Raw genomic sequence first — 69,874 nt, 5'->3', positions numbered from 1 at the left:
GGGGAGGCTCTCTAAATCTGTACTCTTGTGCATTTGTATAATAGCGTTCCGAGAAGCTGGCCAATACTATAGGGTGAAAAGGGAGGAGAAATCAGGCTGGAACATACCACGACGGGAAAAGGGGGAGAAATCTGGGTTGTGCAAGCCCTCCTAGGATATACACAGGATGGAAAAAGGGGTCCAGTAAGTGTTAGGTTCCCAATCCTTGCTGTGCCCATGGGGCTTGGCTTTAGGGTTTGAATGCTCCCATAATCTACCTTATCTCTTACTCTATCTACCCCAACTAAAATGAATATGCCAATAATAATTTTTGATGTGTCCTTAATCTAATGCACTTCAATAAAAACTCTTTAGGAAATTTTATTATTTTTTTCTTTTTGAGTTTCTTTCATAGCAAGAAACATTTATTAAGTACTATTAAATGGAATCCTCCCAACCTACCAATGAAGTTTTTTTAGTTGATTCTTTTTAGTTATATATAACATTGGATACATTTTGACATAATCACAAAAGCATGAAATATAATTTGCTCTAATTCAGTCCCCAGCACTTCCCCCTCCTCTTTCCTCCTTCCCCCTCCATCTATTCTACTGATCTTTCTGCAGTTTATTTATAGATTGATTTCATGATTAAGGTCTTGTGGATATATTTGATGTTGCAATTCACTGTGGTATATGCGTGTACGTACGTATGAAAGTTCCCTCATATTCATTCCACTGTTCTTCCCTTATTCCACTCCCCTCTTCCACCTGCTCAGTTCCCTTCCTCTAGTCTAGTGATCTTTCCTCTACATTGATGGAATTCCCTTTTCCTTTTTTTCCCTTCTCTGACCACCCCCCATTTTGGATTAGCTTCTGCCTATCAGAGAAAACATTCAACCTTTGACTTTGGGCGATTGGCTTATTTCACTTAGCATTTGCTTTACCAGCAAATGTTATAAAGTCATTCTTCTTTATGGCTAAGTAATACTCAGTTGTGTGTATATGTATATATATCATATTTTATTTAGCCTTACCTCTGTTGAAGTGCACCTAAGATGATTCCATAGCTTGGCAATTGTGAGTTGAGCTCCTGTAAACTTTGATGTGGCTGCTTCCCTGTAGTATGCTGATTTAAAATCTTTTTGATATATACCAAAGAGTAGGATAGCTGGGTCATATGGCAGTTCCATTCCTAGTTTTTGGTTGTTGTTGTTGTTTGTTTTGTTTTGTTTTGTTTTTAGGAAACTACATACTGCTTTCCAGGGTTGTTGAACTAATTTGCAATCCCACCAACAATGTATGATTTCTCTTTTTCCCCACATCCTTGTCAGCATTTATTATTATTTGTATTCTTGATAATTGCCATTATGACTGACATGAAATGAAATCTCAACATTGTTTTGATTTGCATTTCCCTAATTGCCAAAGAGGCTAAACATTTTTTCATATATTTGTTGATCATTTGTATTTCTTCTTTTGAGAAGTTTCTGTTTAGGTCTTTTGCCCATTTATTGATTGTGTTATTTGATATTTTTGGTGCTAAGTTTTTTGTGTTCTTTGTATTTTCTGGATATTAATGCCCTATCTGAGGAGCAGGTGGCAAAGAGCTCTCATTCTATGGACTGTCTCGTCATACTCTTGTTTCCTTTGCTGTGCAGATGCTTTTTAATTTGATGCCATCCCACTTATTGATTTTTTATTTTATTTCTTGCTCTTTAGGAGTCTTGTTAAGGAAGGTGACATACTAGAATATAAAATTGTGCCTATATACTAGCAGCTGCAGAGGGAAACTTTTATTTTTATTTCCTTATAAAGTAAAATCTATACAGTGTTGGTGCCCTTACTTTGTAAATATAGCTTTCATACAAGATTCTTGATTCTTCCTTTCAAGCAATTTGCTGCCCCTTATCACCTCTAATGTGGAATCCTGGAGTATTCCACATTGTGGGAGATGTCATTGTGGCAGAAGGGGAAGAAGTCATACTGCCCTTGAGCTAAGAATGCCTATTTGTCCTACAAAACCAAGTTCAATACTCCACCTTCATAGAATCCTGATAGAAGTAGAAGGCTCTGTGCCCCACTGAAGGCCTTTCTAAATCCTCAGGCGAGAAGTATTTTGAGGACCAAGGATAGGCTGAAATGTGGACTTAATGGGGGCTTTCTATGTACTCAGCCCCTTTGTGCCTCAGTTTAGGAATCTGGAATTTAAGACATATCACAGTCAAATCAGCCTAAAACCACCAGGGACTAATTTATACTGATAGCTTATTTAATCAATTAGGGAGACCATATACTAGAGGAACCATGGGGCAGCTCCCTAAACAGAAAAATATAGAGTTCTTATAGGATTATGAAGAAGAGTAGAGTTTAGATGCAATTTAAACAAAACAGTGTGTTGGGGAGCTCAAAGTAAAGCAAGGCTGTGTGTTAAAGGGGTCAACATCAGGTCTGGACTGCAAAGTGAACCCAGAGACCTGAATTGGAAACAATTCAGATAGCTGTCAGGTGTCCATATAACCCATATCTGGAACTATGCAACTGTGTTGGAAATTGAGGCTTGTTTTTCTGTGTCTAAGTAAATTAGAATCTCCATTAAGATGCAGGTGTTTTATTCTTTCTGATATTATTTCAAATAGCAAAGTTTCAGGTAGTATATGACTGTAGAGAACAAAGTTTCTTGTACTACCATAAAGAAGCTCTACTTGGAGCAGTAGTAACTCAAAATATGGTTTCCTTATGGTATTACAGCTGCAGCGTGTCCTTGGGAGAAGTGTTTCCTGTTGATTTTTCATCTAGTTTTATCCATGGCTGTTTTCTCACATCCAGATGAGTGGCAGGGCAGATTTTTATAGTCTGAGTTCATTTTTACTTAGCAGAGTTGAGCTTTCTGATTATCATAGAATCTCTTTCCACTCCTGTATCCCTGGTCTGGATAAGTGTTTGTTGAATTAATAAATAAAAAAAGAAATGGAATGAGTGTAAACATATTTGGCATGAATATACTTCTAACAGAGTGCAAAGAATTAATAGTGTTGAGTGTCGTAATAGTGCTATGGTTATGTAAGAAAAAGTAAGTCTATCTGTTAGACTATTCAGACAAGAGAGAGAGATAGGGCTAATAAACATGAAGAGATGTTCAAACTCATTAGTGAACAAGGAACTACAAATCAAGACATGATAAGAAGACATTTGACAGCAATTTGATTTGCAGAATTGTAAAAATCTGACAAGACCAAGAGTTAAAGACTGTGAAGATTCACAGGATCTTTTTGCCCTACCGAAGCAATATAAATCAGTGCAGCCAGTTTAGAAAATAGTTTGGCATTCCCACTTACAGTGAATATTCACATGACTTTCAGTCCAACAAATGTTCTCTTATCTAAGAAAAATACTTGCACAAGAAACCTAGAATGTGTGTGGCATCCTGTTCAAATGGCAAAACCTGGGGGAAAAATGGATGCTCATTACCAGGAGTCAAATGAATGAACTAGAACAATGCTCAACAATATGGATGAATATTAAGGGGGAAAATTATAAGCCCAAATGCTAATGTAAAGCATAATACATGTTTATATAATTAAAAGCTACTGCTATAAAGAATAAAAACTACTTAGAATTTTGTATAGTTGCAATAAAATTATATAAAAAAGAAATTAAAAGTTGAGGATGATGTTTACCTTAGGTAGGGAGGGGAGACTATAAATTGGATAGATGCATAATGGAGATTATTGTAAAAGCCATATCTTTTCTTTAGATGGTAGAGGCATAAGTTATAATTATATTATTAAAACTAACTAAATATTTAAATTTATTGGGAAAGATGAAATGTTATACAAATTGCTTCATGAAAGAAAGAGAAAATCTGTATGGAGAAAAATGGCACTCCTTAAATAGGTCAAGAAAACCTTTGGTCCTAGTCCAGAGATGCCACCTAGTGGTGGGATAAGCAGGAAGCAGGAGTTCCACAGCCTTAATATTGTTGCCCTTGCCAAAGATGCTCTGGCTCCAAGACTCACTCCTTCCTATCTTCTGATCTGTTCAAATGTCTTTTCTTCAGTGGCATTTCTTCCCTGGCCCAGCCCACCACTCTCAGATTCTTTGTTCCATTTTCTTTACAGCCTACCTTTTATCAAAAATTTTCTTATTTAGCCAGGCATGGTAGAGAACATTTGTAATCCCAGTCACTTGGGAGACTGAGGCAGGAGGAAAATAAGTTCAAAAGCAGCCTCAGCAACTTAGCGAAGCCCTAAGCAACTCAGTGAGACCCTTTCTCTAGATTAAATTCAAAAAAGGGCTGGGGATGTGGCTCAGTGGTTAAGCGTCCCTGGGTTCAATTCCTGGTACAACAACAACAACAAAAAAAAAGTTGTCTTATATTCATTTACTGTTTACTCATTGACATGTTCCCAGCTGATACTGCAGTGATTTCTGCTTCTCACATATAAGGAGTGAACAACCACTTTATTTCTTATATCTTCACTACATAATGTAAAGAGTATTAAAATACACACACCAAAATCATTTTCCTAAAATATTATTTTATTTGCCCCGCAAAAAATTCTGCAGGCATCTCTGAGTGACACAACTGTTATAAAATCAATCTGATATAAGTAATGCAGGAAATACTAAGTGATTTTACTCTAAATTTATTTCATGTCTGACACTCTTCCTTTTTTATGTTAATCTGAATTTCTGACCTATATTTCTTTCCTTCTCTTTAAGGAATTTATATTAACATTTTTTTTGCAAAGCAAATCTACTGGCAATGAATTCCCTCAGTGTTTTTTGTTTGTTTTTTATGGTGCTGGGGATTGAATCCAGAGCCTTGTGCTTGCGAGGCAAGCACTCTACCAACTGAGCTATATCCCCAGCCCCTTTCCTCAGTGTTTTGTTGTTGTTGTTGTTGTTGTTTGTTTGTTTGTTTGTTTGCTCGCTCAGTTTGTTTGTTTGTTTGTTGTACAACACTCTGGGTTCCATTCCTAGCACTGCAAAACAACAAACACTGAACTACATCTCTGGTCCCCTGTGTATTTTTTATTAGGAAAATCCTTATTTCCTTTTCTCTTTTGAAGGATAATTTCACTGGATTGAAAATGCTAGGTTGTTGAGGTTTGTTTTCTTTTAACATTTTAAATATTCCACTCTTCTTGTTGGCCAACAAGTCTGGTATAATTCTTAACTTTGTGATTTTTTAAAATTTTATTGTATTCCTATGCAGAGATATGATTTATCTCTCCATGTGTTTAGTTTTATATTATTTTCTAGAATAATAGTCATATATTTTCTTACTTTAGGCCAGTACCTTTCTTGTTATATTCATTTTTAGGTATTTTATATTTGTTGTCATTACTAGAAATGGCATTTTTACTCATTTCCATTTGTTTCAATATGCTGTATTTATTTTCTTATACCCCACCACCTTATTGAATTTTCCTTGCATATTTTTCTGGGTACATAAGGATAACCTGCAAATAAAAATGACTTTCAGGCAATATCTCTTGAGTCCTTTCTCACCCCTACTAAGTGAATTTCAGCTCACTTAAATAAATCTTAACATTTAACTCTTGCCTTCCATCTGTAGATTTCATCCTTCAAGTTTGCAAGACAAGAACCCAGAAGGAAATTGGCAGTGAGCTGCTGGGGTCTGCTGCAAAACTGCAGGGCATAGCCCACCATTAAGTACTGTAAAACCCATGTGTGGTCGCACATGCCTGTAATCCCAGTTGACTTGGGAGGCTGAGGCAGAAGGATTGAAATTTCAAAGCCAGCCTCAGCAATTTAACAAGGCCCTAAACAAGTTAGTGAGACCCTGTCTCAAAAAAAAAAAAAAAAAAAAAAAAAAAAAGAAAGAAAGAAAGAAAGAGCTGGGATGTTTTTCAGTGGATAAGCACCCCTGGGTTCAATCCTATTTACAGTTAAATCTCTATTATATCTCTCAAGTGGATTTTCAATAATATTAAATTTTGTGTTAATTTTGTCTTAATATTAATTTTCATTAATATTAGGGTGTCAAATCATGGGAAGCACAGGTTTTCCAATAGAATATGTCAATATGATAAAGCTAAAAATGATTTTCTCAATATTTAATCCATTTATTTTATCTTCATATTTTATTGCATTAGAGATTTCAATATACTGTTGTGATAGGATCAACCCTATGTTGTACCAAGAGGTGACATGATTCAATTATAGGAGCTGTATCCTTATCAGTGGATTAATCCACTAGTTGGATTACTGATTTGAATGGACTACTAGGTGGTGACTGCATTTTTAGCATATTTACCTTTTTGAATTATACTTCCTGGCAATTTTGAGTCTAATCTTTTCTGAATTTTCACAGATCCTTTCTAGTCTAGTTTTAGTTTGAGGATGCTGTTGAATTGTGTCAAATGTTTCTTTTATATTCATTGATATGATTGTGTTGTTTTCTCCTTTGTTTTTTAAACTTTATGTTATTTTTTTATTTCTTTATGTGGTGCTGAGGATCAAACCCAGTGCTTTTTATATGCTAGGTAAGTGCTCTACCACTGAGCTACAACCACAGTCCTCCCTTTTGTTTTTAAAATGAAACAAATTGATAGATTTACTAATGTTAGTCATCATTGCCTTACTAGAAAAATCCAGTTTTGTTATAGGGTAAATTTTTCTTTAGATACTTGTTGGATCCAAATTGCTAATATTTTTCATCTATAAGACAAAATAATCTCCAGATAATTGCTTATTTGTATTAGAACTGCCTTTCTTCCTTCCTTCCTTTTTTTTTTTTTTAACCAGAGATTGAAATCAGGGGCACTTAACCACTGAGCCACATCTCCAGCCCTCTTTATTTTTTTTTGATACAGTATGATGCTAAGTTACTTAGGGTTTTGCTAAATCATGGAGGCTCACATTGAACTGGCAAACTTCCTGTTTCAGCCTCCCCAGTCACTGGGGTTATAGGCATGTATCACCGTACCCAGCTAGATCTGATTTTTTTAAGATAATAAAAACTGCATTTTTAATAGTACTTCCCAAATTGAAATTGGAAGATGTCCAGCTTTTGTTGTTGTTGTCTAGAATAGGGATTAGAAAACTTTCCGTAAAGGGCCAGATAGCAAGTATTATAGACTTTGCCAGCAATGGAGTCTCTGTTGTGACTAAGTCGACTCTGCCACTATAGCAAAAGTAGCTGCAAACAAGATGTAAAGGAATGGATGTGGTTGATTTACAAAAACAGACTAGAGTTGGGCACCATGGCACACACCTATAATCCCAGGGATTTAGGAGGCTAAGTAGCAAGAGGATCGTGAGTTCAAGGCCAGCCTTAGCAAATTAGCAAGGCCCTAAGCAATTTAGCAAGACCCTGTTTCGAAATAAAAAATAAAAAGGGCTGGGGATGTAACTCAGTGGTAAAGCATCCCTGGGTTCAATCCCTAGTACAAAAAAAAAAGAAAGAAGAAAGAAAAAGAAAGAAAGAAAGAGAGAGAGAGAGAAAGAAAGAGAAAAGAAAGAAAGAAAGAAAGAAAGAAAGAAAGAAAGAAAGAAAGAAAGAAAGAAAGAAAGAAAATGAATAGAGGCCACATTGACCTGCAGCCTGTAGTTTGTAATTTGCAACCCCTGTTTTAGAACTGTTTCAAAAATCTAGGATTGGGTGTGGTGGTGCACATCTGTAATCCTTGCAACTTCAGAAACTGAGGCAGGAGGATCATAAGTTCCAGACCAGCCTGGGAAACTTAGCAAGATCCAGTCTTTGGGGGTGGGTAGCTCAGTGGTTGAGTACCCCTGGGTTCAATTGGTTCAATTCCCATTACTAAAATGTGTGTGTATTTACATATATACATACATATTTACATATATATATGCAAATGAATACTGAGATTTTTTTCCTTTTTTTTTTTTTTCCCTGAGGAGCTGGCTTCAGTTTCCTCCTTTCCCCTAGGGAAGTGCTCCCCACCCTCTACTGTCAAGCCTCTTTACTAAGCATGTCCCTTCCTTCCCAATGCTCCTGAAATATGTTTACTACTTTATATCCCTGCCCCTAACTTGCTCTACCCGGAGGCCCTGGAGGAGGTGTATACCACACCACTCTTCCTTCCCTAACAACCACCTGTTTTAGTTTGAATCTTGGCATATCCCCGGAAAAGCTCATGTATTAGGAAATGCAGTAATGGTAAGGGGTGAGATGATTAGATTTTGAGAACTGTAACCTCATCAACGGATTCATCCATTGGATAGATTAATAATTTGTTTGGGTTTTTTTTAGGGGGGGGGCAGAGTATCAGGGATTGAACCCAGGAACACTTAACCACTGATCCATATCTCCAGACATTTTGTTTTTTTTACTTTGAGACAGGGTATCACTAAGTTACTTAGGGCTTTGCAAAATTGCTGATGCTGTCCTCAAACCTGTGATCCTCTTACCTCAGCCTCTCAAGTCACTGGGATGATAGGCATGGGCCACCACACTTGACTAGTTTAATAATTTGAATGAACTACTGGTTGGTAAATGTAGGCAGGTGGAGCATGGCTCAAGGAACTAGGTCATTGGGGGCCTGGCCTTGGACTCTATCTTTCCCTGCTCCCCATCTCTCAACATCTGTCCCTCAAGTGTGCCTCTCCCTGCCACCCTATCACAGCTTTCCTCCACCAAGCCACCATGATATTCTGCCTCAGCTATGGCCCAGAGCAATGAAGTCTTCCAAGAGATGAAAAACTAACAGACAATCTTCTACCAAAATGAGTTGTTGGATTGACGAGAGATTTCTACTGACAACACATTACTAGTATTAGAAGAGTCAAAGACTGTTAAGAGTGAGGGACACAGGCATGCAGTGTACACACCTATAATCCAAAATACTGGAAAGGCTGAGACCAGAGGATCCCATGTTCAAGGCCAGCCTCAGCAATTTCACAAACTCTGTCTCAAAATAAAAAAATAAAAAGAAAATAAGAATGATATGGCATTTACTAGTGAATGGATGGAACTGAAGACAATCATGCTAAGTAAAATAAGCCAAACCCAAAAAGTGAAAGGTTGAATGTTTTCTCTGATATAAAGAAGCTAGTCCAAAATAAGGGGGAAAATAGAAAGGGGGAAAAATGGGAGATTCCATCAAAATAAAAGAAAGATCCATGGTCTTGATGAAGGGGATTGAGTGGGGAGGGAGGAGAAGAGGGAAAAGGGAAGTACTAGGGATAGAATTAGAGTAAATTATATTCCATACTTTTAAAATTATGTCAAAACGAATCCTAATATTTTTCATAACTAAAAAGAACCAATAAAAAAGACAAAATACTTATGTGCACGCACGCGCGCGCACACACCCACATACAGAAAAGGGCTGGGGATACATCTCAATGGTAGAGCATCCCTGGGTTCAATCCCCAGTAACTACCTCCTAGCCCAAAAAAGAGTGAGAGGTACTATTAAGTGGGGCAAGTACTAGGATAGGAGGATCTCTACAAGTGGCCTGGACCCTCCCCATATTCAGTTGTGTACAGAATTTCTGATGGGAATGATGTAAGAACAGTCCCTTTGTAACCTGCATACCACCATCCCTCTGACTTGTAGGAGAGTGCCTGGAGATCATGCCTCCAAATTTTTTTCTTTTTCCCAAACTTGTGTGGGGTCACAAAGTAGGACTGGATGGGGTAGGAGTGGTGTTAAGATCATGGGTTGTCTGAGAGGCTAAGTGGGAACCTAGACTAACTCTAACCCCCCCAAACCAATTTGCAATTTGAGCCCAGAGACCTCTGTATAATGGGGATTGGTGGCCTCTTTTGTGCATTACAGGAGACTACCTCCAGGTAACAGAGGACGATGGCCATCCTTCTCCAATCTCTGCAAGAGAGGTGGCTGGCTGGGCAGAGGCTGCAACTCCTGCCCTGCGCTCAAAGCTGAGCCCCAAGCCCTCCATTTCTACCCAAACTCACCTCCTGGAGGGACTCTGTCCCACAGGGCTGACTCTGCTTCTGTGGGGCCTATCTCACTGAGAACTCCTTACTGCTGGTTGAGGGCCTCTTGATCTGGGCATCCTCCCACCTGGGTGGGTGCAATGTCTCCCCACTGCTTACTCAGCCTGGGTAGGTGACTGACTGAAACATTGTTTTATTTGTTTGTTTGGTATTGAGAATTGAACCCAGGGGCGCTTTACCACTGAGCCACTTTTAATTTTAATTTTGAGACAGAGTCTCAACTTTTTAATTTTGAGACAGAGTCTCATTAAATTTCTTAAAACCTCAGTAAATTGTTGGGGCTGGTCTCAAACTTTCCATCCTCCTGCCTCAGCTTCCCCAGTCACTGGGATTACAGGCTTGTGTCACCACATATGGCCAGGAATACGATTTTTTAAAGATTAGATTGCACTTCATATTAAATCAATATCATCCTAGTGTCTTTTTATGTATGTGTACTTTATTTTCTTCAGGGCTGAGGATTGAACCCAAATCACACATGCTAGGCAAGTGATCTATCACTGTACTAATCCCCAGCCCTGTACTCAACTTTTTATTTTTCAAATAATTGTAGATTTACAAAAAATTGCAAAATAAAACAGTACAGAGTACTTATGGGTTTTGTTATTTTATATATATATATATATATATATATATATATATATATATTTTATATAAATATATATAAATATTTTATATATATATTACATATTTTTATATATAGCATCTCAGACAACTCATGAGCTTATCACCACTCCTACCCCATCCAGTCCTACTTTGCCAATGGATCTTTGGTTTTTTAAAAAATTTATTTACTTATATGTGGTGCTGAGAATCAAACCCAGTGCCTCACACATGCCAGGTAAGACCTCTACCACTGAGCCACAACTCCAGCCCCCTAGTGTCTTTTTAAATAATACACACTGCAAATTTCCTGGTGTTTATTCCCTTAGCTTCCTTTCTTCCTTTTTTTGCATTAGTTTTGCTCATTTATATTTTGATGGGGAAAACACTAGTTTTATTTCCATATTTAAATGTTTCTGTACAGTTGCACATAATAGTCCACTAGAAGTAATATTTAGTGAACTATTTCCTCTAGTGGTAATATCTCCTCATTCCTACCACTGTATTTGTTTCCACTTCTTTATCAGATTTTCCAGACGTTTTTTATGCAACTGCTCAATTCAAAGAATTAGCTGCACATTTTATTCATACTCTCCATATCCATAAAAATACACATATATTGCATTTAATGTCATTTATTTTTTTAAAGAGTATATTCTTCGGGCCGATCACATGCCCCCGTGGTGGTGATGACCCATTTGAATGTCTACCCTGTCAACTTTTGATGGTAGTTGCCATGCCTACTATGATGACCACAGGTGATGAAGAATCAGGGTTCGATTTCGGAGAGGGAGCCTGAGAAACGGCTACCACATCCAAGTAAGGCAGCAGATGCACAAATTACCCACTCCCAACCTGGGGAGGTAGTGACAAAAAATAACAATACAGGACTCTTTCTAAAGAGTATATTCTTTTTTATGTACATTTTTTTATGTGTGCTGAGGATCAAACCCAGGGCTTCGCATATGTGAGGCAAGCGCTCTACCACCAGGCCACAACCCCAGTCCCTAATTTCAATTTTATTACTTACTACTTTTAAGAGTTTTATTTGCATAACTTTTTTGGTTTTCTATAATTTTCTAATTGCTTGGGTTATTTATATTATTTAATTTGAAGTTTTCTCTCACTTTAATAACATTATCATTCATGGCTGTGTTACCTCCTCAGCCCAGTTGTGCCAGTGTGTCTTAGACCAGTTTCTGTTGGTATAAGAAAATACCTAAGGCTGGTTGTCACGCCCACAGCCCAATTACGCCAGGGCAGTGGGGGTAGGTGGTGGGAAAGTGAAAGAAAGTGCTTGAGGACACCATGGAAGACACGATTAATTGGGGAACACTTATGAGAGATCAGTGACTGCTCCAAGAAGAGTTCAAGGACAACAGGCTGAACAGACAGCCCCTCCATCATCATGGTGCTTAGCTAAGCAGCACCTCCTCTCCTTCATGGTGTCCTGTCCAGTGGCAGTTGGCAGGATGAGTGACACCATCCTTTTCACATTGCCCTCAGTTCCACACCTGTCCCCCCTCAGAAAGGGATTCCATGTTAGGTTGCAGAAGTGGCATTTGCTTGCCTATAGGACCAGGATCCCAAGGAGCAATTATCCTGGTATGTGTGCAGCAAAGTATTTCTATGGATAACAGTAACTTGCCCTAATTCCCAATGTGCATAAGAGAAAGATCATTTGTATATGGACTTTCTGGCTCAGGCTTGTTCTTGTTATTTCCTTAACTTGGTTACATGTTTAGGAACAGAAAGGATGCTTTCAGGGACATGCTGGCTGTAAATTTTCTTACAAATACAGCTTTTGCTATGACAAGTAACTTCTCATATGAACTCTATTTATTTCTCTTCCTTCCTTCCTTTCTTTTTTGGGTACTGGGGATGGAACCCAGGGGTGCTTAGCCACTGAGCCATATCCCCAGCATGTTTTTTTGTTTGTTTTTTTTTTTAAGAGACAGGTTCTCACTAAGTTGCCTAGGATCTTGCTAAATTGCTGAGGCTGGCCTAAAACTTGTGATCTTCCTGCCTCAGCCTCTCAAGTGATTGGGATTACAAGTGGATCTCTGGTACTTTTTCAAAAATGGCAAATCTAGGGGGGCTGGAGGTGTGGCTCAGTGGTAGAGTGCTTGTCTCACATGCATGAGGCACTGAGTTCAATTCTCAGCACCACATAAAAATAAATACATACAATAAAGTTATTGTGTCCATTTACAACTAATTTTTTTTTAAATGGCAAATCTACAACCATTAAATTGCCCATTCCCCCATCTTGTGCACAGCCCCTGGAAACTACCATTCTACTTTGTTTCTACAAGTCTGACTACTTTAGATACATATAAGTAGAAGCATACAGTATTGTCTCTCTCTTTTTTTTTTTTTTTTTTTTCGGTGCCAGGGATTGAACTCAGGGGTGCTCAACCACTGAGCCACATCCCCAGCGCCTTTTTATATTTTATTTGGAGACAGGGTCTTGCTGAATTGTTGAGGGCCTCACTAACTATCTGAGGCTGGCTTTGAACTCATATTCCTCCTGCCTCAGCCTCCTGAGCCACTGGGGTTATGGCCACTTGTCACCATGCCCAGCAGTGTTGTCTTCTTATGACTTGGTGATTTCACTTAGCGTAATGTCCCCAAGGTTCATCCATATTGTTACATGTGTCAGAATTTACTTTTTAAAGGCCCAGTAGTATTTCATGGAATGGATAAGCCACATTTTGCTTATTTATTTGTCAGTGGACATGTGAGTCAGTTCCATATTTTAGCTATTATGAAGAATGTTGCTGTGAACATGGTTGTACATATATCTTTGAGACCCTGTTTTTCAATTCCTTTGGATAAACACCCAGAAATTAAATTTCTGGGTTATATGGTGATTTTATTTTGAATTTTTGAGGAACCACCAAACTGTTTTCCAAAGGAGTTTGACACACTTTACATTCTAATGGTGTACCAAGGTTTCAATTTCTTCATATCCTCACCAACACTTGTTGTAAAGTATTTTTTATTATTGCATTAGAGTTATACATAATATTGGAGTTCATTTTGATATAATTACACAAGAAAACTGCATAGAGGGGTAGATAGTAATCATCCTAATGGTTGTGGGTATTTTTTTGGTAGGGGGTACTACTGATCAAACCCTGGGGTGCTTTACCACTGAGCCACAGTCCCCCAACTTTTTAAATATTTTATCTAGAGACAGGGTCTCACTAAATTGTTGAAGTTGGCCTTGAACTTGAAATCCTCCTATCTCAGCCTTCTGAGTCACTGGGATTACACGCGTGCACTGCAGCACTGGGCTCATCCTAATGATTGTGAAGTAATTGGTATCTTCTTAAGTTTTTATTTGCATCTCCTTAATGTTTAGTGATACTGAGCATCATTTCATGTGCTTATTGGCCAATAGTATATTTTTTTGGAGAAATGTCTATTAAAGTTTTTTGCCATTTTTAAGTTGGATATTCTGGTCTTTCTTGATGTTGAATTATAGGTATTCTTTATATATTCTAAAAATGAACTTCTTATCAGATATATGATTTGCAAATATATTCTCCCATTATATAGGTTGCCTTTTCACTCTTTTGTGTCCTTTTGGGGTAAAGGGTACTGGGGATTGAACTCTGAAGAGTTCAATCTACATCACCAGCCCTTTATTTATTTTTTAAATTATAAGATGGGGTCTCAGTAAGTTGCTTAGGGCCTTACTAAATTGCTGAGGCTGGTCCCAAGCCACTGGGATTACAGGTGTGTGCCAACAGGCCTGGATGTTTTGTTCTTTAATGAACAAAAACGTTACATTTTGATGTAGTCCAATTTATCTGTTTACTTTTGTTGCCTATGCTTTTGGCATCATATCCATGAAACCCTTGCCAAATCCAATGCCAGGAGGCTTTCCCTCTGTTTTCTTCCAAGAGTTTTATAGTTTTTGGTCTTAGATTCATTTTGAGTTAATTTTATATATTAAGGGTCTGCCTTGATTCTTTTGCATATGCATATCCAGGCTTCCCAGCACCATTTATTAAAGAGACTATCCTTTCTCCCATTAAATACTTTTGGCACACTTCCTGAAAATTATTTGGCCATGTATGTGAGGGTTTATTTGTGAGCCCTCTATTCCATTGGTCTGTCTTTATGCTAGTGCCACAGTTGTGATTACCGTAGTTGTGTAATAAGTTATGAAATCAGAATATGTGTAATCTTCCAACTTGTTCCTTCTTTTTTTGGAATTGTTTGGGCTATTTTGGACTGGGTTGAATTTTTATTTTTTGAATCAGGGTTTCTAAGTTTACTCTTCCTAAGTTGCTTAGTCCACTAGCTCTGCCTTTACATATAACTTTTTAAACTAATTGTGTGCTTTTGACCTTGACTTTCTCTCTTTGATACTTCTATCACAAGTCTGGCTCCCTTTTTTTTCTGGACTTTACCCCATATATCTTTGCCCAACCCTTCATTATGCAACTTGTTAGTTTTAGTTGGGCTTCTTGGAAATATGTCTCATAATATTGTTTTTCTTTTAAATTCCAATTCTTACCTCTCTTCTGACAAAATGGATCAGCCAATTCAATTTTTTCTTTTCTATTTTCCCCCCAGTGCTAGGGCTCAATTCCAGGGCCTTGCACACTGGGCAAGTGCTGTACCACTGAGCTCCAGCCCCAGCTAATTCAATTCCATGTAATCATAATACACCTAATTTTATGCCTTATTTCTTATGTCTAGTATTTATATTATTTTTTGCCTTCTTTTTCTATTTCTTATTTTTTATGACTTAACATAGTTATAATCATTTACTCCTCCCAACTCACTCACCTTTTTTAAGTCAAGGAATTTTAATTTTTATAAAATCACCTGCATCTTCCCACTTCAATCATACATGATTAAATCTATATTTTCTCTATCAGTTGATCAAAATAAAATTATAACTGTAGAGACAAATGCCCTCTCTTCTTCATTTTCTTCAGCCAGATGAACAGTTGTACTTCTGGACTCTTCAAGGAAAACTTAAATTTTTAATCACAGGAAACTAATATTTTCCTTGGCTATCTATCTAAAGAGCCCTCACTTAATGATTTTGTTTCAAATTCCCACCTTTTTTTCATTTGTTGGTTACAAAGAAACACATATATATGCTTCCTACTATTTTCAAAGAGCTCATGATGTCATCTGATTGGGTGTTGTGTGTGTCTATATCTATCCATTGTTATTGTTTTGCTCTTTTGAGATGTCACTTTTGATTCAATTTTCCTTTACTCAGAATTTTTCATTGAATGTTTTCTTCAAATAAGTTAAACTGATTAAAAACACCCTCCAAATTATTTCAAGTTGAAAACTGTCATTCCTTGTCCTTGCTGAGAAATGGTATCTTAAGGAGAGATACAGAATGCTTACACTAGAGTTCATTTCTCTCTATGGCCTATAGATGTTCAATGACTCTGGCCTCCATCGCTGTAAATGAGAGTCAGATGCAGAGAGGATGCCTGTGGGGGATGATCAGTGATTTAGGACTGGGGTTCTCAATCCTCACAATGCATTAAAATTTTCTGTGAAACTTTCATAAATACAGATACCTGGGTCCCAGGTATAGTGTTGTTATTGTTCAGGAGAAGACCCTCACATAGGCATTTCTAGAAGATTCCATGCAATTCAAATGAGCAGGCTGAGTTGGAAACCATTGATTTCAGTCCCAATGGCACCAGAGCAAAAAATACTTGGGGATATTTTGGGAAAGAGATTGCATCTCTGTAGGAATCAATGACTGTAGAAGCCAGTGGTTGAGGCTTAATGATCGAAGGACTGAGGTGGTCAATGAGTAACTGAGAGCCTTGAAGCTTTGAGAATTGGAAGCTGTTTTAGTCAGATTTTTTGCTGCTCTGACTAAAGGATCTGACCAGCACAACTGTAGGGGAGGAAAAGTTTATTTGAGAGCTCACAGTTTCAAAAGTTTTAGTCTATAGAAGGCCAGCTCCATTCCTCGGGGGCTTGAGGTGAGGCTGAACATCATGGCAGGAGAGAGTGGCACAGAAAAGCAGCTCACATCATGGTAATCAAGAAGCAGAGATCTCAAGCTCCAAATACAAAATATATACCCCATAGCCATGCCCCCAACTAACCACTTCCTCCAGCCACACCCCACCTGCCTCTAGTTACCACTCAGTTAATCCCATGAGGGATTAATTCACTGGTTGTGTTAAGAGTCTCACAATCCAATCATTTCTCCTCTGAACCTTCTTGCATTGTCTCACATGTGAGCTTTTGGGGGACACCTCACATCCAAACCATAACAGAAGCCTTGGGGACCATATTTTTTAAAACACTTGGGGATAGTGATTTGGGGCCCTCTGGATATCAGTAATCCTGGCAATGTAAAGTCAGTTAATTGCAACCAGGAAGGTCAGTATCTGGGTCTCCATGGGTCAGTTTTAGATACTGTAAAGCAAAATTATTGACTGGGAAGATCAATGATTAGATTTTGGTTGGAGGTATATTGGTTCATTTTTCATGGGCTGAGATTGATCAGTGGGTTCAGGTGTTGTGAAACTGTTTATAAAGTTCCCTGAAGCCTTTCACTTAATTTTAGCATCCATTGATGATCACTGCCTAGAAATCATGAAATCCATGATTTCATTAGGATTTGCAAAGTGATAATATTTTAATGGTGTACCTCCCTACCATCTGGAATACTACATAAAAGAACAACTTCACATCAACCATGAGTGACCCTGAAATATGATTCTTATAGGAGACATAATATTCTTGTCTGTATTCTCAGAAGGCTGAGGCAGGACTGTCTGAGTGTAGGAATTTGGAAATAGCTCAGACAACATGGCAAGACCCCATCTCAAAAAAATCGATCATGCCATGCATGGTGGCCTATAATCCCAGCAGCTCAGGAGGTTGAAGCAGGAGGACCATGAGTTCAAAGACAGCCTCATCAAAAGTGAGGAACTAAGCAACTCAGTGAGACCCTTTCTCTAAATAAAATACAAAATAGGGCTGGGGATGTGGCTTAGTGGTCAAGAGCCCCTGAGTTCAATCCCTGGTACCCCCCACCAAAATTGATCATAATTCTACTTTTGACCAAGTTAACAGGAAATGGATTTGCCCTCCCACCTGAAAAAATTAAAAAGAAACACAGATAAGGTATATAAAACAAAATTCTCAAGACACTGGATATCAATCAATGAAAGACAGTGATCCCTGAGAAATAAGACTCAAGTCAACCCTGTGAATGCCCCAGTTTACTACCAGGAGAAAGCCATAGCATATATAAGAGGAATCTAGGTAGACCTTGCTAGTCTCCCTGAATTGAAGAAACCAATCTGATAATCCAGGTGGGGCTAGGTGACAGAATACCATAGAGAAGAGAGCTATGTAGACAAAGAATTGTGGATCTGCAGGTCTCCTTCATGTGTTCAATTGAGTACTGATCTGTGCATATATATGAGGAAACTGCTCAAGGACAAAGAAAGAACAATATTACCAGAGTTCAAACATGGCTGGAAACAGTTCCTGTTTCTACCAGTCAGACTAGAAAACCTCAGAGGATCAGATAGTCAGAAAGCCCTTTCCCTTAATAGTGGGACAAAATTAGCCCCAAAGTAAATGTTGATCTGGTCCCACTTAACAAAGCTTAAACTATGATGTGAAAGAATTAAACTGTTTGCAAGTAATGTAACCACGTTACAGAGAAAAGCTCAAGAATATTTATAAGAACATAAAAATATTCAGGACCCAAAAAAGGTAGAATTTATAATGAAATTACAAGGCCTGCAAAAAGCCAGGAAAATACTTCCTACAATGAAGAGAAAACTCAATCAAAACTGATTCAAAAGGGTGCTGGGAGTGTAGCTCAGGGGTAGAGTGCTTGCCTATCATGTATGAGATCCTCAGTTTGAGACAGAGTAGTGCAAAAACAAAAACAACAAAATAATTGACTCAGATTAGAACATAGACAATTAGTACACAAGGATATTCAAACAGTTGTAACTGTATTCTCTATGTTCAAGAAGCTAAAAGAAATCTTGAGTGGAGACTTAGATTTACTGATTGAATTTAATACACAATAAATGAGAAATTTTCATCGGGTATTTTTATCCTATACAACATTAGATATTTAATAGGCATACCATATGGGATATCATGGTGGGAAAGTATTAAAAACAACTTTCTGCTGGGTGTAGTGGCACATGCCTGTAATCCCAGCAACTCAGGAGGATCACAAGGTCAAGCCAGTCTCAGCCACTTAGCCAATCTTGTCTCAAAATAGTAAAAGGGCTGTAATGGTGGGGGATATAGCTCAGTGGTAGAGTGACCTTGGGTTCAATCCCTAGTACTGGGAAAATGAAAATTTTCTTCTTCTATCCCCCTGTGCTGAGCATATCAACTTGAACAGGATTGTATTATTACAGGTATCAGTGTCATTTAAGGATGTGACAATAAACGTCAACAGGGAGAAGTGGCAGCACTTGGACTCTGCTCAGGAATGCCTATACTGGGATGTGACACTGGGGAACTACCACCATCTGGCCTCAGTGGGTAAGCACCAGTGCCCATGCATTTGCCAGGAGACTCAGTGTAACTTTTCCATTTTCAACTGCCAAGAGCTCTGATACATCTGAAGTATGCAATGGTTCTGTCCTTGATTTGACTGTGATTCTTCTGTCCTTCACATCTTTATTATTCCATTTCCAATAAAACATGGTACTTTCCTGAAGCCTAAATGGCAAGTGTCATTGAAAGGTGCCTGAAACCCAATCAGTTGGACCCAATCCTGTATCATGTCCTGAAACAGGAACTATTTCCAGCCATGTTGAACTCAGCTAATATTGTTCTTTCTTTGACCTTGAGCAGATTCCTCATATATATGCACAGATCAGTGCTCAATTGAACACATGAAGGAGACCTGCAGATCCATAATGTTCTTTGTCTATATAGCTCTCTTCCCTATGGTATTCTGCCACCTGACCTGATCCTGTATCATGTACTAAGTTCCCAAACCAGCACCTATCTAAGATGGAGCAAGGAGAGGGGCCATGGACATTGGAGGAAGAAGACTGATATCAGAGCTATTCAGATGAGTGAGGGAACAAGGAAATAAATTTCACATTCTTTAGGACAGGGCCATGCCTTTTAAATGCTCTGAAGATAATCATCTTGAAGTTTCTAAAGTTTTGAGGCTGTTTGGAGATAGTCAGCATTAGCCTCACACATAACTAAATTCAATTTCCAAGGATGACCCTTAACAACATCCATTGTCTTCTTTGCTTGGCTTTTTGGCAAAAGAGCAGTCTGTTTCTTTCCCCTGCTCCTTGTACTCTGGATCCCATGCCTTCAAGGACCCCCCTTTCTTGTTGTTTCCTCTTCCGTAACATTTTGTATCCTTCTGTCCTCACTTCCCCTATGCTTTTAGTTTTCAGTCCACATATCCAGGTTTTCATGGATCTGCCTTGTTTCAGAATCCCTGGGTCCTGGTCCTGTTCTTGCTCTTCTTCTTTTTCTTTGCCTTTTTTTTTTTTTTTTTGTACCGGGGATTGAACTCAGGGGCACTCAATCACTAAGCCCCATCCCCAGCCCTATTTTGTATTTTATTTAGAGACAAGGTCTCACTGAGTTGCTTAGCACCTCGCTTTTGCTGAAGCTAGCTTTAAACTCATGATCCTCCTGCCTCAGCCTCCTGAGCCGCTGGGATTACAGGTGTTCAACACTGAGTTTGGCTGTTCTTGCTCTTCTTAATCCCCTTACATTTCATGTCCTCTCCAGCTTCTTAGAACTGTCATCTACAACCAGCCTCACCTGTCAACATTTTATTTATTTATCAAAATTTACACTCCTCCTCTCTACCCCAGTTGTTAACTTTTGCTGATTAGGTCTTAATTCCATTTCTCTTATAATTACCTCCTTTGAACATCTAGTTATTTTATTACCTATGTGAGATTTCCTTCAGTGAATTGCTAGTTTTATTATTATATCCATTTATTTTTAAAAATATTTTTCTTTAGTTGTAGATGGACACAATGACTCTATTTTATTTATTTATTTTTATGTGGTGCTAAGGATTGAATCCAGTGCCTCACACGTGCTAGGTGAGCACTCCACCACTGAGCCACAATCCCAGCCCTATTATATCCATTTCTAACCATAGATTTCTATTTTTCTTGTTGATATGTTCCTTGTTTTCTTATCTTTCCAGACCTTCCTCTATTTCCTCTAGCTGAGGGAACCTTAGCTAGGGCCCTGTATTCTGTCCTTTGGTTTTCCCATTATATGTCTTCCCTAAAACAGTTGCTATAGGGCTGGGGTTGTGGCTCAGCGGTAGAGCACTCGCCTACCACGTGCGAGGCCCTCAGCATCACATAAAAATGAATAAAATGAACGTAGTGTGTGCAACTACAACTAAAAAATAAATAATTTTTAAAAAGTTGCTATGGTTTGGGCATGTCCCCCAAATTTTCCAGTGTTGGAAGCTTGCTCCCTAATGTGGCAGTACTGACATAGTGGAGGGGGCTGGGATTGTGGCTCAGTGGTAGAGCACTTGCCTAGCATATGTGAGGCACTGGGCTTGATCTTCAGTACCACATAAAAATACATAAATAAGATAAAGGTATTGTGTCTATTTACAACTACAAAAAAAGAAAGAAAGAAACAGTGGAATCTTTAAGAGGCAGGGCCTAGTAGGAGATAATTAGGTCAGTGGAGGCACTGAATGCTGCACTTAGAAAGAATTAATGGTGGTCTTGCAGAGTATGCAAGTTCTCACAAGAACAATTTTTTTTGTTTTTAATAGAAAGAATAAGACTGGCCTTGTCTCACTTTGTCTTCCTATATGATCACTGTCACACTTGCTCTTGCCATGATGCCACATGCCACAAGGCCCTCACCAGAAATGTGGCGTTAGCTGAAAAGAAGCCAATGCCACATTTCTGAACTTTTAGAGCTGTGGTCTAGATAAAATTATTTTCTTCACTTATTACCCAGCCTCAAGTATAATTTTATAGCAATGGAAATAAACTAAAACAGGAGTCTTCCATTTATTATGAGCATGTTTTATTCTCCCCATCCCATACTCATATACCTTTAATTATATTTGCACTGGGGATTGAATGCAGAAGCATGTTACTACTGAGCTACACTCCCAGTCCTTTTTATTATTTTGACACAGGGTCTCACTAAAATTACTTAGGGTCTTGCTAATTGCTGAGGCTGGCTTTGAACTTGTGATCCTCCTGCCCATCTCCTGAGTTGCTGGATTACAGGCATGCACCACCATGACCAGCCTTAATTCTTGCATTACAGTTGTGCCTTGAAATCATATTTCATGTGTAAAATGACATTTGCCACAGCTATTCAATCCCTTCATTTGATATACTAGTAAGCAGAATTGTCAATGGCCCGAATCAGAACATTTTCTCACCTCCTAAATTCTTCTAGATTCTAATATATTTCTTGGCTCTTCATTCTAGACTTCCTTCTCCCCCCGCCTTTTTTTTTCTTTTTTGAAGTATTATTTAAATGTCCTTTCTTTGCAATTCCTATTTATGTCATTTAAAATCAAGTACATATTTTATCATGTTTGGATTATTTTGTTCTTATTGGAATTAGCTGATGCTTTTGATTTTCTTTTAACAAGTTCATTTTGGGCACTACTAACAGATTTTATTATCTGAACCACAACATTTACCTTGCACCAGATTTAGGAAACAAAGTTTACATCACTTCCTATGATGTAGCACATGACATTTAAAATCTTCTTGGTGAGGACAGGATTGTGGGAAAGCCTTGCCTTCCAAATCACAACTCCAAAAACATAGGAAAACCTATATGGTAGAAAAACCCTATAGATGTATGTACAAAATGTGAGAAGGTCTTCACCAAAGAATCCAATCTCCTTGCACACCAGAAGACTCATACTGGAAAGAGAACTTATGTCTGTACTGAATATGGAAAGGCCTCCAGGTCAGTCATAATTACACATCAAAGAATTTACAGTGGTGAGAAACCTTGCAAATGTGGCAACTATGGGAAATCCCTCACCCAGAAGTTTTGTAATGGGGTCCACTTTACACTTTGAGTATAACCTTGTTGCCTGGACACAGGTGGCTCATTTTAAAATTGACATTTTTTTCCTTTCCATCCTCCTCTTCCTCTTCTTCTCTCTAACAGCAAAGGAAACAAGGCTAACATTTTCCCCATCCCAGGCTAAACTATCATGTTCTTCACTGCTTGGAAGACTGTGTCACTGCCCATGAAAATAAAAAAACTTCATTCTTCATGTTTTAGTTGGCTTTTCTGCTGCTCTAACTAAAAGACAAGAAAAAACTTAAAGAAGGAAAAGTTTATTTGGGGGCTCATGGTTTCAGACAGTAGGCTCCATTCCTTGGGGCTTGAGGTAAGGCAGAATATCACAGTGGAAGAGTATGGCAGAGGGAAGCAGCTCACATGATGATCAGAAAGTAGAGACTCCACTGGCCAGATGCCACGCCCCCAATTCCCACCTCTCCCAGCCACACTCTACCTGCCTTCAGTTATCACTCAGTTCATCCCTCTCAGGGGATAAATTCACTGACTGGGTTTAATGCTCTCATAACCCAATCATTTCACCTCTGAATCTTCTTGCATTGTTTCACACATGAGCTTTTAAGGGACACCTCACATCCAAAACTTCACACCTGGGAACTGGAGCAATGACTCTCTCAAGGATCCCAATGGACATTAATTATCTATTGAAAATATTTGGATCCTAGCCTTTGTAATCCTCTTCTTAAAACCCTGTGTTTACCTTGGCATGGAGAATCACATCCTCTGGACAAAAGTCCCCTGTTTTTCTTTGCTAGAAAATCAATAAAACGTTTTCCTTTTCCTTAAATCTTGCTCTCATTATTGGATCAGTGACAGAGACAAGGACTGAGATTTTAGAATCTGTCTCACCTCAACATGCACCTGAACTTTCATGCTGGTGAGAAACCCTATGTATGTACTGATTGTGGAATGGCCTTCAACCATAAGTCAAAACTTAATCACACATCAGAAGTTTCATGTTGAAGAACAACTCTGTGAAGGCAGGGACTGTGGGAATTCTCTCACTTTCAAGTTGCAACTCCATAAACATCAGCAAAGTCATACAGGAGAGAAATACTATATAGGCACTAAATGTGGCAAGGCCTTCACCAAAAGATGCAGTCTCCTTGCATACTAGGAAATTCATACTGGAGAAAAATTCCATATGTGTCATGTAGGTCCAAATACATGTCAGTGTTTTGTTTCTTGACGGAACTGGGGATTGAACTCATGGCCTTGTAATTGCTAGGCAAGCACTCTACTACTGAGTTACATCCTCAGCCCACAAGTCAGTTTTGATCATTCATTAGAGAATTCACACTGAGAGAAGCCTATGTGCATACTGAGTTTGACAAGACCTTCACCAACAAGTCAACTATGAATAAGCACCAGAGTAATCATCCTTGAACTAAACCATATTAATATACAATGAGTGTGGGAGAGGCTACATCCAGAAACCAGTTCTCAGTATATCTCCATGCTGAAAATCTGCATGTTTCTTGAATATAAGAAAGCCTTCTCAAAGAAGTTAGATCTAAATGTATGTTATAGAGTTTCACAAATTTGAGGAGATCCAGGCATGATAGAGCACACCTGTAATCCCAGCAGGTCAGGAGGCTAAGGCAGGAGGATCGTGAGTTCAAAGCCAGCCTCAGCAATTTAGCAAAGCCCTAAGCAACTCAGCAAGACTGTCTTTAAAATATAAAAAGGGCCTGGTAACACCAAAAAAAAAAAAGTCAAGAGAAGCCTTAAGAATGCATCAGAGCAGCATTTTCATTATTTGTACATCCTTATTCTGTGGAGTAAAAACCTTTGGTGCCTCACCCAGATTCCCATGACTGGTCCAGGCACCAACCCCCATCTTCTGCAAGCGCTGCTTACACCTGTGACTTTCTCCAGAGCATTGAGCTTGGTTGGCCATAGTGCCACAATGCCTGTAGAAGCTGAGGAGCTTACACTACCCTCCTGGGGGATAGCCAGTGACTGACATATACAAGGACACAAGAGCCTTGATTCTTCAAGATAGGACAATTTGCAGTGTCATTTACAATTCCCAGGCCCCTCCCCTTCCCCACATTCCTTTGCCCTGAATCAGGCCAAAGCCTGATATTACAAGAAACTACATCCATCCTTGCAATGACTCTTTATTGTCTCTTAGTTTCTTACAGTTTGAGCCTAAAGAATACACTATGAGTAAATCATGTACATCCAGATGCCTTTCCTGGTCTCTGTATATGAAAGAAAAACTGACTTACGAAACTATCATAGAACTTATAGATCCCAACTGAGAAGAAACTATTCAAGTTTGATGCTTTACGAAGATTTCCCATTAAAAAGTATTATGATATAATTTGATGCTGAACTCTTTCTGCAAAGGGATATGGAAAATTATGTGAATGCATTTCCTGCTTTCTATGAAATTTTAAACATTTTATAATGTCAACAAAATAAGACAACTAAATATATCTGATATTATATCTAAGACAACTAAAAAAATCTCAATTTAAGAGAATGAATCAAAATTTACTGCATAACAGGAGGTATACTGTGTTTCAAATTTTTTTATAATCTGACATAATTGTTTCTAACAAATATGTTGCCTATTGTTGTTTTTAGCTAGAAATTCCATAATAAAACCAGATTTTGATTTTTTTATGTATATGGAAAGCCATTTTATTTAAATGCAAAAATACAGTCCTATCATGATAGCTTTGATTCTGCAGTACATTTTTTCTCTTTTTACTGCATTATATTCTCCAACTCTATCCATTTATCTGAAAATACCATTCATACATATTCATATGAATGCATAAACAATGCTATTGTACTCACTAGATTTTATCATGGAGTGATTTTTCTCTTATTTGCACCAACTTCCTCTTCTTCTTTTCATTCTATCTACACCTTTCTTCCGATAACCAGTGTTTGTTTATTTGTTTGGGTTTTTTTGGTACCAGGGATTGAACCCAGGAGCACTTAACCACTGACCCACATCCCCAACTCTTTCTTATATTTTATTAGAGACAGGGTCTCACTGAGTTGCTTAGTGTCAGTCTCTAAGTTGCTGAGGATGGCTTTGAACTTTTAATCCTCCTTCCTCAGTCTCCCAAGCTGCTGGAATTAAAGGCGTGTGGCACCACGCCCAGCCAGATAACCAGTATTAACCATCAATTATAAACCATTTCATTCTCATTTCCATGTTTGATACACACATGTGCATGCATGTGCGCGCACACACACACACACACACACACACATCTCCTGTATTACACACATACATTATGTTTTGTTTTACAAAAGTGAGAAGTGAGATCTGGGCTGGTGTGATAGCACTTGCCTAGCATGCACAGCCCTGGGATCCACCTACCCCAGCACCAGAAAAAAAGTGAGATCATAGTCAGTGAGGTGCCCCCCCCTTGTAGTCCCAGCTACTTGCGAGGCTGAGGCAGGAGAATCAGTTGAGCCCAGAGGTTCATGACCAGTCTAAGCAATATAGTGAAACCATATTATGTACAATTCTCTGCATCTTTTTTCACTAGGCCATCTCTCTTGGTGGCACAGCAGCCAAGCAACTTTGATCCACATGTCATCTATTCTGAAGCTGATACTGAAGGGCAGTAGTTACTTAGGAATCTTAGTCTAGTGATACAAAGAAGGCAAGCCAGAACAGGTAAGGCTTCTTAAGGCATAGTCTCAGAAATGGCAGGTCTCTACTCATATGTCCTGAAGCAGAGAGAACCACAGACCAAATACACCATTAAGGGGCAGAGGGTGTGGATGCAGTGATGGGTGAAAAATTGGAATTGATCATTCCATTTCCCACAACCCAATGTATAGTCACTCATTTCTTTCCCTTTTTTTATGATGTTCATTTTTAAAAATTTTTGTTAAATTATTTATTTATTCTAATTTGTTATATATGACGGCAGAGCATAATTTTTCAAGTCTCTGGTTGAACACAAAGCATTTTCACACCATTCATGTCTTCAAACATGTACTTACGGTAATGATGTCTAACTCATTCCACCATCTTTCCTACCTCTTCCTCTCCCTCCCCTTTGCCCTATCTAAAGTTTCTCCATTCCTCCCATGCTCCCCACTCCATCACCATTATGAGTCAGCATCCTAATATCAAAGAAAACATTTGGCCTTTGGTTTTTTGGGATTAACTTGCTTCACTTAACATTATATTCTCCAACTCTATCCATTTATCTAAAAAGGCCATGATTTTATTCTCTTTTAATGCTGAGTAATATTCCATTGTGTATATATACCAAAGTTTCCCTATCCATTCATTTACCGAAGGACTTTTTTCCTAGTAAGTATTCCAGAGAGTTAGTATGGTATGAGAGTTAAGTGAATCAATGCAGAAACCAGATTGCCTAAAATTTGATAAGGTAAAATAAATGTGAAAGAGTAACTATAAAGACCTAAAAAACAAAAGCAATAATGGAGATTAACCCTACCAGGTATAAGAATACACTATAAAGCTTCTATAATTAAAATCATGTGGTCTTAATACATTGAATACACAAACCAGTGAAAACAGAGTAAAATATCCAGAAATAGATCCAAATATAGAAGGAAACCTGGATATGATTGAAATGGCATCTCAAATCACAAGGAGCAAAGATGAACATAGATACATACATACATTTATTTTTTGTGTGATGCTGGGGATTGAACCTAGGGCCTGAGGCATGTCAGCAGGCAAGCACTCTACCACTGAACTATATTCCCAGCCCCAAAGATGAAATTTTAAATAGCATATTCATTTCCTAGGACTGTAGTAACAACTTACCACAGTTTGGCTAGTTTCAAACAACAGAAATTTATTCTCTCATAGTTCTAGAAGCTAGAAGTCCAAAAATGGTGTCACTAGGGCTTTCCCCTGTCCTCTACACAGGTCCATGGTTCCCTTTTTTAATTGTAGATAGACACAATACCTTTATTTATTTATTTATTTTTATGTGGTGCTGAGGATTGAACCCAGTGCCTTACACATGCCAGACAAGTGCGCTACCACTGAGCCACAACCTCAGCCACCCTGTGGTTCCTTTTTTTTTTAATATTTATTTTTTAATTTTTGGCGGACACATCATCTTTGTTTGTATGTGGTGCTGAGGATTGAACCCAGGCGGCACGCATGCCAGGCAAGCGCGCTACCGCTTGAGCCACATCCCCAGCCCCCCGTGGTTCCTTTTTAAAAAAATATTTTTTTTTAGTTGTCAATGGACTTTTATTTTATTTATTTATATGCTGTACTGAGAATTGGACCCAGTGCCTCACAGTGCTAGGTAAGCACTCTACCACTAAGCCACAACCCCAGCCCCAAGGGCTGGTTTCTTTTGAAGAAAATTTATTCTATACCTCTATTCTAGCTTCTAGGGGCTCCAACAACCCTTGATATTCCTTAGATATCCACAGATTAATGAAAAAAATCACCCCAATCTCTGCCTCTTTCTTCACATCACCTTCTGTGTCTTTCTCCTCTTCTATCACTTGTAAAGGACACTTGTCACTGGACTTAGGGCCTATTAATTTAATCCAGGGTGACCTCATCCCCAAGATCCTTAATTAAATATGCAATTTTTCAAATTAAGGTCAGGTTCACAGGTTCTGGGAATATATATTTTTGGTAGATACCATTTAATGTATTTGAAACAGCCATTTAGAAACAGATTAAATGAGATCCACACCTTATTAAATGGGATCCATACCTTATAAATAAGAACAAACTCCAAATGGACCAAGGTCTACATGTAAAAATAAAACCATGTACATGTATTAGAAGAAAACCTGGCAATATTTATTTCTAGTCTGGGTTTTGGGGAAAGCAATTATAACTGTGCTTCAAAGTCCACATACCTTAGAGAAATAAATTAGTCAATAGATAGAAAGTGCTTAGAAGTATACATGGAATCAGTAAATGCTGATATAGAATAGTAGACATGCCCCTAAGTTTCCTAAAGGTTGGTATTTTCCCTTCACATTGACTTCTCCTTCCATCTCCCTTTGGTAGCACTAATTGGCAAAACTTTGTTGCCCTGACTTCTCTCTCTCTTCTCCAGTGGTATCTCCCACATGAAGACTATACCATCCCAAACTCTCCAGAACTACTAAGATTATTTACCAAGAAGGAAATATACCACCCTGACATCTCTCCCTTCTCCACTGGTATCTCCCTGTAGCTTACTGGGCCTTCCCGGTTTCCCCATTTTCTCCCATGTTGGAACTCAAAAGAGGACGGTTTCATTGTGAATTTTCACTCCCCCACACAACTGTATCTCTTAGGAGATACGTTTTTCTGCCTTGCCACCATGTCATAAACAAAGGGGCACTTCAGCTTCTATAAATACCACAGATCTCTATAGCTTAGATCCCAAATCTCCTAGTCTAGGAATCCTGCATAGCAATGGACCACAGCTCTACCTCTGACCCCTTGGTAATTCAAGCAAGGCAGCTTCCTTCTCTGCATGTAACAGAAACTTTTCCAAAATGACAGTCCCTACTAGGAAGCACCCCAATAGTTCTGCCATATTCTCTACCCAACAACATCACTCATGGAGACCAAACACACAAACTACCTGTGCCATTTTAATTAATGGCCTTCGATGGCATCCATGGTGCTTCTAAGCATATGTGAAACCACAGCCTTAGAAGGGATGATGATGCTAGGGACCAGGACCCAAAGTAAGAGTAGCTTTGAGTATCAAAGTAAGTGCTATTACAAGGAGGATCTCCAAGATTTAAGGGTTTATCACCCAAAAGAACACTGAGATGACTTGAGGTGTGTAATGTGGGGAGATGAAGTATTTGTGGAACAGTAATTGATTTTAAAAAAATATTTAAGAGGACTTCTAATTTCAGTTCAGAGTCCAAGAGGAAAAAAAAATCTAGATAAGCTGGAAAATTTTCAAACCTATTAGAAAATTGAGGTCAGAGGGCAAACAACTCTTATAAAATCTGAAGACAGGCATCTTCAGAGGAAAAAAAGACCTGAGAATTTGCTTACCTGGAACAGATGCCAACTGAATGCCATTATAAGCTTGTAGAAAATCTAAATTAGAACTTTTGATGAATTACTAAGGGTCAAATGTGGGCTAGTTTGAGAATCAGAAATTCCTGGGAGCTGTAGACATAGGAATGTTTCATCATTTTGCAGGTTTTTTCTTCAGGAACCCCACAAAACTCTTACAAAGAAAATTCTCTTCATAGTGCAGGCTGGGGGAAAGAGAAAGCAACCACTATGAAAGTCCCCCAGATTCATTTATTCTCACACAATAAAGTTCTCAAAGTTGAGGGGGTCATTAATCAAAACCTATACCCCAAAGACACTGGAGGTATTTTACTTCAGCTAGGGGAAAGCATAGGGGAAAGGGGCCAAGCTCTAACTATCCCTTGTCCTCTATACAGGTCCATGGTGGCCGCCAAAATTGAGGCTTAATCATAACATCAGAGATAACCCTTATACCCAACCCACTCCCACACTAACAAGCAAAAGTAATTGGAATACAGCAAAAAGGGAAGCTCCAAAGCCAAGTGGAAAGATGAAAACAAAGTATCAATCAATAGGAGAATTTTTAAATTGTGGAGCCAGCAGCAACCACAAGAACAAAAATATAGCAAACACAAAATAACTTAATAGATAACCAGAAATCATTACACAAAAGACCTAACAAAAGGAAATATGTTCTTTTTTTATTTTTTAGTTGTAGTTGGACACAATATCTTCACTTATTTATTTTTATTTGGTGCTCAGGATCGAACCCAGGGCCCATGTGCTAGACGAGTGCTCTACCACTGAGCCACAATACCAACCCCAGGAAATATGTTCTTATGCAAGCATAAGCAAAGCATATTTACCTCAATGTCTACTAACCTATACTTGTCTAGTCTCAAGAAAATGAGGCATACCAGAAGGCAAAATCATGCTTTGAAGAGACAAAGCAGGAAACAGAACCAGAATTCAAAGTGAAACAACAGCATTAGAATTGTAAAAAGACAAAATTATAACAAATTTAGTTGAACTATCTTAACTTAGAGGAGGTTTCAGTCTCAGAAGAGACTGAGAAGTCTGAGGAAAACAGAAACAAAGAACAAGAAGCATACTGGTTATCTGTTATTTTCCTTGTAAAGGTTAAAGCAGAGGGACTTCGTTATCATGAGAACTAAAGTTTGCTTGCTTGGGGATTTGTTTACGACCTCTTACTCTGCTGATTTCTTGGAAAAGTCAGATAAACAACTTAGTCTTGGTCAGGTGACTCTATTTTTGATTGGCCAGTGGTCCTAATGAAGGAGCTCAATTCAAAAAAGGCCTCCTATAAATTTTATTTAACAGAACCACAGACAGGGAATTTAAAGTAACTATAAGTAATATGTTAAAGGCTCTAACACCAATGTTAGACAATATCCATTATCAGAAAAAAATATGAAAGAATCCAATGGAAATATTAGAAATAAAAAGTAACAAAAATATCAAATGCCTTTGACAGGTTTATCAGTAGACTTGACAGAGTCAAGGAAAGAATAAGTGAACTTGAAATATATCAGTGGAAATTGTCCACGTTAAGCTAGGCACAGTATAAGGATGGCCTTAGGCCTTAGCCTAAGCAACTCCATTTTAAAACTCCAGTTTGAAATCTGCAGTCTAACCAGTAGCCCTCCGTATGGCCCTCAGGCACAAGTAAGTCACTTCTCCCCACCATGACAAACTCAGAGTAAAAGTCTCTGGCACATTGCCCCTCACCCTGATAAGTTCGAGAAGCAATAAAATCAGGGTGGGAACCACCAGACCAGATGCTTTAACCTTAGGAAGAATGATGTCACTGAGAAATCCAGTAGCAGCTGACAGGAATTGAAGGGACAGTCAGAAGCCCTCAACTTTAATATAAATGATGGAACAAATAAACAGACATTCAGCCAGCCAACACTGATGCACACGAGCCTGAGAGCCTGATGAGGACCTAGACTGACATCCCAACTCTTCTCATCTGCCTGATCATCTGCATGTACTCACTGTTGTCAAACTATACAGCAACCTCTTAACTCTGGTGATAAAAGGACTTCTCCTTATGACAGCCTCCTCAGCCAGTCATCAGGTCCATCCCATGAGAAGCCTGCCTTGGTTCCTGATCTGAGTGAGTGTGCATCTGCTGGACTTAAAGCCTAAGGCTTGAGACTTTAGATCTGGCACTTGAGCTTAGCATGCAGGGGGAATGTCTGTCTTGAGCCTGTCATGTTTAAGTGTGTTTGCCATGCTTAGAATTATCTAGAATTGTTTGCTGTGAATTGATTATGTCTATTGCAGTGCCTAGCATTAAGGATTGTCATTTTCTTGATTAAGAACCTATAGAGGGGCTGGGGTTGTGGCTCAGTGATAGAGTGTGTGCCTTGCATGTTTAAGGCACCGGGTTGGATCCTCAGCACCACATTATTATAAATAAAGGTATTGTGTCCATCCACAACTAAAAAGTTATTTTAAAAAAACCTATAGAGTGAAATTGTATGGAGTGATTGAGTGAATAAAGCATTGAAAAGGGCAGAAGCACGTGGACATTCTTTATTTCTCCCCCTCAGCTGCATAAGTCACACCTTTTGCCCATCGCAACTCACAGTAGCACATGCATGTAATCCCAATGATTTGGGTGGCTGAGGCAGGAGGATGACAAATTCATGGTGGAACATGCCTGTAATCCCAAAATCTCAGGAGACTGAGGCAGGAGGATCGCAAGTTCAATGTGAGCCTCAGCAAAAGTGAGGTACTAAACAATTCAATGAGACCCTGTCTCTAAATAAAATACAAAATAGGGCTGGGGATGTAGTTCAGTGGTCAAGTGCCCTTTAGTTCAATTGCCAGTGCCCCTGACAAAAAAAAAAAAAAACAGAAGAGCACCCAAAAGCTATGGTACAATATCAAATCATGCAATATATGTGTAATTGGAATTATACAGGAAGTGAAGACAAAATAGAGCAGAAGAAATTTTTGAAGAAATAATGGTCAAAATTTTTTCAAAAGTAGTAAAGACACTAAATCACATATCCAAGAATCTAAGAAAATTCCAAGCAGGATGAAAACAAATAAATTGACACCTAGATATATAATAATTCAAACTGCTAAAAACCAAAGACAATAAAAAGATCTAAAAAGCAGTACAAAGAAAAATCATTCTACCCATGGAAAAACAAGGATAAGAATTAGAGTCAACTCAGCCATAAAGAAGAATGAAATTATGGCATTTGCTGGTAAATGGATGGAACTGGAGACTATCATAGTAAGTAAAATAAGCCAGGCCCCAAAAACCAAAGGCCAAATGTTCTCTCTGACATACAGATGCTAACACACAATAAAGGCAGGGGATAGATGTTCACTGGATTAGACAAAGGGGAATTAAAGGAAGGGAGGAAGATGGCATTAGGAAAGATAGTAGAATAAATAAGACATAACTTTCCTATGTTCATATATGAATATACAACCAGTGAAACTCCACATCACATACAACCACAAGAATGAGATCCTAATTAGAATAAGTTATACTCCATGTATGTCAAATTACACTCTACTGTCATGTATATCTAAAGAGTACAACAACAAAAAGAGTTTAAGTGTACTTGCTGGACACAGTGATGCATCCTGTAATTCCAGCAACTAGGGAGGTTAAGAAAGGAGAACTGCAAGTTCAAGGTTAGCCTGGGCGACTTACCAAGGCATGTTAGTGCACACCTATAATCCCTAAAGCAACTTAGTGAGACCCTGTCTTTAAATAAAAAATAAAAAAGAGTTGAGCATGTGTGAGGCCCTGGGTTCATCTCCCACACTGGGGATGTGGCTCAGTGGTTAAGTGCCCCTGGGTTTAATCCTCAGTACTGCAAAGGGCCATAAAGGATTATTATTTTAAAAAAACATATGCTAACAAATGGGAAAATACAGAAGAAATAGACATATTTCTGGACACAGAAAAAATTGGGAATGCAGCTCAGTAGTAGAACAATTACTTAGTACATGTGAGGCCCTGGGTTCCCAAGTAGATGAGATTATAGGTGTGTACCACCATGTAGCCTATAATCCCAGCTACTCCAGAGGCTGAGGCAAGAGGAACACAAGTTCAAAGCCCTGGGTTCAATCTCTTGCACTGCAAAAATCAATCAATTAATAAAAGAAAGAAATAAGAGTAAAGCTAGAGGCCTTATTTGAAGACATACTACAGAAACATAGTAACCAAAACAGCATAATATTGGCATAAAACCAAACACATAGACTAATAGAAAAGAGACTCCACAAATAGAACCCCACATGTCTATACTCAACCGATCAACAAACAATGGTACAGAATATTGGAACTTGTTCCTATCTCTCACCCTGTACAAAAATCAACTCAAAAGGATCAAAGATGCCAGGCATGGTGGTGCACGCCTGCAATTCCAGCAACTTGGGAGGCTGTGGCAGGAGGACCACAAATTCAAAGCCAGCCTCTGTAACTTAGCGAGACCCAGTCTCTAAATAAAATATTTTGTAAAAAGGAGCTGGGGATGTGGCTCAGCAGTTAAGCACTCCTGCGTTCAATCCCTAGTACCAAAAAAAGAGGGCGGGGATCAAAGACCTAAATGTAAGACTTGAAACTCTGACAACTATTAAAGGAGAACATAGGAGTAACAATACTTCAAGATACTGAATCAGGCAATGATTTTCTGGATCAGACCCTAAGAGCACAGGAATCAAAAACAAAAATCAACAAATGGAATTACATCAAAATAAACATCTTCTGCACAGCAAAGGAAACAATCATTACAACCAACAAAATGGGAGAAAATATATGCCAGTCATTCATCTGACAGAGAATTTATGTTCAGAATATATAGAGAACTTGCTGCACAGCTACTCTGGAGGCTGAGGTAGGAGGATCACAAATCTGGGCAACTTAGTGAGACACTGTCTCAAAAAAAAAATATATATATATATGGCTGGAGGGGATGTTCAATGTTAGAGTGCCTCTGGATTCAATCCCAGTACTGAAAAAAGAAGAAAAAATAAAAACTCAAAAAAGACTTAACAATTAAAAACAATCCAACATAGAATGGGCAACTAATCTCAATGGATGCGTCTCAAAGGAAAATACAAATGGCCAACAATATATCAAAAAAAAAATGCTCAAGATCATTACTCAACAGGAAAATAAAAACTACAATGAGATGCCATCTCACCCAGTTAGAATGACTATTACAAAAACAAACAAATGCTAGTAAGTATTTGGAGATAATGGAACTCCTATATACTGTTGATGGGAATGTAAATTAGTATGGACATATTGAGAATAGTATGGAGGTTTATCAAAAAACTAGAAACGGAACTACCAAATGATCCAGGAATCAATTTTCTGAGTATGGGAAGCAGTATGGAGATTCCTCAGAAAACTTAGAATGGAACCACCATTTGACCCAGTTATCCCACTCCTTGGTCTATACCCTTAATACTTAAAAACAGAATACTACAGGGACATAGCCACTTCAATGTTTATAGCAGCACAATTCACAATAGGTAAACTATTGATCCCACCTAGATGCCTTTCAATAGATGAATGAATAAAGAAACTGTGGTACATATATACAATGGAATATTACTCAGCATTAAAAGAGAATACAATTTTGGCATTTCCATGTAAATGGATAGAGTTTGAGTATCATCCTAAGTGAAGTAAGCCAATTCCTTGAATATGCCATCCTCTTGCCTCAGCCTCCCGATTTGCTGGTATTACAGGTGTGTGCCACCATGCCCAGTTTTCATCAACACACTTCAATTTCTCATCAGAAAACACAGAAGCCAGAGCCAGGTGCAGTGGTACACACCTATAATCCCAGCTATTCAGGAACATAAGGCAGGAGGATCAGAAGTTCAAGGCCAGCCAGGGCACTTTGGTGAGTCTCAAAAAATTTTTAAAAAGGCTAGAGATGTAGCTCACTGATAGAGTACTCCTGGGTAAAATCCCTACTAATACACACACACACACACACACACACACACAAAAGGCAGGAGCTGTAGCTCAGTGGCAGAGCACTTGTCTGGCACATGTGAGGCACTGAGTTCAATCCTTAGCACCACATAAAAATACACAAATAAAATAAAGGCATGCTGCCCATCTAAGAATAAAATAAAATAAAAATAAATAAGTATATTTTTAAAAAAGCAGAAAGAAAATCTAGAGGCCAGAGAGAGGGAGCAAAATAAAAGTGACAAAATTTTTTTTTAATTAATTTTTATTGTTGGTTGTTCAAAACATTACATAGTTCTTGATATATCATATTTCACACTTTGATTCAAGTGGGATATGAACTCCCATTTTTACCCCGCATACAGATTGCAGAATCACATCAGTTGCACAACCATTGATTTACATATTGCCATTCTGGTGTCTGTTGTATTCTGCTGCCTTTCCTATCCTCTACTATCCCCCCTCCCCCCTCCCCTCCCCTCTTCTCTCTCTACCCCCTCTACTGTAATTCATTTCTCCCCCTTATATTTTTCCCCCTTTCCCCTCACTTCCTCTTTTATGTAATTTTGTATACCCCTGAGGGTCTCCTTCCATTTACATGCAATTTCCCTTCTCTCTCCCTTTCCCTCCCACTCTCATCCCTGTTTAATGTTAATCTTCTTCTCATGCTCTTCGTCCCTACTCTGTTCTTAGTTACTCTCCTTATATCAAAGAAGACATTTGGCATTTGTTTTTAAGGGATTGGCTAGCTTCACTTAGCATAATCTGCTCTAATGCCATCCATTTCCCTCCAAATTCTATGATTTAAAAGTGACAAAATTTTTAAAAGGCCAACCAAGAATTGTTTTACCAGCAAAAATGTACTTTAGGCATGAAGGGGAAATCAAGACACTCTTTAAATGAAGGAACACTAAGAAAATTTGTTACCCGCAGACCTACTTTGCAAGAATGGCTAAAGGAAGCCAGGCATCATGGCACATACCTATAGTCCCAGCTACTAGAGACTGAGGCAGGCTTGAGGCCAATCTGGGCAAGTTAGCAAGACCTCATCTCAAAAAATAAAAAGGGCTTGGAATGTAATTCATTTACATTTGGGTTCAATCCTCAGTAACAAAAACAAATATATATATACACATACACACAAACTGGACTTCAAAATTAAAATTAAAAGCGATTTACAGGGCTGTGGTTGTGGCTCAGAGGTAGAGTGTTCACCTAGCATGTGTGAGGCCCTGGGTTCAATACTCAGCACCACATAAAAATAAAATAAAGGTATCATGTCCACCTACAAATAAAAAATAAATATTTAAAAAAGTCACGTACAAAAGACCCCATTAAGAGGGCAAAAAAAGATAATGATGAGCTACAGACTGGGAGAAAATATTTGTAAACCACATATCTGACAAAAGACTTAAGTATGAAAGTGAAGCCAGAATTAGACTGGCAGTCAATGTAGATAGGTAAATTGAGTCAGGTCAGATCAAGGAGGCCAATTTTGAGTGAGTCTGGGAAGTTGGAGACTGTCCCCTGAGGCATCTTATCAAGACCCTGCCCCAGCTCCAACCTGTTGCCAAGGCAACCGGTCCCAGGAATTTCCCCTCCCTACGGGGAGCTATAAAGTTGTTAAAGTGTCCTTGGCTACTCCATCCTGCCCTTCCCCCTTCAGCCCACCAATTTCCCACCTTTGGCCTTCCCACCAAGCCTTTACTGGGCCTAGTCACATATGCAGGAAGGAGAAAAGATAAGGGGGAAAAGGCAGGAGAACAAAGCAAGCCTAGGACATATAAAAAGGGTAGAACACCTCTCTTCTTGGGATACCAGGATACCAGCTATGGCCCCCTTCTCCCTCTGGGGAGGGGAGAAGTCTATGTTACCAATTTTTAAATAAACCCTGCTTCATATGCTTGCCTTGGCATGATTCTCTAATATTCAAACTTCAACATGTAGGAAGCAGAACTGTCAAAAGGAACTCTCAAAACTCAACAGTTTAAAAAAATCCAATTAGAAATGAACAAAGGCTGTGGAGAGGGAGCTGGGGTTGTGGCTCAGTGGTAGAGCACTTGCCTAGCATATTTAGGCACTGGGTTCAATGATCAGCACCACATAAACAAATAAAAAGGTGTTTTGTCCATCTACAACTAGAAATTTTTTAAAAAAGGATGTGGAGAGATATTTCACCAAAGAGCATAAAGAGATAATACAAAAGCATATGACAAGATATTGCACATCACTAGCCATCAAAAATACATACTCACCTGATTCTTAGTCATTTCTTCTTCTGAGGAAAAGACAAATTCAGAGATCTGTTAAGTCAGAGCTGAGGGAGGTCTGGGACTATGAGACTGTATGGAAAGGAGAAATAATACAAATGGAGATAAGACAGATAAAGTTGATCTCAGGTCTCTGGCTGGTGATAGTTCAGCGGTGTCTCTCACATCTCCCTAAAGGATCAAACTAAAAGTGTCTTCTCATAAGAAGAAGGGGAAGCTAACAGGTCACCAGTGCAAGCCAGAGAGACCCACTTGGTTACAGCCCTAGCCTCTGTAGTGCTGACTGACCTGATCCTAAAGAAGTGGGATTGGCAGAACACCTTGCCTCTTAGGATGCCAGGATACCAAGAGATTTTCTGTAAAAGGCCAGGTAGTAAATATTTTAGAATTTCCAGAACATTTGCTCTTTGACAACTCTATTCAACTTTGCCACTGTAGCATGAAAACAGTCACAGAGAGTATGCAAACAAATGGGTGTGGCTGTGACCCAATAAAACTTTATTGTTAGACACTGAAATTTGAATTTCATATAATTTTCAGGCTTGCTGACCCCTGATGTACAGCTTAGATAAGGAAGTTTTAAGGCAGTGTGCATACAATAGTCATTTAATACTAGATTTACAATGCAGTGACCTTCCTTAGATCCATAAATTCTACTTCTAGAAATTTATCACCATGAAACAATCATAGTTGCACACAAAAATTTGAAAACAAAGACTGTTATCTGATCCTAGATAATAAAAAAATTTTAAAGTTGGACACATTTAAATTTCCAACAAAGGGAAGTGACTCAAACATCTGAGGCCATCTGAAGGATAAAATACTATGCATCTGTGTCAACAATTATTATGTGGTCTTGTGATGGATGGCAAAACCAGATCTGGTTATAAAATGAAATTATAAGAATACTATCATCGGCTGGGATTTGGTAGAGGCTTGCCTAGCACGTGTGAGGCACTGGGTTCAATTCTCAGCACTGCAAATAAATAAGTAAAATAAAAGTCCATTGACAACTTAAAAAAGTATTTAAAAAACACTATCATGAAAAACTAGTGCCTGGGGAAAGGGTGAGTTCCCCTACCCTTTCTTTCAGCCCTCCTTCAGGAAACCTAAGTAAGCATAGGGCCCTACCTTTGGGTTATAAATAACTACCTCTAGGAATTTAACAACTCCCCATGGAAGTATAAACACCCTTATTGAGGCTTGGAGCATAAGGCTAGAGATTTATCAGAGGCCTGTGAGAAGAATCAGTTTTTCTCCTTATTGCACTCTGCTTCTACAAACATGCTTCCTACTAGAAACTCACGGCCTTCTATCAAGTGGACCAGAAATTATATGGCACAGAAAGCCTATAAATGTTGTGAAAAACTGGGGATGGAGGCTCAGAATTTGGAGTTTGATCTTGTCTGGGCCCACCAGCGTAAAAAAACAAAATTTGGCCTGTATTAGATATGGAAAACAACAAACCCCAAAATAATTATACGTAAGAAAAAAAGGAGTGAGAAAGTCATAAATTAGGAGCATTGATCCTTTTCCAGTACATTCTTTCCCAATGATAAAACAAACCCTGGGGAGGAGGAGTCCATCAAACCTAAAAAGGCAGTCTCTGGGAAAGGGCTAAAGCATTAAATCCTTCCCTAAACAAACCCTTTCCAGATACCAACTACTGACCCCAAGACCTCCATCTGGCCCAGTAAGATAAATCCCACAGACTGACTACTGAGGCCACACTCCTTCCCATTTCACCTAGTAAAACAGACCCCCAAAAACTGACTGCCCAAGCTGACACACTCATTAATTCACTTCTCAGGATAACCTACATATGCCCAGTCCCTTTCTTTGTACAGTGGCTCATTTTCCACAAAGAGAGTGGGTCCATCAGAACCATACTCACCACCATCAGAACCATGATTCCATTTCTGAATAAAAGAACTGAGCTGATTTGTGAAGTTTGCATCCATCCTGGTCTTTCTGCACTAATAGCTGGGAGTGGTGGTGCACACCTGTAATCCCAGCAGCTTGGGAGGCCAAGGCAGGAGGATCAAGAGTTCAAAGCCAGCCTCAGGAAAAGTGAGGCACTAAGGAACTCAGTGAGACTGTCTCTCTAAAATAATATAAAAAAAGGGCTGAGGATGTGGCTCAGTAGTTAAGTGCCCCTGGATTCATTTTTCAGTACCAAAAAAGTAAAAAAAAATAAACTAAGTTTGAATTCTTCCACTCTCTGAATATCATTTGCTGCTTCTTGACTGGTCCAATTCCCACAACATTCTGGAAAGAAAGCAAATGTGGTTAAATATTAACAATTGTTGAATTTTAGAGAAGGCTCTATGGGTGTTCACTGTAAACTGTTTTGTAGGTTTCAAGTGTAAAATAAAGTTGGTATTATTATTATTATTGGAACTTGGGATTGAACCCAGGGGTGCTTTACCACTGACCTACATCTCCAGCCTTTTTTATTTTTTATTTAGAGACAGGGTCTCACTAAGTTGCTTAGGGCCTTGCTAAATTGCTTAATCTGGCTTTGAACTCCCCATGGAAGTATAAACACCCTTATTGAGGCTTGGAGCATAAGGCTAGAGATTTATGATCCTATTACCTCAGTCTCCCAAGTCGCTGGGATTATAGGTGTGCACCACTGCATCCAGCTAGTAATATCTTTAAGTTAAAAAATTGTGAAATATGTTAGTAGACTAGCAAAGACCCATCTCCCACCCATTTGAACTGTCTACAGTTCTCCTTGCCAAATAAAGATAATAAATGTTTCCTCTCTTCTCAAAGGAAAGTGATATAGATTAATTAGATAATATTTGTCTAACTACCAAGTGTTAGGAAGAACTTGACACTGGCAACACCATTTTGAAACACCCTCCATCTTCCAACAAGAGTCACCTCAAGGTTACTCTCGGTCTGACCTTAAACCACAGACAATAGTCTATTATCATGCAAAGAAACCCCAAACAATATTCCATCATCATACCAAGAAAGGAAAACACTTGGTTCAAGGTGGACCAGTTACCATCTCAAAAAATGGAGGTGAGGACCAAAAGGACACTTCCCTGACAGCCCCCTAGCAATGGCAGACGGGTCTCTGTCTCCAATAGGCCTCCTGCACAGGTTTGTCCCAAATAAACCTGTTTTGCTGTTGAGCCTCTTCTGTTTCCTTCATTTGCTTATTTTCTTACATCAAGTGTCCTTTCCAACCTAAATGTAATTTTAGCCACATGTAACATGAGATTTACAAAAAAAAAGAACTAAGTCTCAATGTTTCCTTTACAATCATCTTAAGAACAAAGAAAACCTCGATTTGCTTAAGTTTTTTTTTTTTTTTTTGGTAGTTGTAGATGGGCAGAATGCCTTTATTTTGTTTATTTTTATGGGATGCTAAGATTCGAACCCAGTGCCTCACACAAACTAGGCACATGTTCTGTCACTGAGCTACAGCCCTAACCCTTGCTTAAGTTTTGAATACTTGAAAAACAAAAAGTCCAATAAAACCTTGCTTTTACACACTGAATGCACAAATTACCCAGGAAAATTTACTTCTCAGGGGTGAGAGCTCTAGGGCCTACCATGCCATGCGCGAATAACATTTGGAGGATTCTAGCCTCTTGGTTCTCTTCCAGATTCAGGCCTTGACTTGCTGGATTAGGTCCTATTGTTTCCTAAGAAGAAAAACAAACTTTTGCACTCAAGTATTAAAAATGCATTCAGAAAAAACTGACACATTTAAATAAAAACATAGGAACCAATCCTAAGTAGAACTTAGCGGATCCTCAGTGGAGGACTTCAGTAACCCTCCTTTTCCCTTATTGAGGTGATTAGACGCGGCCTTTTGTCAGTCTCCAGTTGAGCCTCAGTTATCAATCGAGAGCCACAGGGCTAGAGTCATTGAAGACGAATTTCAGAAAATTTGTCTCCGTTTAAGACCTTTTAAATGTTCATATTCATTCCCGTTACTGGAGTAAAATCCAAACCTGCCGTGCAAAAAACACCAACATCCAAAACAACAGATCACACGGCATATACGCGTTTCCTCACAGACTAGAACCATAAATAATTCTTGCCCAATTGTTTCTGAGAACTTACTTTTAAAATTATAAACACTTCACTCCCTCGCCCTACCTAAGCCTGTGAGTTTTGCCTCCCCCAGAACCCGCCAAATCCCATTAAACTCCACCTCCACCTGCCACACACAGTCCCTACAGGCTCCACGTGCGGCTTTCGCAGTCCCCCATTGGCCTACTTATAGACACAAGTCTGTGCTCGCAAACTCCTCTGGAGTCTTCCGTGATTTCCCCGAAGTCCGTAAAACCCCGCCCCTCTCCTCTTCCCTTTGGCCTACTTCGGATAAGGAACGCCCCTCCCCACCTGGCTATTTGGTTGGCCAGCACGTTTGCCACTACGTCATTCACCCGCGCCACCCGGAAGCCGCTGTTCCTACCAACGTCTCTTATTGCCGGCGGCCCTAAGGTAAGGGCGGCGTTTGGGTGTCCCAGGGTAAACGAGTCCCAGAGTTGGGAGGGGCAGAAGGTGGACCCCCCAACATGAACCGCACGAGCCCAATCCCAACATTGAGAGGGTGGAGATAAACTATGTGTGAGGCAAAAATGAAGTGCTCAACGTGGTCTTCCCACTCCCAGGAGCCCATCATGGCGACGCCCCCTAAACGGCGGGCGTTGGAGGCCACGGGGGAGAAAGTGCTGCGCTATGAGGCCTTCATCACTGACGTGCTGCAGCGGGACTTGAGGTGAGTGACAGCCCGGAGGCGGGACGTTTCAAACTTTCCACGTGGTGGGTGGGGCGTTCAGAGTGAGTGCCAAGCCTTCGGATTGGTGGGTGAGGCGTTGGGAGCCCGGCCCTGTCACCTTTCTAGCGGGAAGTAGGGGACGACATCCGGGGTGCGATTTGGCTGGAACGTGGCGTTTGTAACTGAGACTGTATCGGCGCATGCGCGGGCTCTGATGCTATTTATTGAACTAGAGCTAAGTTTCCGGAACTAGAGTTCTTGGGTTCTCGTCCTGGCTTGCGTGTTTTGCCATCGTTGTGAACACTTCTACTTCACCTCATCTCTGTGCCTTATAAACTTTCCACATCTGTGAAATAAGGAAGTTTATGGAATCTTCTCATAGGGTGGTTTTTTTAATCATCCCAGCTACTGGCGAGACTAAGGCAAGAGAACTCCTTGAGCCCAGGAGTTTGAGACCACCCTGGACAACAGAGCCAGACCTCATCTCAAAAAAGAAAAATGTTGAGAGTACAAAAATAAAACAAATAGGCATTTTTTAAAAAAGGAATTAGTGTGGATGCCTGAAACACAGAGACTCGATGAGTATGAAGAGCTGTTATTGCGGTCATTAATCTGAACAGGAAGTAATGTTCAGAACTAGGATTGTATGATCATCCTAAAAGGGATTGAAGATTTTTTTTCTGGGATAATGGGCCATTTTGATTGGCAGGAAACATTGACAGTAGAGTGTAGTAATACTAGTAATAAATAATAGCTAACAAATATATAGTACTTGCTATTTGGCAAGTGTTATTCTAAACACATTGTAATAAACAGTCATTCGATCCTAACAATTTTTACGAGGTAATACTGTCATTTCTATTTTATAAATGGACAAACTGAGTCCCAAATGGGTTTCTTATTTGCCAAAGTTATGCAGCTAGTAAAGGATAGAGCCCAGATTCAAATCCAGGCAGTCTCACCCAGTGTTCAAAATCCTAATTTCTGAGCTAAATGCTTGTTTAGGGCATGATATGTGGTATCCCAAAAGCGAAAGAGCTTCCTATTGGTCACCATTGTATTTTCATCTTATCAGAAAGGTGCTGGATCATCGAGACAAGGTATATGAGCAGCTGGCCAAATACCTTCAACTGAGAAATGTCATTGAGCGCCTGCAGGTAAAGACTTCAGGATTGGATACCAGTTTGTGTGTTGTGAGGGAAGGAGATGGGAAGAGGGACCCCAGACCAAAACTTGTCACCTGGCCTAAAATTTGACCACTGATCCCTACCTCTTTTTCCCTGGCCCCACAGGAAGCTAAACACTCGGAGTTATATATGCAGGTGGATTTGGGCTGTAACTTCTTCGTTGACACAGTGGTGTGAGTGTGTACCCGCCCCTCTGAGCCCACAGGGTTCAGCTTACCCCTTCCTTCACGCAACAAATATTTTTTTCATATCTTCTACATACCAGACACTGTGCTAAGTTTTATATTACATAAGGATATAAGCTAGGTGTTGGGGATGTGTCAGTGAATAAAACAGGACCAGATCCCTGCCCTTCCAGAGCCTCAATTTGGGGAAGGGAGGGAATAGGAAACATCTTAAATAAACTGTGTGGTATGCTAAATTGTAATAAGTATTCCCCCCATTTCCTCTGACCTCTCTCCTCAGCCCAGATACTTCGCGCATCTACGTGGCTCTGGGTTATGGTTTTTTCTTGGAGTTAACACTCGCAGAAGCCCTCAAGTTCATTGATCGTAAGAGCTCTCTCCTCACAGAGTAAGTTCATCCCGGGAGGACAGTATCTAAAAGCACCACCATTGACCAGGGGTGTAACTCAGTGGTAGAACACTTGCATACCACACATAAGGCTGTGGGTTCTATCCCCAACACCACACACAAATATACATAGTAAAAATCACCATTTTCAACACTGTTCTTCCTTTTCCATGGCTTCCTGGGATGGTACTTCCTTCCTCCTCAAAGCTGAAGCTGAAAGTGGGGAATCAAAGCTCAGCCTCAGATGTAGCACATAATAAACATTCAGTAAATGGTCTTTGTATTGTTCATTCACACAGGCATTTATTGGGCATCTTCTGTATGGCAGGCTTTATGTTTGTCAGTGGGATGCAGCAGGGAACAAGAGCAAAGAGTTCTTAAAGGTTTACATTATAGAGGGCCTACAATATTGTGCATACATATGTGCATACTTATAATTATGGTCAGATCTATAAAGTCTCAGCCTGTTAATCAGTAACAGTAAAACAAGTTATCTTTCACTTTACCTTTAGCTATTTTTCCTGCTCAATTACTATACTTTTACCACATTGACCTTCACAGTCTTCTTTTAAACATCACAAGAATGATCCCAGTCTAGGGCAAATGCAATGGATGTTCTCTCTCCAGCAGTGTTCTTCCTATGTAGCTTCCTTTCTTTTCATTCAGGCCTTCTATAACCTGCTTTTAAACTGGCAACTTCTGGTACTCTTTATTCCTCTCCTACTTTTTCTTTTTCCTTAGTATTTATCATCTTTTTTATTTTTTAAAATATTTTTTATTTGTAGATGGATACAATACCTTTATCTTATTTATTTTTATGTGATACTAAGGATTGAACCCAGTGCCTCACACATGCTAGGCAAGCGCTCCCCCACTGAGACACAACCCCAGCCCTATCACCTCTTTTTTAACTATGTAATTTCTTTCTTTGTCATGTCGATCATCTCCAGTTAGATTATAAACTTTATAAATGGAGAAATTTTGTCTATATCCCAGGTGACTAAAATAGTACACAGCATGGTATTGTGTTTGTTGAATGAATTTAAAAGTGTATACTGGAAGAAAATTGAAGTGATGATCAAAGCAGATCTCTATGGGAACTGGTAGGGAATGTGTGGGCTCCAGGTAAATTTAGGTTTTCTGCAGGGAAGAGCAACTGGAGCATGGATGAGAGATTTCAAATGTAGGTAGAAAAGGCCCCCCCAGAGGAAGTGACATTTGAGTCATTTGGTTCAATGAACAAGCTGGGGGCTGGTTAGGAAAGAACATTCCTAACAAAGGAGACAGTGTGCCTGGCATGCTAGAGAAACTGCAAAGTGGGGTAAGCATGGCTCAGATGAAATGAGTATGGGGGGCATTGATTATTATACTTAGATTAGTAACATCTTAAAAGAGTAATGCTACTTGGTTTAAAATCCCTTCTTGGTTATGTTTATTCCTATATTCATTTTTTCTAGTGTTGCCTCCATTAGGGTTCAGTAATTGTTCTCTTTTCAAACTTTTCCAGCGTTTCATTGTTAGTAAACTTGGGACCTGCTGAGATTTCTAAATCTTGGTTATCAGATCAATTAGCAAATAGCCTGACCAGGGGGCTTGCTTTCATAGGCAATGCAATTCTAAACAGTTGATCTTTTAGATGAAGTCCAGTTTTTATAACAAAGCTTTCCTTCTATGTGAGGATTCTTGAGCCTTTCAAATAGATTTTATTTTTTTGTGATGCTGGGAATTGAACCCAGGGCCTTGTGCATGTGAGGTGAGCACTCTACCAACTGAGCTATATCACCAGCCCAGATTTTAATTTTTTGAGAATCTATGTCTGTCCCCAGAATGAGTTATTTAAATTGTCAGTGTCTGCCCCCTTGCCTGGTATTGTGTTTTGTTTTGTTTTGTTTTCTGTACTGGAGATTGAACCCTAGGCCTCATTCATTACTAGGCAAACATTCTGCCACTGAGCTACATCCCAAGGCCTTGGCTGGTCTTGATATATTGCCCTGGTTTATTAGTGTGATGAAAAAATGTGGTTGAAAGGCTGAGCACAGTGGTGCATGCCTGTAATTCCACTGATCAGATGGAGTACAAGTTCGAGGCCAACCTGAACAACTGTCTCAAAATAAAAAGGACTGGGGATGTAGCTCAGTGGTAGAGCACCCCTAGGTTCAATCCCTAGTACTAGAAGAAAAAAAAAACACCAAGAGAAAGAAAAGTAAAACAAGTGTGATTGACTTTCATATTACTTTATTATGATTAGTAGACCTTTCTAAAGATTCAATCTTTTTAGAAAATGGGAATTTAAGTCTGGGTAGCCCTCCTCTTTAAAATACTTGGCTACTTGGGGCACATTTCAAACTGCCAGTTCTTCCTGATTTTATTATATTTCTTTGTTTGATGAAGAGAGAGAGGTCAGGTCACTGTACATATTCTTTCCTGATTATACTCTCATAAATAGACATGTAATTATGCAGAAACAGCATTGCTTTACTACATCAGTAGTAGCAGAGCAAATGTTCCTTTTGTGTACAACTAGCATTTGATGAGCTTTATATTTTTCTTCCCCCACCCTGAACCCACTACTCTTTTTTTTTTTTTTTTGGTGTTGGGGACCAAACTCAGGGTCTTACACATGCTAAACACATGCTCTACCACAGAGCCACCTAGCCATCTCCTTTCTTCTTGAGTGAACTCATAGCTGTTCATAGACAAGCTTGTATCATTATCTGATTTTGTCCTCTTTTTTTAAAAAAAACATTTATTTTTTAGTTTTAGGTAGATACAATATATTTTATTGTTATAAAATAAAATAGGATCAAACCTAAGTGCCTCACATGTGCTAGGCAAGCACTCTGCCACTTGAGCCACAACCCCAGCCCCACGATTTTGTCCTCTTTTGAAGTTCAAATTGTCCCGAGGAGCAGATTAAGTTCATTCCTCTGTTCTTTGAGTACTACCTCAGATATTCATTTTTTTTGTAGATGGGTACAATATCTTTATTTTATTTGCTTATTTTTTTGTGACGCTCACACATGCCAGGCAAGCACTCTACCATTGAGTCACAACCCCAGACCTCCCTAAATATTCTTGAAAATATTCTTGCTCTCTAACCTAAACCTAAAAGCAACCATCTTTTGAGGACTTTAGGTCCTTTGAGTCAAGTAGTCTTTCACTTAATTCATTCAACATCCATTAGTTGCCTACTCTATGCCATATGCTGTTCTGCTTCTCAGGAATATAGCAGGGAACACAACAGACCGAAATCATTGCTTTTGCATAGCCAGTGTTCTAGTGAAGGGAAACAGACAGTAAATAAGTAAATAACATTGCATGGTAGATGCTGCGGTGTTAGAGAAAGAGCATGTATAGAGATTGAAAACATTGCTTGTGATAGAGCAACTATGATTTTAAATAAAATGATTTCTGGGATCTGGGTTGTGAGAAAAGAATCCTTTGGCGGGGGGTACTGGGGATTGAACTCAGGGGAGCTCAACCACTGAGCCAAATTCCCAGCCCTATTTTGTAATTTTTTTAAAAAAGAGAGAATTTTTTTAATATTTATTTTTTAGTTTTCGGTGGACACATATTCTTTATTTTATTTTTATGTGGTGCTGAGGATCGAACCCAGTGCCCCGCACATGCCAGGCAAGTGCGCTACCGATTGAACCACATCCCCAGCCCCTATTTTGTATTTTATTTAAAGACAGGGCCTTGGGCTGGGGATATAACTCAGTTGGTAGAGTGCTTGCCTTGCATGCCCAAGGCCCTGGGTTCAATTCCCAGCACACACACACACAAAAAAAAAAAAAAAAAAAACAGGGCCTCACTGAGTTTCTTAGCACCTTGCTATTGTGAGGCTGACTTTGAACTTGTGATCTTCCTACTTCAGCCTCCTGAGTGACTGCAATTGCAAGTGTGTGCCTCTGTGCCCAGCAAAAATGAGGAATCTTGGGGCTGGGGATGTAGCTCAGTGGTAGAGTGCTTGCCTAGTATTCAGAAACCCTAGGTTAAACCCATCACCAAAAAGGGGAAGGGGAGGAGAATCTACATTTTTGCTGAGCAACTGGAAGGATGGAGTTGCCATTACCTGAGATGGAGAAGACAAGAAGAGCAGATTGGGAGGGCTAGGTCAGGAGTTCTGTATAGGACTTGGGATGTATGTGGTGTTTATTAAACACTGGAGTTTTTTGAAGTAGTTAAAAACTCCCAGGTCAAGTTCAGGAGAGAAGTCTGGGCTGGCAATATAAATTTGGGAGATACAGGTATATAGTTGGATTCATACTCTTTTTCCAACTTAACACCCTATCTTGCTGTTCTCTGTTTTTTGCACAGAATATAGTTTCATTTATCTTTCAAACCAACTTCTATATTGACAGGTAGCTCAGCACAATAAAACCTGCATTCCTTTTGCTATCATAATCCAGTGTGATCTAGTCTGTTCTTACCTCTTGGACCTTATCTTAATCTACCTCCCTTCATCATTCACTTTATTTTTAACACTGACCTCCTGGCTCCTCCTCAAAAGGCTCTTTCCTGCTTCTTGGCCTTTCTGTGGAAGAGACCCTCTTACTACTAAATTCTTACTCCATCTAATTCATTCTCATTCTTCAGAAGCTGTTCCTTGACCCTTTGTATCCACTAGGATTCTTTTAGATGAGACCTGATCCAAACTGGCTTAGCCAAAAAGAATTGACTAGTTTATATAACTCAACAGCCCAGGGCTAGGGTGGTTTTAGGCAACTCCAGCTTCTTAGTTGCTTAAGCCATGACCCCTTTCTCACATCTGACATCCAACACTTTGGCAAACTGCTTCGACCTTCAAAATATATCCAAATCCAATCATTTCTCATGACCTGCTGCTACAATTACTAGATCCCCCATCTCTCAACTGGAATAAACACACACACACACACACACACACACATACACACATACACTTTTTTCCCTGTGGTACTGTAGATTGAACCCAGGGCCTCACATGTGCTAGGCAAGTGCTCTACCACAGAGCAACATCCCTAGCCCTTTTTTAAAAAAATTAGAGACAGGGTCTGGATAAGTTGCCCAGGCTTGCCTCAAACCTGTGATCCTCCTGCCTCAGTTTCCTGAGTAGCTGGGATTACAGGCAAGTACCACCATGCCCCATTTCAACTGGGCTAATGCAATATCCTCCTCACTGGATTTCCTACTTCCATGTTAATTCTCCTTATCCTCAGTCACTTAGCTCAGCAGCCAGATGGAGCCTCTTAAACTCCAGTTAGTCTGCCTCCCTCTTCTGTTCAATCCTCCATGGTACCCATATCACTTAGCATCAGGTCTTTACCATGGCCTTGTAAGCTTTATAGAATTTGCATCCCTCATTTTCTCACCTCTAACAATCTTATTTGGCTTACTCTTTTCCAGTGCCTATGGCCCCCTGCAATACCTCAGACATATCAGTCACACTCCACCATAGTGCCTTCATGTTGGCCATTGAATCTGTGGAACACTTATCCTCTATGAAGCCACACTGTTCACTTCTTCACTTACTTTATGCTTTACTCAAATGCTTCTCAGTGAAGCCATCCCTGAGTATTCTGGGATGTTTAAAATTGCAGGCCCCATCCCCTATTTCTTATCATTCCCCTCCCTCATTGTTTAAGTTTTTCTATCATTTATTGTCTATCCCTTCTTAGCAAGAATTTGAGCTCCCTGAGCCCAGGATTTTTGTTCATTGTGTTTGCATCATCTCCCCAGTGCTTAAAACTGCTTGGCAAGCAGTAGGTATTAAGTAGTCTTTGAAACAGTAAAGTCCAGACACAGCCAACCAAATCTCCATTGGAACAGGTGGAGCAAAAGTTAACCAGGATGTAGATAGTTCTTGATACAATGAGGAATGTTTATCCTCATAATGATAAGTGGGGCCCAATTTGCCCTTTCTTGTTTGTTTTCTCCAGGCTCAGCAACAGCCTCACCAAGGACTCCATGAATATCAAGGCCCATATCCACATGTTGCTAGAGGTGAGAACAGCTCACTCCACTCCCAGACTATCCCCAGATTTATTTTGAGTGGTGACCTAAAGAAGGCAAGGAGCATCTTTCCCTCTAAACTGGAGCCAAGGGAGGGGAAGTCAGAGCAAAGGTGGGGTGGGACCTGAACCCAGCCCCTGTTCAGTCTCTTCTGTCCTCTTTTGCAGGGACTTAGAGAACTACAAGGCCTGCAGAATTTCCCAGAGACTCCTCGCCAGTGACGACTACTCTCCATCCTCCAACATTAAAGAGCCTGAATGCCTTTGAGTCACATGGCCCTTCTTTTTCCCTTAACCCCTGCTGGTTACCAAGGTGACCTTTGTGTAGAGCACTAAGTTACTGGGAGACCCAGTGGTCCAGTCTCAGTGTGAAACCTCTAAAGCACCTTGAAAGTCCTACTGTAGTATTTGCCACTTGATTCTATGCTCTTCCCTCCTTTCTCAGCTTGGTAACCTGGACCCTCTCCTCACCCTTCATTCCTTTTCCAGGACACCACCCTTTGAACTGCCATAGAGAATGGGCCTATTCAGCCTCTTCCTCCTTGTCCTAAGGTTTATCCCTCTCCTGTACCCAGCAGTTCCTCCAGTACCCTAAATAACACCCTGTGCCCTTCTTAGCTCAACCTTGGCCTCACCCCTGCTTCTAAATGGATCCAGCTCCACCAATAGGCACAGATCCCACCCTCCCTAGTCCAGCCCCTAATCTAGGTTAGGTCCAGCTAACCCCCCAATCAACCAAGAGCCAGGTTCCACCTTCTTATAAATCTGGACATGACTGGAGCCTGCCGTCCTGGTAGCCGTTTAATTTCTGCCACTCAACGATCCTTTGCATGTCTGGCAGCTATCCCGCCTTCCTATCTCTGCTGCGTTCTAAATACGACTTTTCTAGCCAATCGCTAGAGTTACCCTGCCCGCCTACGCAGAGCCAGACCCAACCCTCCTTGCTGGCTTCTACGCCCTTTTCTATATAAGTCCTGCTTCCGCTGAGCGGCGTGGCGTGCAGCGCCGCCTGTTCGGTGTTTTGGCAGCTGTCTAGGAGTCTCGTCGGCCAATCAGCTGAATATCAGACCCACCCACTTTAGGCTGTCTGCCATCTATCCGCTTTAGGCCAATCAACGTGAAGCTGGCTCCCATGAGTCTTGTCAATTGCCCATGATCTATCAGTCGTGAGCCAATCAGCACAAAGTACCAGCGAGGCCAAACGCGTCTTCTCTGGACTCAAACGGCAGTCTGCTGTCAATCATTGGCCTTTCAGCCAATCACAGCATAGACTTCTGAGGCAGAGCCCGCCTCTCCAAGCAAAGAAGCTGTGCAGTAGAGCTGTGGCTCTTTGGCCAATCAGCGAGCGGCGGGACGCCTGTCTCCTCCCCCATGGGCCCACGTGAGCCTTGGGGAAAGGCAGGGGCGGCTTCTAGGTGCTGCCGCCACCGCCGCTGCCGCCGCCGCCACCGCCGCCGCCGCCTCAGATCCCGGGCCTGGGGGGCGGTGGGGCCGCGTATGGAGCCCCCGCCCCCCGGAGCTGCTAACAACGCCGCCGCACCACGCACAGGTGAGCCCTGGGCCTGGAGGGTGGAGGGCCCAGTCCGTGACCCCACGTATCCTTCCCGCCCCCGCGCGGAGGATGTGGCTTGGCCGGTGGCCTGCTGGTGTTCGACTCCCTACCACCAAGGCTGGTGGACCTATGTGTGGCATTGCCCCCTTATAGTGGATCTGACTGTGGCCTAGACGCCCTCTCCTGCTAGTATAATGGTTCAGTCTGCGTGCTTATGTTTCTCCCCATCCCAACTTACAGTGGACTCGTCCATGGTCTTACCCCCCACCCCCACCCCACTTACTGGGAACCAGTCTGTGGCTTGTTGAACCCCCTTATTAGTAGATGGCGTCTAAGTGTATTTCTCTTAGCCTTAACTTTTCAGGGGTCCTGTCTGTGGCCCTGTTTATTCCATCTCTCCTGTCCTTGTAGCAAATCAGTCCCTGGTGCCATACCCCATACACACACACCCCTCTTTCCATCTGACCTTATATTCCTGCTTCCTCCAACCCCCAGTGCATCAGTCCATGGCTTTATCCAAATCCCTAATTTTATAGTGGATCAGTCTGCATGCTTATATTCACATCTCCCTAGTTATCAGACCATTGCCCTAACTATCAGTCCATTGCTCCTCCTTTATTTGTAGACTCCAGTTATTGGGCTTCTCTCTTCTTTTTAATAGTGGATCAGTAGCCCAGTCTATGCCCTGTCTGTCTCCTTTTAATCACTGTGTGATGTCTTTTCCTTTCCTCCACTGTTGTATAGGAGTCAGTGAACTTTTCTGTTTCCTTCCTTCCCAAAAGATTAACCACGTCCCCCTCCCTTTGTAGTGAATCTGTTCATTGGGTTTCCTGTAAACCCTATGTTTTCATTCACACAAACTCTCCATATCTTCCCAGTTCTTTTAATTTCTCCTTCAAGAGGGTCGGCCTGTAGATTTTTATTTCTCTTCTCATTCCTTGTGCTGGATCAGTCTGTGATCCTCCCTGTCCTTTACCTCTTAGTAGATAAGCCTGAGTACTTGTTGAACCCAGAGCTTTTTAGTGTACATTGCACTCCCTCATAGACACTGTTAACCACCAAGACATCCTTCCTCACTGTGGATACATTGGTGATACTGATGATAATGCCAATAGGAGCTTAATGTTCATTGAGTACCTGCTATGTACCAGGCAAAGTGCTTTATATTCACAAACTCATTTAATCCTCATCACTGCCCTGTGAGATAGGTACTGAGAAAACTGGAACACAGAGAGGTTAAGTACCTTACTCAAAAGTATTTCAGGGGCTGTGGTTGTGGCTCAGTGGTAGAGTGCTTGCCTAGCACTGGGTTCGATCCTCAGAACCACATAAAAATAAATAAAATAAAGTATGTCCATCTACAATTAAAATATTTTTAAAGGTGTTCCAGTAAGTACTCAGGATACAGGATGTAGTTTGAGGTTCCCCTCTCATCTAATCCCATCCCACAAGAAGCCCCACATTAGTTTCCATCTCCATGTTTTTGTTTTCACTGTTCCCTGTGCCCTCAGAGCTGTTTCTGTTTCACACCTGGTCTCAGCACCCACCCACCCTCAATGCCAGCAACAGTGTGACCTTAGATAAATAACCACTTTCTCCTTGCACCTGTTTCCTTATTTCTAAAACAGGAGAGTCATGTAAAGAAAGAATACCTGTTCTGGGCATGGTGGCACATGCCTGTAATCCCAGTGGCCCAGGAGGCTGAGGCAGGAAGATTGCCAGTTCAAAAAGCCAGCCTCAGCAACTTAGGAAGGCCCTCAGCCACTTAGTAAGATCCTGTCTCAAAATAAAAAAATAAAATAAGGACTGGGGATGTGGCTCAGTGATTAAGTGACTCTGGGTTGAATCCCTAGTACAAAAAAAAAAAGAAAGAAAGAAGCCCGGTGCACACACCTGTAATCCCACTGGCTCCGGAGACTGAGGCAGGAGGATTTCAAGTTCAAAGCCAGCCTCATCAACAGTAAGGTGCTAAGCAATTCAGTGAAATCTGTCTCTAAATAAAATAAAAATAGGGCTGGGGTGTGGCTCGGTTGTTGAATGCCTCTGGGTTGCATCCCTGGCACCCCCCCCCAAAAAAAAAGAATACCTGTGAGTTACTAAAACAAGTCACCACTTCAGCTTTGCCCCATCACCTCCCTGTCCTATAACTGCACCAGCCATGTATGCTTCCCCGTCACTGTTCCTTAAACCAGCAGGAACAATCAGCCTCAGGACCTTTGCATTGGCTGTTCTTTCTGCCCCAACACATTTGCATCCAGGGTGCTGTTCTGTTGCCAACCCCGAAAGAATGTGTTCACCACACTGTGGTGCAGGGAACATACTATGTAAAGACACACGTATGATATTTTGTGAATAAGGCAAATGTTATTTTATTAAAAGCATGTATTCACAGAAGTGTATGTAATATGCTTTATAAAGGCACAGATAGAAAAGATGTTTCTAAGAGACTTCATTTCATTGCATCTGGGTAGTGTTATTTCAGTAAAGCATGTGTTTGTCACACTGTGGTGCTTGAAATACACTATATAAAGGCACACATATAAAAAATGTTTCTAAGCATGCTGTTTATGTAAAAATAAAGTGAACATCTCCCTGACCATCTGATCCTTCACACCCAGAAGGACTGTGGCCCCTGCCCTGTTTTGTTTGTCCCTTTGCCCTCTATCACTGTCTGACATACTGCAGTTTGTATAGTCTATTCTCATTAGAATGGGAGTCCCATGAGAACTTAGAGGCTTAGAGGTTTTACTTGCTTATTCACTACTCTGTCTTCCACACCTAAAAAATGTACCTGGTATACAGTAGGTACTCAAGATAGATTTGTTACGTGAATAAATGGGGAAATATTATCATTCAGACATCAGCATGTGAAGCAGATGGAGAAGAAAGGATATGTAGCTAATTAAGATGTTAGTTAAAGCCAGGGAACCAGGCATGGTGGTGCACGCCTATAATCCCAGCTACACGCCTGTAATCTCAGTAATTTGGGAGGTTGAGGCAAGAGGATCACAAAGTCAAGGTCAGCCTGGACGACTTAGTCAGACTATGTCTCAAAACAAAATTCTTAAAAAGGGCTGGGAATATAGCTCATTGGGAGACTGAGGATATAGCTCAGTGATAGTGTGTTTGCCTAACATGTGCAAGGCCCTGGGTTCAATCTCCAATCCACACATACACAAACACACACACACACACACACACTAAAGTTGGGGACTGTTCAAATATTTACTGAGCACCTGGTACTGAATACCAGGCATTCTTCCAAGTGCTTGAGATGTGGGGGGAACAAAATAGGCAGAAATTCCTGCCCTTTTTGAACATTTATTATTAAAAGAGAGGGAGCCAGATTATATAAACAAAATAAGTAAAAATGAGATAGTATGTTAAACAGGTGCTAAGTAGAAAAATTATGGCAGATAGGAATAGAGTATTGAAATGGTTGAAATCTTTGGCACAGGGCAAGGCCACACTTGGAAAGATAAATGTTGAATTAAGGCCTGAAAGAAATTAGGGAGGGAACCATATCAGGGAAATTAGGGAAGAGCCATTGCAAAAGCTCTGAGGTGGAATTTTGCCTGCCATATAGAAAGAACATCAAGGAAGCCATTATGGCTGTAGAAGAGTGGGGGGAGGAATAGAAGCTGAAGTCACAGAGGTGAGGGTAGCCAGATGGTCTGTAGTGGTATAGGCCACATTGATATGTAGGATTGGGGCGGCGGGGAGATGCTGACACACTAATGATTTACATTTTTGAGTGTCTGCCATGTACCAGAGACAATGTTTTTAAGCCCTTCATGTATATTAACTTTAACCCTCATAAAAGCCCTTGAGGTAGATGATTTTTTTGAGAATATTTAACTCTGTGAGTAAAATATCCCCATTTTACAGATGAGCAACCAGGTACAGAGAGGCTGAGTGCTTGCTCAAAGCCACACGGACAGAACAGGGCAGAGGAACATGAGACTGTTCTCCAAAGAGGAGATTTGCAAGAGTAGCCAGGTTATTTGGTGTATTGGTTCATTTAGAAGAAGAATGAATTCTGCCTGGTAGGTCCTGGAACATGATGATTGTGTCATGAAGAGTTTATCAGTGGAAGGAATGGCTCCCCTGGCAGGGAGAACAGCATGAATGTATTTTCAGAGGTGAGAACGCTCCTGAGAACTGTGGCCACCTTGGAGCCTTTGTACATACTGTCCCTCTGTTGCAAATACCTTTCCTACAGATGTCAGCATGGCTTGCTACCTCCCTTCCTCAAGGAAGCCCTCCCTGCTCACTCTGTAGAACAGCATCCTTGTTACCCTCTAGGATCCTACCCTTCTGTGTTTCTCTTCAGGGGAAGTGAGGGTGAAGGGTGGCTAGAGTTGCTTGCTGGAGCCAGTCCACCTGGGTTTGGATCCAGGCTCTGCCACATTCCAGCTGTGCGACTTGGGGCAATTTACTTATCTTCTCTGTACCTCCATTGCCTCATCTGGAAAATGGAGGAAATAATAATATCTACCCTTTAGTGTTTTGACGACTAAATAAGTCAAATGATTAAAACAGTGCATTGCACAGTAAGGGCAGTATGACTGGTTTGTATTTTTAAATTAGTATTTATAGCACACACATAGGTGTCTAATGGACTTATGAAACTCCAAAACAAGACTTCTGCTCTTCCCTCAAAACTTATCTCACTGGGTGTGGTGGTACACTCCTGTAATCCCAGTGGCTTTGGAGGCTGAGGCAGGAGGATCACAAGTTCAAAGCCAGCCTCAGCAATGGTGAGGTCCTGAGCAGCTTAGCGAGACCCTGTCTCTAAATAAAATATTTAGAAAGGGCTGGGGATGTGACTCAATGATTAGGCACCACAGTACCAAAAAAAGAAAAATATTACCCCCCCCCCAGTGCTCCCATCTTAGTTGATTATGATGCTATACTCCCTGGTGATCAGGTCACAAACCAAGAGTCACCCTTGACTCCTCTCTCTCTCACACCCCCACCCCCATCCCATGCTACTTGTCAGCACATCTGTTTGCTGTCTTCAGATTTTAGCCAGAACCCTGCCACTTCTCAGCACTTTGACTGCCACCACCATTGTCTCTGCTTGGACTATTGCAGTAGCCCCTTTACTCATATGGTCTATTGTCTTCAAAACAGCAAGAGAGAAGCTGTTAAAATCCAAGTCACAGCCTGTCAACACTTCTATTCAACCCTCTCCTGGCTCCTGTCTCACCCAGAATCCAAGTCCTGACAGTGCCCAAAAAAGCCTCACTCAGTCTGGCCCCCAGCACCCTTCTTTTCTCATTTCATACTGCCTCCCTTGACCCTCATGCCCTTCCACTGAACTGGCTTCATTTCTCTCCAGCCTATCCTGCACTCCAGTTTCAGAGTCTTCCACCCTGGCTGCTCCCATTTATATACAAGCCCCAATCTTTTACCTCCTTTGTGTCTTTGCTCAGGTGCCACCCACCTCCTCAGTGCCCTGTCCTCTCTGACTGTCCTTGGAAAAATAACAGCTCCTTTCCTGCCTGATGTTTTCCACCATAGCCCTTATCACCATGTACCATTCTATACTTATTTGCCTTATTTCTTTTGTCTGCCCCACTAAAATGTGAATCCCACTGGAGCTGACATCCATGGCCCATAGTAGGCACTCAGTATATGCTTGCTAAATAAATGAGATGAAGAAAAGTAAACCCATCTGGGTAAGGCAGATTACTAAAACTCCTGGTTGTTTTGCAGTGCTGGGGAGGGAACCTAGGGCTTCACACATACGAGGTAAGTGCTCCATCACTGAGCTGCAACCCCAGCCCTACTAGAAATCTTATTAGGGGTTGGGTGGGAGAAGTGATAATAAGCAAAACTCAGAGTCCTGCATGCTGTTAAGACTGTCAGATTTCACTTAGCTGCTATAGGTTCTGCCGCAGCACAGAGGAACTGGCACAATTGCCTCTCTTCACCACCAGGGGGAACCCTGAACTTTCTGGGCTTCTGAAACAAGCAGCCTTCGAGATAAACTCAGTGAGGTCTCTAATCTGGCACTCAGGCCTTTGTGACACTTGCCTAAGACTTTGTGAACTGAATGAACTTCAAACTAGCTCAGGCGTAAGAGGATCACATCGTATATTTTGTTGCAGATTAAAGAATGAAGCTGTAAATAATAGATGGAGGCTCTTTGAAACCTTCCAATTTAGGTTTAGTCTTAATCCAACCATCCCAGGCAGTTGGACCGTTGATTGATTAAAGTTCATTCCCTTGGAAAACAGGAGGCTCGTGTTTATTTTCAATTTTTTGTCAGGAAAGAGCAGTGATGGAGTGACAGGGAGGAGCCTGTTGTCTGAGGGACATACTGAGAGGTAGTAGTCAGTGTGAGGGGAAATTTAGCCTGATGGTTAAAAGCTTAGATCACTGGAACCCAACTGGCTGGGTCCAAATGGCTGACTCTGCCACTTACAGCTGGGTGGCCTGTGGAAGTCACGTAGACATCTTGTGCCTCAGCTGCCTCATCTATAAATTAGCAATAATCAGGATACCTACTTTCCAGTGTTGTGATGAGGGATAAATGAGTCAATGCGTATAAAAATAACAATATAGGTCTATATTCCCTTATGCAAAACCCCTGGGGCCAGGTGTATTTCAGAACTGCGAATTTTTCAGATTTGAGAAAGGTAACATGGTGCACATATGATATGTTACATAACACCCTCAGCAAGCTCTGTCATCAGCTGTGTTCATATTTCTGCAGCAGAATGTATGAACATTCACACCGAGTAAGGATTGATAAAGACCAGAAAAGGCCTTGTTTTGTTTTAAATCAGGTTTTGCTGTCAAAAGACTTACAAAGAAGCTTTCTGTTTTTAGAGCTGTTTGAATTGAAGATAGTGGATAAGGAATTATGAATAAATAAGAAACAAATATTTATTTAGCATTTGGCATACCCCAAGCATATTATATTTAATCCACACAATAGTTAATAATTACTCCTATTTTAGGGGTTGGCATGTCATTATTCCTATTTGATCAGTGAGAAAATTTGAAGTACAAAAAAGTTACAGAATAGGCCAAGGGTCACACAGCTAATAAGTTGCAGACCCAGCATCTGGACCCTGACTAGTCTGACTGGAGCCTGGGTGATTGTCCAGTAGGCCACATTGCCTGTCTGTTAGAGCAGTGCCTGGCATGTACTAAGCAGTCAGTCAATGTTAGTTACTGCTATAATCAAGAAGGAGAACTGCTGGGGGTAGATTGTGTATTCATCATGCACAGGACTCTGGAATCATTCCCCAGCACCAACAAAAACAGAAAATATACAAGAATAGTCACAGGTCAGAAGACTAGGGAATAAAACAACAGAGGAAAGTGGGCATTCAGTTTCAGGATGTCTTCATAAAGGAAAATACCTTTAGGTTAAGACTTTAAAAATGAGGAAGACTGCTAAGTAGAGGAAGGGATCCCCACATGCATGAACAATATTTGCAGGGACTGGTAAAAGGTACCTCCTGAAGCTTGACATCTATGTGGTAGAAAGTACAGATGTTGGGGGTCAAATGAGGGGGATTGTACTGGTTTTCTAGTCCTACTGTAAACTTAGCTACTTAAAACAATGTATTTATTATCTCAAGTTCTGTAGGTCAGAAATTTAACACTGGTCTCACCAGGCTAAAATCAAGGTGTGAGTAGGACTGGTTCGTTCTGGAGGCAATAGGAGAGAGAATTATTTCCTATTCATTCAGGTTGTTTGCAGAATTCTATTCCTCGAGTTGTAGGAATGGAAGTCCCTGTTTCCTTACTGGCTGTCAGCTAAGGGCTGTTTCAGCTTTAAGAGGCTGGCTGCCCACATTCCTTGGCTGGGAGCCCCCTTCCTCCATTTTCAGAGTCAAAATGGCAGGTTGAATCCCACTCACACTTGGGATCTCTCCATCCCAAGAGATGGCATCCCATTTCTGAGTTCTCTTTCTGCTTCCTTCTACTCATAATTAAATTGAGCTCACTCAAATAAACCATAATGATCTCCCTATCTTAAGATCTCTAACTTTAATTTCATATCAGAGTTCCTTTTTGCTATGTAGCATAACATACAGCTTCCAGGGATTCAGATATGGACATCTTTGGGGTCCAGGTGGCATTTTTCTGCCAAACATGGTCTTCCTTCTGACCCCCAAAGATTTGCATTTATCCTACGTACAAAATACATTTATACCGTCCTCCAAAATTCTCATCCTGTTACAGGAGGCATCCAAAGCTAGACTGGGGAGCTTAGACATTTGAGGATATTTAGGGAAGAGTGGTGGGATTTGGGGACAGGTAGAGACAAGACAATAAGGAAGGAATTCTCTTCCTGTCCTGTACCCCCTCCTCTGTCTACAGCCTCTCAGCTCTGAGCTATTTGTCCTCCAGGTATCTCTGGGATGGCGTGAGCGCTTCCCCAGCGATGGACCCATCTGTGACGCTGTGGCAGTTTCTGCTGCAGCTTTTGAGAGAGCAAGGCAATGGCCACATCATCTCCTGGACTTCACGGGATGGTGGTGAGTTCAAGCTGGTGGACGCAGAGGAGGTGGCCCGGCTGTGGGGGCTGCGCAAGAACAAGACCAACATGAATTATGACAAGCTCAGCCGGGCCTTGCGGTACTACTATGACAAGGTATGGACTATGAGACCATGGCAGGGACCCACTAAAATTTATAACAAATTTAATTTTCTTATATCAGTTGCTATAGCAATAACTTTGAAAACAATATTAAAGTATCATTTCTCATCCCCTCCTCTTGTATCCTCAGACTAAGGCTAGGCCCCTGAATATTTACCTCAGTTATTTTTTTTTTCGTGTCTTACTACTTTGCCTAAAACTTTTTTTTTAAGAGAGAGAGAGAATTTTTCATATTTATTTGTTTTAGTTTTCAGCGGACACAACATCTTTTTTTTTAATGTGGTGCTGAGGATTGAACCCAGGCCGCACGCACGCCAGGCGAGTGCGCTACCACTTGAGCCACATCCCCAGCCCCTGCCTAAAACTTTTATAGCAATATCAGTACTGACTCCTCCTCGCCCTACTCTCTTGAGATCCCCAACGCAAAACTGTACCACCATGCCCTGCCTGACACTTTGTTTTTGTGCCTTGCTCTTATTGCCCAAACTGGGAAAACACAATTATGACCAGTCCTTATTATGTCATTGAAACTCCTGGACCAGTGCTGGGCTTCCTTAGTTATTTCATAATCTTCTTTTACTCCAGAATATATCATAATCTTATTTCTAGAAACAAAACTATCCTGACAGGCTGGGCATAGTGGCATATGCCTATAATCCTAGCTACATGGGAGGATAAGGCAAGAGGATCAGAAGTTCAAGGCCAACCTGGGAGAATGAGTGGTACCCTCTCTCAATTTCTTTTTTAGTTGTAATTGGACACAGTACCTTTATTTTTATTTATTTATTTTTATGTGGTGCTGAGGATCAAACCCAGCACCTCGCACATGCTAGGCGAGTGCTCTACCACTGAGCCACAACCCCAGCCCCTCTCTCGAAATTTTAAAAATAAAGGGGGAAGGTGGGCTGGGGATGTGGTTTGGAGGAAGAGTGCCCCTGGGTTCAATCCCCAATACTGGGGGAAAAAAAACCCTGAAAGTATTACACTAACCTTTCTTCATTCTGTGGAACTCCCAATATATTTTAATTTTGTCAGTTATTTTTCTTTCTTCTCTATTCCTTTATCTAAAACCTCCAGAACAACAGGTATAATGTCAGCTCCACACTCCATACTCTTAGATTCCCAGAGCAGCATTGATCCACCCCAAAATTTGTATCAGTTTTTACATTCTATCATCCTATTCCTATAGCTACATTTCTAAGTTTTCCTCATCTGGTGTTCTCAGGCGCCAAGACCAGTGCTGGATTTCCCCTCCCCACAATATTTGTACTAGTTATTTCATCTTATTTCCATATGTAAGTGAAACTTTCAAAAGAATATTAATAAAATCCCTTTTCCTTTTTCTCCTAAGAAATATAGCCCCACCCTGTTAAATACCTGAGTAACATTAAGACCTCCCACTAGTTCATCCAGATTCCGCGTGCTCCCCACAACAGCTGTAGACCTTGGCTTCACACCCTTAATAATTTTTGACATTTCTTCCATTTTATATCTTATTCCTCTTGCTCAAACTTTCAAAACAATATTAAGAGACTACCTCATTCTATTCCAGTTCTGAGACCACCAGAACATCCCTGAGACATTCCAGACCAGATATGTCCTGAAATACCCCCAAACATGCTTAGAGACCTATCCCAGTCAGCCTTGAGAACTTCCTCCCAGTATTTATACCAATATCTCAATGTTCTCATCTAATTGCTTATCAGTTACTTCATTTTCTTATTCTTTAGCTTAAATCTCCATCACAGAATTCATAATGAGGCTTCACCCTATCCTCTGTAGTGACCTTGCCCTGTTCCTTATCTGTGTCTATAGCTCTTTTTTTTATACCTTTATTTTATTTGTTTATTTTTATGTGGTGCTAAGGATCGAATCCAGGGCCTCACACATGCTAGACAAGTGCTGTACCGCTGAGCCACAACCCCAGCCCTATGTCTATAGCTTTAAATAATCCTATCAATAATTTATTACCTACATTCATCAATACTAATTTAGTCTCTTCCAACATTTATGTCAGTAGTCAGTTTCATGTCTTATTGCACAAGCAAGTTTCAAAAACTGTGTCCTGGCAGATAGCCCCAATACCCAACCCTATTATCCAGTGGTTCTTGGAGTCAGGAGGAACATGTGGTTCTCATCTTTTCCCCTAAGTGAATCCCACTGTGAAATGGAGCCAGTGGGGATAGGGGAGTTGGACAGGTAGAGAAGAAAAGTGACAGGGAGACTTGGAAGGAAGAGGGATGGAAGGAGAATAAAGAAAGAATTGTGGAAGGGGAAATTGAAAAGGAGGAGAATCTGGGGAAGGATCCAGAGAGGGAAATCTGGGAAAGGATAACAAAGGAAGAAGCCCACATATTGAGGCAGGGATGAGCAAATTGGGAACAAGTATGACAGCCAGCTGTGGTGGTATACACATGCCTGTAATCTCAGCAATTCAGGAGGCTGAGGCAGGAGGATCACAAGTTTGAGGCCAGCCTCAGCAGTTTATCAAGACCCCTAGCAACTTATTGAGAGCCTGTCTCAAAAGAAAAATATAAATAAAGGACCAGCCATGTAGCTCAGTGACAAGCACCCCTGGATTCAATACCCAGTACCAAAAAAAAAATGGGAGCAAGTGAGGAGGAGGATGCCAAGAGAAGAGTAACATCCCCCACACCTTCCCTGCACCCTAACCCTTTTTTCTAAAGTCCTCGGTACTATCTCCTCCCTTCCCAGAATATCATCCGCAAAGTGAGTGGCCAGAAGTTTGTCTACAAGTTTGTGTCCTACCCCGAGGTTGCGAGGTGCTCCACAGAGGACTGCCTGCCCCAGGCCGAGGTGTCTGTAGCCTCTGCCGTGGCAAATGTGGCCCCTACTGCTGTACATGCTGCCCCTGGGGACACTGCCTCTGGAAAGCCAGGCACACCCAAGGGTGCAGGAATAGCAGGCCCAGGCGGTCTGGCACGCAGCAGCCGGAATGAGTACATGCGCTCCGGCCTCTACTCCACCTTCACCATCCAGTCCCTGCAGCCACAGCCACCCCCTCATCCTCGGCCAGCCTCGGTGCTTCCCAACACCACCCCTGCAGGAGCAGCAGCACCTCCCTCAGGGAGCAGGAGCACCAGTCCAAACCCCTTGGAGGCTTGTCTAGATGCAGAAGAGGCTGGCCTGCCTCTGCAGGTAAGTACTGGAATATGGAAATGAAGTAAGGGCCAGGGAGACAAAGAGGACGGATGCACAGGTCTGAAATGAGAGGCAGGGCTGGTAGTGGAAGAGACATATAAGTCCTGTTAAAGGGCATAATGGTGGAAGGAGTGACACAGAAGTACTCTGGTGAAAAAGATCCTAAAAAGGGAAGGGGAGAACAAGTGTGCAATAATTAGTTACCCAACATGTTGTAGGTGCTCAGTTGTATCATTGGTTTAGTGCACTGCTTCCCAGCCTTCAATGCTCACCTGGATGACTTATTAAGCCAGAGATCCACAATGGAGCAACACCCAGAATTTCTGATTGATGTGGGCCTGGGGAGAGATCCTGGAATTTTCTCTTTTTCTTTAATTTGTTTTATTTTTTGGTACTAGGGATTGACCCTAGGAATGCTCTACCACTGAGCTACATCCCCAGTGCCTTTTTTATGTTTTTTTTGTTTTTTTTTTTATTTTGAGACAGAGTCTCACTAAGTTGGTGAGGGTCTTACTGAGTAGCTGAGGCTAGCAGCTAACTTGCCATCCTCCTGCCTCAGCCTCCTGAGTTGCTGGGATTACTGGCATGTGCCATGTGTTCATCTAAAATTTGCATTTTAATGAATTTCCAAATGAGGAAGATGCTGCTACTCTGTAAAATAATTTTTTTCGAACCACTGTTCTTCTAAATGAGGGTGGTATCCTCTTGAGTCCTACCCCCATCAGGTTGTCTCACCTTAGGTCCTCTGCCCCACTTCCATGAAGAAATCCCATGGCCAGGTGCTGTGGCGCATGTCTGTCATCCCAATGGCTCAGGAGGCTGAATCACAAGTTCAAAGTGCTGTTGCTGAGGCGCTAAGCAATTCAGACCCTGTCTCTAAATAAAATACAAAATAGGGCTGGGGATGTGACTCAGTGGTCGAGCATTCCTAAGTTCAATCCCCAGTACCAAAAAAAAAAAGAAGTCCCATGACCTGTTAGAGAACCTACTATGATGTGCCTCCTTTACCAAATCTTAATTCACGATACTTAATGGGTGGTCCACCGGAGAAGGGTTATCTACCCCAACAACCCTTCCACATGCACTTTGTGCTCATTCCTCTCCCAGGTCATCCTGACTCCGCCTGAGGCCCCAAACATGAAATCGGAAGAACTGAATGTGGAGCCAGGTTTGGGCCGGTCATTGCCCCCAGAGGTGAAAGTGGAAGGGCCCAAGGAAGACTTGGGAGCTGCAGGGGAGGTGGGGTTTGTGCCAGAAGCTGCCAAGGCTGGTCCCGAAGTCCCTCCTGCAGAGGGCATGCCAGCCCGGATGCCCGCTATTGTTATGGAAACTACAGCACAGGTGGGTGGCCTTGCGGCCTCCACCACTGAAATCACCCAGCCACAAAAAGGCCGGAAGCCCCGGGACCTGGAGCTTCCACTCAGCCCAAGCCTGCTGGGTGGACCAGGACCCGAACGGACTCCAGGATCAGGAACTGGCTCTGGTGTGCAGGCACCAGGGCCAGCACTGACGCCATCCCTGCTACCTACGCATACGTTGGTGAGTGTCTGCAGGGGCAGGGATGGCAGCCAGGATGGATGGGATTGGCTTGTGGCAGGTGATTGACAGGAAATAGAGGAAAGTAAAGGAGGATGTCTTGGAAGAGGGTCAGGCCTTCCTGTGTAATTGGCTGTGCTGAGGCAAGGGCTGGAGGAATAGAGCTTGATCAAAGAAGGGCAGTTCTGGGGACTTTGTGGGTGGGACTGAGGGGCCCAGAGTCTGTGGGATTTCAGAGTGGGGCTTTTTGCTTGTTGAGTTTACTTATTGAATTTGCTTATTGAGTTTCCTGTGATGGGAAGTAAGAGTGGGAAGGTGGACTGTTGGGATGGTGACTCTGAGGTTTGACAGCAGCATGTAAAGTCTGGTGGATGGTCTTGCCTAGTGAGTTCTCAGCAATTGGAGGTGTGCTCTCAGGAGTTGGGAGAGGGTAAATGTGTGAGAGTTGAAGAGATGTCATGGATGTGACCTCAGTAGTTGTATTCTGGGTCTGAACTTTTGAGGAGGGGCCATGAATGTCTGAGTAGGAAATATATGGTGGGGCTGAGACCAGGTTCCTTCCATTTTCCCTCACCTACCTTCTACTCATTTGAGCTCTGACCATTCCTTTCCCTGCAGACCCCGGTGCTGCTGACGCCCAGCTCGCTGCCCCCCAGCATTCACTTCTGGAGCACCCTGAGTCCTATCGCACCCCGAAGCCCAGCCAAGCTCTCCTTCCAGGTAGAACACCCTCCCCCATCTTGGAGAGGGTAAGAGATGCTAGAATGGCCCCTGTTCATGACCTCTCCCTATTTCTGCTCCCAGTTTCCGTCCAGCGGCAGCGCCCAGGTGCACATCCCTTCCATCAGCGTGGATGGCCTCTCGACCCCCGTGGTGCTCTCCCCAGGGCCCCAGAAGCCATGACTACCGCCACCACCAACCCTTTCTGGGGTCACTCCATCTGTGACCCTGAACTTCTCTCCAGCCAGCCATCTCAAGGAGAAACATAATTCAACTGACAGACTCAAGCTCTGGTTGTGGTGGGGTGGGGAATTCCTGGGAAGAAGGATCTCTCACTAACTCCTTCACCGAAAACCTACAACTTCTCTCTTCTTCGTCAGTCCCCCAGTGGCCGCTCTTACACGTCTCCTACTTCAGTGGTAGGGGCGGTTTATTTATTTATTTTTTGAAGGCCACTGGGAGGAGCCTGGCCCAACCCTTTTAGGGGGGTGGTTAAGACATCTCCCCCATCTCCCTACTTTTTTCCCTAAGACAAGACAATCGGGGTCTGGCTTGAGAAGGACCTTTCTTTATTTATTTCTCAGCCTGCCCTTGGGGAGATGAGGGAGCCCTGTCTCCATTTTGGGGTGTGGGTAGAAGAGCTAGTTTGCTTTGTTTTATTATTCCTGGCCATCCCAAGGGTTCAGGAAGAATTTATCCGCTTTAATGGTTTAGGAGTCTTGACCAAGAAAGGATCACACCCTGGAAAGAGGAATTTCCACCTCCCCAACCTTTCTCTCAGACAGCTTGTCCTTTATTCGACCAACATTGTGGCCAGGGAGGAACACCCTTTTGTTGTTCTCTCCCTTGAGAAGCCATTCCTTTGTCTGCCAAACTCCCTGGGGTCCTGCCTGTTACCTCCCAATGGAGGGTTTTTTCGGGGGTGGTCCCCGTCTGGGGGGCCCCTCCAACCAGTACTCCAAGTCTCCCTGTCTTTCACCCCCTGCCATTTTGATAGTATAATCTATTTTTAAACGGGGCTTTTCAATAGGGGAGAGGGAGGCATCTCTTCCTATATCTGATGGGGTGGGTGGGTGGGAAGGAAGGGATTTGGGGGTGATCTTCATGCTGCCCCCAAGTGTTTATTTTTGATACCAAACGTATTTTCAGCTCCCTCCCTCCCAGCCCCCCAATTTCCTGCGGGCGGGTACAAAGGACCCTTTAAGTGTCCCTGGAGTTGGGAGGGAGGAACAGGGGACATAAAGCCTGTCTTGTCTCAATTCCAGGCTGGAGAGGGTGGGTTCAAAAGACACCTGAGCTCATCTCCTCTCAGCACCAGCCCAACCCAGGCCTGGGGATCTGGGGGTTGGTGATTCGGGGACGGTGCTACACTCGTCTCCTCTGTTTGTTTTACTTCCCCAAAATGGACCTTTTTTTCTAAGAGTCCCAGAGAATGGGGAATTGTTCCTGTAAATATATATTTTTAAAAGTGTTGCTGGAGGCTGCTGGCATTTTTTTCCCCGATTATCTTTGGGACAAGCTGAGTGTGACAAGCACGACTTTGTGTTAAGGGCAATGAGGTTGAGGCAGAGGTTAGTGGTGAGAGAAATAGTAATAGAGACTGCCAGTTGGTCACTGGGTGTGGCGAGAGAAACTGTGGAAAGTTGTGATAGTGTGTCGTGCATGTGAGAGAAAGCAGATGTGCGACCACAAACTTTTGACAGCATATCTATGAGAGCAATTGTGGCTACGTTTCAGAAACTCACTTTGAGACTGAATGAGTGATTAAGATACTGTGCAAGAACCTGACGGTATGTATGAGATACAGTTCAGGAGAAGGTAACAGGAACTGCAGATTGGTCACTGTTGGACACGCTGATGCTGAGCAAGACAGAGTGAACAGAACCACATGTGAGAGACTATGTGGGCAGGAAAGTAGTGGTGAAGGTCATCAGGGACCACATGTAGGTGAGAAACCTCACTGTATGTAAACAGGCGACTTGATGTTTGAGAAATGGCTTTTATATGAAACTCTGTGAGGTCCAAGTGACAGCTAAAGCTGTAGGAGTGCACACACAAGAGTTGATTGTGTGAGAGAGTGGCTGTGAAGCCAAGAGGCCAGAAACCCAAGGTAGGGAATGTGTGTGTGAAAATGTTTCATAGAGACTGTGGTCAAGACAGAAACAGGGTGGTGGTTTCCAGGATCGTCTGAGAGGCTGTAATTGTGCGCATGTGTGTGTGAACCTAAGACTGGGGGCAGCTGGTTTACAATTAAGGCTGCAGCCTCTCCACAGGTTCTGGTGAGACTGAAGGACTGCAGTGATACCAGAGACCACAAAACTGTCTGAGAGAAAAGAGAAACTGTGTGTGAGAGACCAGCAATAGCAAACACTGGAAGCCAGCGACTGTGGGAGAAAAAACTGACAACTGAGCAGTGTCTGAGAGTGTGTGAGTCTATGAAATATGTCATAAAACTAAATAAGAGACTGCATGTTTGTGTAAAAGCTGAGAAGTTGACACCAAGCCAATGAAACTACCGAGCAACCACATGATCAGTGCGCATGAGAAACTTGGGAGGCTGTAGTGTGGGCCTGTGTCTGATAAGCCAACTGTATGAAGAAAATGATGGTGTACATGTCTGCACAGGGCATGGGGGGATAATTGCGGGAGACTTATCAAGAACCTAGTGGCCATTGTGAATTAATGACTGCATGTATCAGAAGTGGCTGAATGGGTGGATGAGCCAGCATCTAAGGAACCAGTTTTGTGCATAGATAGGCAACTCTTTGTGAAAGACCTTTTTCAAGCCTGTCAACCAAGGACTCAGTGTGGTAGAAGCACCTTGAGAAGCAATGTGGGGTGAGGTGAGGGAGACAGTGTCTGAAGATGGTGATACTGTGTGCAAGTGAGTCTTCCTGGAAGGCTGTAAGAGGCTACAATCAGGAACTGTGGGGGCGTGTATAAGTGGCTTAAGTAAGAAGGGAGGGGAGAGATAGTGACTGTGTGTTCAAGAAACTTTCTAAGAGTCTAGTTAGTGGTGATTGTAAATGAGTGACTATTTGTGTGAGAAAATGTCAAGGCAAATGAAATGGTTCATGTTGTGAGAGAGTGTGACTGTCTTTGTGTATATGTGAAAAACTGGTGAGAGAAAATATTGGCGATATCAACCAAATGAGACAGATTCTAAGACATGATTGGGTGTGTTTGAAACTGCTAGCAGGAGACTGTAGTGGGACTAGGGATCAAAGATAGAGAAATGACTCCCTGAGTGAGTACGTGACAATGTCTGAGTGTATGATTGAGTATGTATGTGAACCTGTTCATAAGAGACTATAGTAGAAGCTGTACATCCAGCTTCTACACTGTGTGTGTATGTATGGGTAATAAAATAAAGCACAAGAGAAAATGAGACCAAATGAGATAGTGTATGAGTGGTCATGGATGGAATGTACCAGACCTAAGAGAAAAAAAAAAAAAAACTGCCTTTGTTTGGCCTCTTCCGCTACAGGCCTCTTCCGCTCAGTCCCCTCATCTGGCTTTTCCCAGTTCTCCAAAACTTGAAATGCTGGGGTTCCCCTTGGTTTTGTCTGACGCCCCCTTTTCCTCATGCATCTAGGTAGTCTTCTCTGGTCCCAGCACTTGACATATAGGACTTTATCCCCCAAGATGACGCCCAGATTTTTATCTCCAACTCATACTGTTTCTCTTAGCACTTACCAGAATATCAGGTTTCATTTGTTTCATTTATTGATTTGCTCAGCAACCATTTATTGAGCATCTTCTGTTTTCTGGTACCCATCTGATGCCCTGCAGACCCAGCAGTTAACAAATCAGCCCAAACCCCCCTGCCCAAGTGAAGCTAATATTCAGTGAGGGAGACTGACAAGAAACAGATAAATACATTATATCAGGCAGTAATGTGGTAATTAAATAAGACAAGTCTCTAGCTCTTTG

General features: G+C 41.2%; 2 protein-coding genes across 2 annotated transcripts; both read left to right on the top strand.

Moving 5' to 3' along the window:
- The first annotated feature begins 42,214 nt into the window (after positions 1-42,214).
- Positions 42,215-50,613, top strand: Uxt (ubiquitously expressed prefoldin like chaperone). Its single transcript, XM_077106920.1, has 7 exons — positions 42,215-42,315; positions 42,486-42,592; positions 43,668-43,749; positions 43,885-43,952; positions 44,245-44,352; positions 50,274-50,337; positions 50,514-50,613. The coding sequence occupies exons 2-7, from the start codon at positions 42,495-42,497 to the stop codon at positions 50,565-50,567; spliced, it is 474 nt and encodes a 157-aa protein (XP_076963035.1). The 5' UTR covers positions 42,215-42,315; positions 42,486-42,494; the 3' UTR covers positions 50,568-50,613.
- Positions 50,614-51,706: 1,093 nt separating this feature from the next.
- Positions 51,707-67,414, top strand: Elk1 (ETS transcription factor ELK1). Its single transcript, XM_077106919.1, has 6 exons — positions 51,707-51,894; positions 60,274-60,517; positions 63,239-63,682; positions 64,793-65,224; positions 65,840-65,941; positions 66,026-67,414. Exons 2-6 carry the CDS (start codon positions 60,308-60,310, stop codon positions 66,122-66,124), a joined length of 1,287 nt encoding a protein of 428 aa, XP_076963034.1. The 5' UTR covers positions 51,707-51,894; positions 60,274-60,307; the 3' UTR covers positions 66,125-67,414.
- The last annotated feature ends 2,460 nt before the right edge of the window (positions 67,415-69,874 follow it).

The sequence above is a fragment of the Callospermophilus lateralis genome, chromosome X (genome assembly GCF_048772815.1).
Source record: "Callospermophilus lateralis isolate mCalLat2 chromosome X, mCalLat2.hap1, whole genome shotgun sequence".
NCBI lineage: Eukaryota > Metazoa > Chordata > Mammalia > Rodentia > Sciuridae > Callospermophilus > Callospermophilus lateralis.
Note: the sequence above shows the minus strand (reverse complement) of the source record. Positions and strands in the feature narration are given on the sequence as shown.

What these genes read in the sequence shown, in the direction of transcription:
- Uxt (XM_077106920.1), top strand. Translation starts at nt 42,495, where the DNA reads ATGGCGACGCCCCCTAAACGGCGGGCGTTGGAGGCCACGGGGGAGAAA. An exon ending in TTCTTCGTTGACACAGTGGT is followed by an intron (nt 43,953 to 44,244) that starts GTGAGTGTGTAC and finishes CTCTCTCCTCAG; the next exon opens with CCCAGATACTTCGCGCATCT. An exon ending in ATATCCACATGTTGCTAGAG is followed by an intron (nt 50,338 to 50,513) that starts GTGAGAACAGCT and finishes CCTCTTTTGCAG; the next exon opens with GGACTTAGAGAACTACAAGG.
- Elk1 (XM_077106919.1), top strand. Translation starts at nt 60,308, where the DNA reads ATGGACCCATCTGTGACGCTGTGGCAGTTTCTGCTGCAGCTTTTGAGA. An exon ending in TGCGGTACTACTATGACAAG is followed by an intron (nt 60,518 to 63,238) that starts GTATGGACTATG and finishes CTCCCTTCCCAG; the next exon opens with AATATCATCCGCAAAGTGAG. An exon ending in TGCTACCTACGCATACGTTG is followed by an intron (nt 65,225 to 65,839) that starts GTGAGTGTCTGC and finishes CTTTCCCTGCAG; the next exon opens with ACCCCGGTGCTGCTGACGCC.